This window comes from Cenococcum geophilum, assembly GCF_001692895.1.
Source record: "Cenococcum geophilum 1.58 unplaced genomic scaffold K441scaffold_10, whole genome shotgun sequence".
In the NCBI taxonomy this organism is placed as follows: Eukaryota; Fungi; Ascomycota; class Dothideomycetes; order Gloniales; family Gloniaceae; genus Cenococcum; species Cenococcum geophilum.
In genome coordinates this window covers 3,116,567-3,188,655 of record NW_027137568.1, presented here as the reverse complement: position 1 = coordinate 3,188,655, position 72,089 = coordinate 3,116,567, and the positions used below count along the sequence as shown (strand labels likewise).

Below are 72,089 nucleotides of genomic sequence, written 5' to 3'. Positions count from 1 at the left end.
TTCTCTAGATATTTCTACTATTATTATCTATCTAAGCATTCTTCCGTAAGGAATCTTCCTAGTTAAAGTATTAAACTTCCTTTCTCTTAGGCTTCTGCTAGATGCTAGCTGTGTATATACTTAGCATTTCTGTACTATTATTTATCTATTATCCAGTATATCCTTATAAGGTATTTCTAGTTCTTTTTCTTTAGATTCTTATACATTTTATATATATCGTCTATATATATAATCCATAATAGCGTATAGTATGCTAGGTACTTTAGGTTAACTCTTAACTCGTCTTTATTCTTAAGTTTAAACCTCTATTACACTAATCTAAACATTATAACTTCATTTATAGGTACTAAGACGCGCCTCTTACTTCTTTAGTCCTCTAATCGTTCCTCTAAATCCTTTAATGTTATAATTAAGGCTCCCTTAATATAATTTATCGCTTTTTCCATAATTAGGTGGTCTTGGATAACTTTTTCATCTAACTATATATAGAAATCTTCCTACTTATTATTATATCGTTGCCTATACCACTTTTAGTACAACTATTAGAGTATATATAGTCTGTCTATAAGGAAGTATCTTCTTATTACTGCGTTATAACAGCCTTTTATATATCGTTTTTTAAACCTAGTAGGAATCCCTAAATCCTCTTCATTTTCCAGTTTAGTAAGCCACTTAGCTCTTAGTATGCCTATCTTAGGTCTATTAGTAATTCTTTATATAGGTACTCTATCCCTTATATAACCTAGTATACTAGATTTTATATCTAGTTTCTTTTCTTACTATAAGGTAATTCTTACTCTAAATTCCTCTATAATTTCTTTCCTTTCACGTCTTATAAGTGGATCCTTAAAGTCTTCTTGCTTCTTAATCTTAGTATTAAACTCTTAATCTTTAGTCTAAACGTCTTATTTAACTAGTAAGTCCTTTAAGTTTATATATTTGTCTCCTAATCTAACTGCTATTTATATTGTAGATTCTCTAATCTATAATAAAGCCGCTTACTTTTTACTTATAGGTGTCCTTATTTATACTCCAAATTCTTAACCCCTTAGATTCTTTAATCCTAAGCTTACTTCTTTCTTAAGCTGCGCTCTAGCCTTAGTCTAACTAGGCTTTACTAGTGTCCTTATCTTGTCTTAAGAGTCCTAAATCTTACTTATCTTGTCTTAAAAGTCTTATGCCGTTAAAAACACTTATCCTAAGCTTATTTATATGTTTTTAAACTAAGCTACTACCCTACTCTATTGGTTTGCGTCTATTATAGGTCCTTAAGTATACCTTATCTTATCTTAAGAATCTTAGTCGTCTCTTATCTCGTCTTAAGAATCTTAAGCCTTTAGCCTTTTACCTTTATTAAGTAGTAAGCTAGTACTAGCAGTTATCTGCTTACTTAATTGTTTCTAGATATTACTCTTTCCGTCTTATAAAGCGATAGATACCGTATCTAATAGTGTTATAATACCTATTACTAAACCTTACTTTATAGCGGTCTTAGTCTCTACTTCTATTACGTTATTAAGGTTTAGATACCCCCAGTTAGCTCCTTTACTATCCTTATTGCTATTAATTAATAAATACTCCAACTCTATTATTATTGTTACCAATCGTTATCTATATGTTACTATAATATCTTAATTTAGCTTATAGAGTTAATCTTATTCTTTATCTAACTCTTTAGTTCCTTTAAGTCCTCTTAACTCTAGCTCTTATAGCCAATAGCTTACACTATACTTAGCGTCTTTATAAATTCGGTATACGTTATTATAACAAAACATAAAACTTCTAATTAAATATTCTTTTATTCCTTATAGTATACTATTATCCCTCTATATATATATGTTATATATTACTAGTCTAGTTCCCTTTACTGCGTAATAACTCTAACTACTTCTATAGTCTCTAGTAAAATAACTCTGTTTTCCATAATTTATACAAGCTCCGTCTTTAAACTATTGCTTTTATTATAGAGTTCGCTTAAACGTCTTCTATTACTAAGATCCTTAGTTTAGCCTACGCTCCTTAGTTCTATAATTACTCGATTTTTAACTTCTAGGTTTCTATAGTACTACTTAGGTCCATTAACTCCACGCTATACTATAGTTTTTAATTTAGCTTAGGTTATTGCGTACTCTGCGTCTTATATAACTATAAAACTTTATCCTAGCCTCTCTTAGTGTCGGGAATGAGGCAATTTACCGTCACGTACGGCAAACTGCCGTCACGTGATGGCAAGTTACTATCACGTGTCGCCGCGGCACTAGCGTGGCGAGGAGCCTTAGGCTCCTCGCCCTTCCTCATTCCAATTAAAAAGCTTTATTAACCAACATCACTGTAACCTACTCAAGTAGTCGTTATTGGTGAGTCACCCTATATAACTAATACTGATTAGTGGTTGAATATATAGTCAACCACAGAGCAGCTAGGTTTTTAAATAGAAGAGACAGTTTTATATAGGGGTGCTATATACGCTTATATGGAATGGATCCCAGCAATACTATACTACCTTAAACTTGCGGAAAACTAGTAATAGAAGTATTACTAAGTACTAGGAGATACTAAGTTGCGTCTATTACGCAGAACAACCGCGTTTACAAAGATTTAGTCAAGTACTTTAGGTCAAAAGTGTTACTAAACCTAAGGTCCCAAGTTAATGTCTAAAACGCGTTAAACAACATCTTAAATTGCCTACCTCTTAATAGCAAACCTACAAGATCCTATAAAACCGAAAATCCTACCTATCTTTAACGTACGATACCCTGTTGATTCTATACCTACTATAGCATTAACCTACCTAAAAAAGTATAAGGAAGACATTAACCCAAAGATATAGAATAAAGCCATAATTAACTTTGCAAACGCTAATAAACAAGACTTAAATGGATTTTTATTATACCGTATAGTATATTATAAGGATAGTAAATACAATAATACCGCGCTATAGGAATGTATAAAGAAGGACTTTATTAGATGGACAAAGGAAATATAAGCCCCCGTAAATAAGGATATTATATAGGACTTCCGTAACTTCCTTTAGGAGAATGGAGTATTTGTCCCTAAGGACGGGGGTACTATTAAAGACAACATTTAGGAGCAGGTTCTTAACGTAAAAGAAGAGCACGAATGGACTGCATAAGAGATTAAGTACTAACTACGCACTATAAGGAAGCTTAACTTACGATGGAATCCAAGTAATATACCACAAGAGACGCATTCTAATTCCATTACTCCAGGCACGAGTTCTTCCGTTCTATATCCATTGCCTCTACCTCTATCTTCAGTTCCCTAGAATCCACTAATTTAACCTATAACTTTAACTACTGCCTCTTAACACGAGCAAGCACAAGATCCCCTTACTTCGCGATCTACTAACCTTTAGACTCCACCAACTAGACCTACGTCCCTACTACAGCCTGTAATGCAACTCCTACCTCCTCTATCTTAATCTCAAATTGGAGGCAGTTTAAAATTGCTTATAGAGCTTATAAAGCTCTATTCAGATTAGGAGAAGAAGTTTAGCNGGGAATTATANNATNTTCTTAATTCAAAACTANNTATCTTCTATAACTATTNCCAGAAGGTAGNAATAGAGTCTAATTAATACTATAACGCCTATTCCGTTATACTTAAGGGCCAAGCTAGTACCTTCTATTATAATCATTTGGTAGGAAAAGGATATAATTTTAACCGCATAATATATAAGTTAAGATACCACTTTAAAATAGAAGAGAATAAGTAATAGTATATATTAGAATAGAGAGAGACTATTTTTCTAAGGATTATTGCTATAAACCCAGGTGTCCCTTAGCTTAATTATCTTTAAAAGCTCTTTAATTAACTTTAGATAATTTAGCATAGTTTATCTAAATCATATTAAGAGGACTTTAGCCTACGTAATTAAGTTATTAGCGTATATTAAGGTATTAAAGAATATAACCTTACTCTCTTTAATCCTATAAATACTTATAAAGGAGTGTATACTCAATTAAGATCTTCTATTAGCACCGCTCTACGCTCTTAAGAAGTATAGCAATTTAACGCCTAACTTTAACCTACTTTAATTAACCCGCCTAACTAATATAATTATAACTAGACTAATCAAACATATAGTGGCCGGGGTAGGTAATACGGCAGAGGGTACAATTAATAACTATAAGGTAAAGGTGGAGGTCCTTATGGAGGTTTATTTTAAAGTAATCGCTAGAAGAAGTACTACGTTTATAAGAAACTAAATTGCTAGTTAACTAGGCATTCTCTTAATAAACGAAAGGAGGTATATAATAAGTTNCGCCAGAGTATAAGAAANNTTNGAAATTNNNAGGTTACTNNGGCCTACTTCTAAAGCTTCCTGGTTTAATATAAAGGCGTAGAAGATCTTAAGGGTAAGGTTAATAAGGCCGAATAGCTCCTTATAGATATAGAAATTAAGGAGTACTTACCCAACTAATACTTTACTAAGTATAGTAAGGTAAATGGCACACAAACTATTACTATTCTTAATAACTAATCTACGCTCTATTTTACCACGAAGTTAAATATCTTTAATAAGCTAAGGGAGAGTTCCGCGTTTTCCTTTAATAATAGATACTTAGCGAACGTCTTCTATGGTATTATACCAGATACTAGAGCCGTAGGAGTATCTATAGTAGGAGAACCTTAAGTTCGAGCCCTTTAGTAGCTTAATAGCTTTGTTTAGATTAACTATTTAACGGTAAGCCAACACATAATTCGTTTTAGTAAGGGTACTACAATCTCTATTGGCACAATTAGGGTCCAAACCCCCTTAGGGTATATCACCTTTTACGTCGTTCCTACAAACACCCCGTTTCTATTTTACATTAGAGATATAGATAAATTAGGCATTAAGCTTAATAACCTTAAGAATATACTTATTTAGGGAGATAATTAGGTGCCTGTTATACGCAAGTAGGGTTACTCCTAGTTACTCCTTTATTAACTAGAAAAAAGTGTTACTTAAAGCTATTTAACTAAGTTAGAGTTACGTTAACTACACCATTATTTTAGCTACCTATCCGTTTACTAATTACTTAGGGTTCTTTAGCGGGTAGGCTATAAAGTTAAGGTTAAGGTAATTAAGCATCTTATAAAGTACTGCTATTAATGCCAAATAAACCAGAAGTCCCCTAGCCGATTTAAGTTTACCCTTAAAAATAACTATAACTTTAACTTCTATATTATTGTTAACGTTATATATCTTAGCGGCAAGCTAGTACTTTAAGTTATTAACTTCTTAACCTCCTTCTAAGCCGCATAATTCTTAAAGGATATGTTAGCTAGGAACGTATAGGATACCCTTTAATTATACTAGATTAATATCTACCTAGGATCCCCTAATTAAATTATCCATAATATAGGAAAGAACTTCTTATCCGTAAAGTTTTAATAATAGATAAAGGCAATAGCAATTAAGGTTAAGGAAGTCCCTGTTAAGGTATATAATAGTATTAAAAAAGTAGAATAATATTACGCGCCATTACGCCGCGTATATAAGATTATCTCTTTAGAACTAAAGGATGCTAGCGAAGAACTTACCTTGCAAATGGCTATTAAAGCTATTAACAATTCCGCTAGCCTAGATAGACTTATACCTATATTGCTAGTCTTTAGCGCCTACCCTTAAATAACTAACGATTTTCTACTATCTTCCTCCGTTATATAATAAGCTGAGGCTATTTATAAGGTAATAAAGGAGGTATAATATCTCTACGCTACACACTAGGTCAACGACGCACTAGGAATAAGAAATGGCCTAAATACCTTAACTACGCTTAATCTGCCACTTTAGTCTAAGGTACACGTATAGCGTAAAAAGGGAGGATAGTTAGGCCTATATTAACTTATTATAATTAATAGTTAAACTTATACTATTTAGATGCCTTATAGACCCACTTAATTTCGTTTAACTGTTATTAAGCCTTATTATAAAGATAATAGTTCCGAGCCTTTGTAGGATACCATAGAAAATGCCTTAGAGGAGAGCCACAATTAACGTGCTCTAGAAGGCGACCATAATCCTAATATAATTATAGTAGATACACCGCAACCATAACGCGGTAGAGGTCGCCTAAAAGGATTACGAAATTGCTAACATCTTATTAATTTTAAAGAGTAATTTGTTGCTGCTATTAAGAATAGAGTTAAGCTATTAATGGCCTTTATAATAGCTAAGGAGAAGGCTAACTTTAAACTTGTAAAATAGCTCTAAAAAGAAGGTTATATTATAACTCTAGGAGCTCCTTTCTGAGTATTCGACAAGTAGGAGATTAATAGTCTTATTATAAGAGGGGTCTTTAAATTTAAGAAGTATAACCCTACTAAGTTTAATAAAGTTCGTATCTTTAAGTTAAGAATAGTTAACGAGATTAAAGGCAAAGCTACTAACGCCCTATTTAAGAAATTAAGGCTTATTATCTAAGGCTATAACGACAATAGTAAGGAGGTAATTCTTATATAATCTCCTACGATTTAACAAGCCAGTTAGTGAGTTATTGTTGCACTAGCTCCCTCCCTAATAAAGAATGGAATAGCAGTCTATCTACGAGATATTACTTAGGCCTACACCTAATTAGAGACGCACCTTTAGCGCTTAATATTAGTATACCTTTTAGAGTAAATTCGCCACTAATACTCTAAAGATACGATTATGGTTATGCTTAAGCCATTATATAGAATTATAGAGGCAGGAACTTACTAGTAGGCTACCTACAGTAAGCACTATAAAGAGAAGCTTTTAATAACTACTTCTATATTTAATCTATGCTTCCTTATTATAACTATAGGAACTCTATTTAGAATTATTGGCATATAAACCGACGATATAATTATCTTAGGAGACAACTAATTCTTAGCTCTTAAAGAAAACGAGCTAGTAAAGGCAAATCTTATAGCAAAGCTAAAGGAAAAGCTTAATTTAATAACACTATTACTCTTTAATAGATATGTCCTCTCCCTAAACGAGGATTCTATTGCTTTATGCTAGAAGGGTTAAGGCAAGAAGATTAACGTTATTAACGTTAATTCTCTAAAATAAGGATATGTAGAGTAACGCGCTTATAGAGCTTATATTACTTCTATCTGTTAACCTAAGGCTTTATTTAATCTCTCTATTACCGCTTAATACTAGGAACTAACTAAGGATAACGTCCTTGCCCTAAATAAGCGTTTTTCCTAGTAAATAAACCATCTTAACTGGGGACTACTCTACGTGCCTATTAATCTTCCCACCGCTAAGCTCTTTATATTTATTAATAGATTATTTATAAATAATAAAGATTTTAGCTCCTAGTTAGGATATAAGATTATTATCGCGAACGAATCTACTGGAGAGAATAACTTTATAATTCACGGCAATCTTATCTATTAGAGCTTAACTAAGAGTAAGCGCGTTACTTAAAGCGTTCTAGCGTTAGAGATATATAGAATGGTTAGCGGAGTTAATATAGTAATTGCAATTGGAACTACCCTAAAGATAATTACAGATTAACTTAAACTTCTTATTATCCCTATAATCGTGTATACCGACTTATACTCCCTCTATAAGTGCTTAGTTAAGCTTAGTACTACAAAGGAGAAGCGCCTTATAATTAATATTATGGCACTTTATTAATCCTATAAACGGCAAGAACTCTTTAAGATTTAATGGATTAACGGTTAAGATAACCTAGTAGATGTAATAATAAAGGCAAACCTAAACAAGGCTCTAGAAACGTTTGTTAATATAAATACTTTACGCGTATAAGTTAAAGGTTGGGTTAAAAGGGAGTAAAAGTATAACGCTCTATAGACCCTAATTTCAACCAACTAATTAAGATTTTCTATACCCGGTATAGAAAATTGCTATTAGCTCGCTTATAGCTAGCGCCTTAGCGGCCCTAACGGCCCTAATATAATATCTACCCATAACTCCTTAGTAAGAAAGCACTACGTGCTAAGAGGCAAATTTTAGGATAGCGAGACTTATATTATAATAGCAATAGTAAGTAAAAAGGATCCATATTTATTATAATAGTTAAGCAGTATTTATATATAGAGGGTAACCATAAAAGAAGAGTTGCCAGTATCGGGAATGAGGCAATTTGCCGTTACGTACGGCAAACTGCCGTCACGTAATGGCAAGTTGCCATTACGTATTGCCGCGGCACTAGCGTGGCGAGGAGCCTTAGGCTCCTCGCCCTTCCTTATTCTAATTAAAATGCTTTATTAACCAACATCACTGTAACCTACTCGAGTAGTCGTTATTGGTGAGTCACCCTGTATGACTAACACTTAGCCTGTTCCCTTTAGAAGATCCTATTATTAATCTTAATTGCTTAATCTATTAATTCCCTTAAGGTGTCCGTATCTTCTATTAGAATAATTATATCCTAGACTTTAGCCTTAAGTCCCTATTTATACTATGCTATAAGCGCCTTATTGTTCTATTTAACCTATATAGCAAGTATTTAAAACTGCGTCGTGTACTTAATTACTAAAGTTCACTATATTAGGTCCTAAAGCTTTCTCTTTACTATAGTTATTACTTCCGGGTCCCTAAATATCTATATTAATTATTCCGCGAATCCTACCTAGCTAGAAAATACAAATTATACCTCTTAATTAGTAGTAGTTATTCCGTTAGTCTATATTTCCGTTAAGTAAGGTTTAAACTATTTAAGTGCCCAACCTATTAGGAATAGTCCTATATAGGCTATCTAATCCATTATTATAGCTAACTTAGCCCCTTCTTATATAACTTTAAAATGTATTTACATTAAGAATCCTTTAAGCTTCAATCTCTCCCCTAAGAATTATTTAATTAAAGGTAACTTAACCTTTACTACTCCGATCCTATTAAGTCTTTCTTTAAGTATTTAGTTATTCTCGTTTAACCTATTAACGATTTCCTATAACTGCCCAACCGTAACTGGTTATAAGTCAGTATCTTATATACTTATATCTCTACTTAACCTTAAAGTAGTTGCTGCCATTAACGGCGTTATAGTGGCTGCTTTTAGTAGTATATTATTTAACTTCGTGAAACTATAACCGTGGTAGTAATTATATAATAAAGCCTTATAGTAGGAACTACGGTGGACTTATTAATAGGCTAGGTATATAGGTATTGCCGGAAGTTAATAACAAAATAATAACTAGTAGAGTGGTTGCCTAATAGATTAACTCCCCTTATATTCTAAGAATCACTATAAGAGAGGAACTATCTAGGTAGGGACTAAGGGTCCTTAAATACACAACCGTACTCCTAAGAAAGTCGTTGCTCTATCTGCTCTGTCCGCTCTATTCACTTTGTTATAGATCTTGCAGATTATACAGATTATATAGATTATATTACGTAACTCTACTTACTATTCCTCGTTATATAGTTCCACGGGTTCTATCCTAGACCGTGCTTATATTAACTAACTAGCTTCTTCTAACTTCTCTCCAAGTAGTCGTAACATTGTACTTAAAGCGTTTGTAATAAGGTCTAATTATCTCTAAAATACTATAAGGTAAAAGCTCTTTATCTTCTCTATTATCTTTATATTATAGTAATATTATAGCTCTATTTTATAAGAAGTTAGATATAGGTAGTTAGTTAGTTTTAGTTAAAATCTATAAAATATTTAAATTTAAAGTCTAACTTATATTCTGCGACAATATATCTTACCCCCTAGTATTCTTAGTAGGGGGTTATAATTTATAAATATATAGATATAATTACCTAAAGAATCTATTACATTAATAAAATATATAATAACTCTTATAGTAAGGACGTCGCTTATAGAAATACGCAAGATTTAATTTTTAAGGTATATAAGAACTTATATTTAAATTTTTAGAAAATATTATTAAGTAGTGGTTGAGATATTTAAGATTCAAATATTGGCTTTTTGGTGCATTCTAAAGTGGCCGGCTTGGTGGGGTGGCCGGCTTGGTGGTAGAATACGTTATAAAATATCTACTCCTTATCCTCTAGTTCCACGATCTAATTCTTACCCTCTAGTGCCCCTGCTGCCGCCGCTATAGGCTAAGAAATTTTGTTATACGCCGAATATTAAACCCTATAATCCCGCTACTTGCAATTTCTATAGCACCACTCCACTACAGAACCCTGTAGTTAAATTTTGCGGATATTTAGATATTATCTGGATATTATCTAATATCCGGGCTATCCTTGGATAGGATTATTATCCGCCTAACCGGATAGAATAATTTATCCTCCGTAGGTCTGGTTAGTGTTCTTAATTGTATGTACGGGCTATAAATAGCACCTTATCGTTATAAGGGATAATCTGTCGATGATGATGATAATGAAGTTTATTCCGCCCGGAGGCACTAAGCCTAAAGGGCACTAGTACTATATTACATAATTACACTTCCTTTAGTCTTACTATATTCTTATATAAGCCTATATATATGCCTTATTTAGTATTCCCTAGTGTTACTTATGCCTTATTCTACGAGATCTCGTAGGTGGTTAGTAGTAGGTGGTCTTAGGGGGGCTGTTTCTCTAAGTGTTTAGTGTCCTATCTTTGGCGATTAAAGCGAGATCTGCTAGTGGCACGAGGGTGCGTAGTATGGGTTGGTTAAAGCGTAGAGGAAAGGGGGGAGTTTCTAACTATAGTGGACGGGTTATTAATTTAATTCTGCCTTAAGTCGTCTGGTAGCTATTACGTATTTTACTATTACTTAGACTACGTCCACGTTTAGTATCCACTATCTAGAGTTGGTTAACGCCTTCCCCCTAAGATAGAAGGATAAGCTGCCTCTTCTTATATCTGTTTGCTGTAGCATTTGCTTTTAATATAATATCTATTTTATATACCTAAAGAGAAAGTATTTAACTGTTTCTCTTGCCTATCCGTAATTATATTAATCTAATTCTGCCGCTTTAATGCGGTATAGATACCTATTAAGTTATATTATTCCTGTCCGTAACTAGGCTAATACGTTTACCTCTTCTTACTTAAGGGAGTTATATAGCCTACGGGTATGTTTACCTAGTAGTACTGTGTCCATTTTTCTTAAATACCTTCCTACTCCTTCCGGTAGTGTTTTCCTACCCTACTATTTTGTTCTTGCGGCATTTATTATTATAGCCTTAGCCTAGTGTTGTTATCCTCGCGGTAGGCGTCCTTATATAGTAGCTTGCTATACTACTACTTTTACCTTCTTACCTAGTTTAAACTCCCCTTAAGGGACCCATATAATAAGAAAACGGTTACTTCTTTGCCTTAACGTGCGGGCTATATTATAGATCTATATAATACTTATTTAGCCGGATTATTGCTTAGGTTAGCTAATTGCTAGTAGTGCTACCTAATTACTAGTAAATATAGTAATCTGTCTCTCCTGTAGATCCAGCAGTAAGTACTTTATTGCCATTAATATTGCCACCAGTTTAGCTGTATATAGGTTCTATTCTGCTTTTAGTTTTAGTATAATTAAGTATATAACAGCTTCCCTATTTAGCGTATTGCTAAGGGTGTTATAAATAACACCTCCTATCCCTACTATACCTCTCCTCCCGGACGAGCTTGTTGCGATCTATATACCTTAGGTAGAGTTAGCGGCTTTAGTTGCCCTATCTTTATCTAGGTTAATACTTATAGGCAGTTAGTCCTCCTATAGTAGTACTACATAGGGCTAAATAACCTCTATCTTATCTATTGGTGTATATCAATATATATAGGCTATCTTCTATAGTAGGGACGTAAACCTCTAAAGCACCTTTATGCGGAGCCTTAAGAGCAGGTTCGTCTTATATAGCGTATTAAGGTCAACCTATAACTTAGTAGCCCTCTTTAAATGCCGCTCGCGTACTAACCGTATGCTTACTTCGGCCTCCCTAATAACCGTAGCTACTATACAAAAAGTTCCTATAATTGCCTGCGCTTTAATTTTTTATACCCTATTTATTGCGGCTATAGCGGAACCCCCATAGGCGTGCATCTAGATATTTAAGGCGTAGTCTACCGCCGGCGCTACTGTTGCCCTAAACAGTTGTCTTATGGTTAAAGGGGATACCATCCGGAGTCTCTTTAGTGCTATAGCTGCGATAAGGCCCTTGGTGGCTGCTTTTGCGATATATTACTTATACCAAAGCTCCGCATCTATAACCACCCCTAGGATTTTAGCTATATACCCTAGTGTAACTGTTTTTCCTTTAATTATAAATAGGGTAGTATTAGTCTAATCCGCGTTTCTTATAAAGTACACCAGCATAGTCTTTTTACCTTTAAACGTTACGCCGCTTTGTTTCTCCTAGTTTATTACTCTATTAATAATAGCCTAAATACCTTTACAGTTTGCTGCTGCCGATAGTCCTATAATTTATATATTATAGTTATCCACAAACGCCATTAAGCCTCTATTTGCATTAAGCCGGTGCTAGACTAGATTAGCGTTAAAAAAGAGGAATAGTATTAGTAAGAGCGGCGATCCTTACAGTAGTTCTGCTTATAGTAACTGTTACTAGTTAGAGGTATAGCCATTAACTAAGATAGTCGCCGTATAATTAGAGCAGAATGCATTAATCCACCGCACTAGCACTGGCGGTATACCTCTTACTATAAGCCTCTATAGTAGCCTCTCTTTATATACTTTATTATATATACCCTTTATATTAAAGCTAATAAGGCTAAGCACCTTCTTAGACCTTTATGCGTTGTAGATATATTTTTATAGTAGTAGCAGCGCCTATTTAGTGGAGCGCCCCTTCCTTACCCTAAAGTAATTTATAGGTAGTAGTCCAAAGGTCTCTACCGCGTGCGATATTTTCTTAGCGACTATAGACTCTAATATCTTGCCTAACGTAGACAGCAGAGAGATAGGCCTCTATGCCCTTACCTTTATATAGTCTCCTTTATTTAGCTTCTTAAGCGGTATAATCTTAGCATTTCTCCATTAGTTAGGAAGGTCGCCCTTATCTAGTAAGGTCTAAAAGAGAAGCAGGACCCTATCTTTTATTACCGGCCATATCTGCCTCTATACTATTATTAGTAGGCCATCATCCCCTAGCGCTTTCTAAGGCTTTACCACAAACATCTTCCGTTCTACCTCTTCCATTATAAGACGCGGCATTAGTATTAGTATTTGTTAAGGCCGTAGACCCTTATCCTCTATTCCTACTAGCAGCGGGGGAAAGAACGTGGTTAATAGCTCCGCTGCTTGCTTATCTTTGCCTTCTATAATAGATCTATCTATCCTTACTAACAGTGGTATCTTATTAAACGCTAAGTTGCCGCTTAAATTAAGGTATTTTGCTACTTACTAAATATTTATATTATTGGCCAGGAAGTCGTTCTAATATATCCTTTTTTATTTCCGTATTGCATCGTAGTATTCCTTTAAGGCCTCCTTTACTTATTGCTCTAGTTCTAGTACTATCTAGCCTATTTAGTATTAGTTCTTTACCTAGTTCCTCTAGTGAGTATATACCTAGCGGAGCTTTATAAGGTCTATTATCTACCACCTTTTTATATATAGTAACGGTCTAGATTTTAAAGTTAATGCGTGGACTGCCTCTAGTACTACCTCTATAAGCCGGTCTATTTACTACTATACTCTACTACCTACTAGGATAACACAGAGGGCGGTAGCAATCCTATTCCTAATTTTATTCTATAGTACGTTCTTAAAAAGTATTCTCTGTTTTATAGCGCGTTTAGGGACCGCAATATTAAATATCATCTTAATTGCCCTATAATTAGATCCGTGTTCTATCTTATATATAGTGCACTTTACTATTATAGATGCTAGCTTATCTAATGCTAGGATTAGGTTAATCGTTATCTTACAGTTGCCATTTTACTATATTTTTATACCCCTAGGTAGTAGGCTACGCAGGGAATAATCTCCCATAAGATTAATAATCGGGTTAGCTTCTCCCTATCTCGCCAGCAAAACATTATTTCCTCCCTATAGCTAATTATGCCGATTAAAGTCTCCTATAAGTATTATATCGGTTTATATACCTATCTTATTCTATATTTCTTAAATTAGTTAGCGTAGTTTACTAGTTATATCTTATAGTGCTTCTATATTCTTTCCCTTAATATATACTAACACCACCAGTACTAATCTATCAGGAAGGCGCAGTACCGCCGTGGTAAGGTCTGCCGATTATACTGGCACCTATACGGCCTTAATATCTTTTTAAATCTATAATATGCTCCATACCGCCTACCTCTCTTTACGCTAGGCTATAGGTATTACCTTAGTCTAATTTAGGTGTCCTATAGGGACTATTACAACTATATTGTCCATTTTCTATGCGTATAGCTCTAATATTGCTAATACTCTAAAGTCTTTTAGTTGTTTATTGTTTATTAGGCTCTGCTATACCGTACTCTACTTTTAGACATTTAGTTAAAGTACCTAAAGTGTCTTATATATAGCGGGTAGGATAAAGCACTTAATAATTTTTACTAAATAATTTATGTGGTCCTTTATAAGGTATACACTTTAGAATCTATCCTTAGTAGTCATTATAATAATATCCTTCTTAAGCGCATCTAGCATATACTTACGGTCTTATACATACGAATACTTTATGTCCTAGTATCTAACACTAATAGTATTACATTAGACCGCTTTTAGGTTTATAGGTTCTAACATAGGCTAATTCCCCTATAATATAAAAGTATTAATCCTGCAGCAACTATACTGCCTTACTACTTTTAGTAATATACACAACTATTAATCCATATGCCTTTCCTGTGTCTTTTTTACTAAGCCATCCTATCTAGGCTATATATACATTGTTCTCTTTTCCTAGTACCTCTACTATTTTATCTTAAATCTTTCCTTCCTGGTTAAGAACTGCTATTTAGTTGGCGTTATTAATTTTTACTAGGTAGAGCTAGTCTCGCAGCACCCAAATATTAGGTACTAAGGTTTTTTAGGCCGCTTCTTTTATATATTAGAGCTTAACTTTATTCCTATAAGTTATCCTAATATATATAGGGTTCCTAGGGTCTTTAATCACTACTATATAGCGCTAGCTCTTATGGCCTTCTATTATACGTATACTACTTTTAATTACTTACCTAATTACCCCCAGTTATGCTTTATTCTTATTTTCTTCTTTAACTCTAGATGTGTTAACTATACAGTATAGCGTATTAGTAATAGTTAATGGCATAGTATTCCTTAACGGGAAGGACGTTAGGTTACTTAGTTAACTGTTTGGCGGCGTACGGGCAACCTCCACATACAACAGATCCGCGCTCAGTAGTGTTTAAATATTAGACAATTAGGTCTAGATTACCTCTATCTTTTCCATAACCTCTACTCTAAGCGCGTTAATCTACTCTATAAATATTTCGGTAAGGGCTTTAATTTAGTTCGCTTATACCTCTTTCTATTCCTCTATTACCCCTAGTAGTAACGTAACTAGGTTAGTTAGCACCTTAATCTGCATACTTGTTGTATTTATCTTCTTAGTTATTACTTAGTTTGCCATAGTAGCTATTATTACTAATTACTCTACTCTCTTTTCGGCCATTGCGCGGTTTCTTATTAACCCTGTCTAATCCTTAGGACGTAGTTTTTTCCCCATACGCTTCAATCGTGGTGCCCTAGGGGCCACTGCTGCCACGTGAACCGTATCTTCTATATCGCTCTCATAACTATCGTGTTCAAAGGCCTTGGCTGTCTTAACGCGTTCCCGACGCGATTGACGCGACAAGCCTCCTTCCCCCTCTGTCGTCTCCATCTTCCCTCTCTCAACTTGAATACTGCGTGTTAGGGGGGGGGTGTATAATATAGATAATCGAGCTCCGTCCTGTCAAGAATCGTGGGGTTCTTCTTCTAATCTGTCGGTAGGAGGGTTGGGGCATTCATAGGAGCTTCCAAGGATCACGTGATTCTCGCTTAGATAGTATATAGAGTCGTTCTTCGTGACGACTCCACCTTATGGAGTCCCCACACATCATACACTTGCGTTCCAGTGTGACATAATCAATATAATCAATGCAATCAATCAGAATCAGATGCGGCGATCTTATAAGAATCAAAATCTATGACCTGATTACGATTGCAATGATTATGTGCGACCCTGGAGGGCAGCGTACCCTGCATCATTGATGATGTTCGCACGTCCACTAGAGGTATTATAGCAGCTACTCAATCAACTGCAATTGGTGTCTAGAGCTTCTATTTGGAAGTCCAATTCACCGCATGCTACCTTCCTCCTCTTCTTCACTCTCATCTGTCACTTCACATCCCATACACTCCTAAAATTTCTCCTGGGAGTCGACCTGCTTTTCACTCACAGCTGCCGCATCTTTATGCATCGAGCTACCAGACTCTGTGGTCACAGAGGGATCAGTCAAGTTGTTCGAGGCGCGCATATTGCGGCGCTGCTTCCATGTCAAGCCCGGAGTCTCGAAGATTATGCTGATTTGCTCGAGAGTGTAACCGCGGGTTTCGACGAAGAAATACCACACGACAGACAACTATGGTGAAAACAGCATCATCAGCACAGTCTCGGTATAGAATTAGTTCGCAGAGCCATAGAGATTACCTCGATGAATGTATATACGATATAGACGATGTAGTACTTCCAGCCAATGTTTTCGAGACCAATTGGGTTCACAAAAGTGCCGAAGAAGCCGAAGGCGTGCAAGACGCCGGTTTGGAACGTCACGCCACGGGCACGGATCTCGTATGGGAGGAGTTCGGTTGCGTAGGAATAGAGTGGTGTCCATCCAATGTCATAAGCCCCATTGCACAGGAAGATTGAGACGAGGACGCCGGTGGCGTAGTTTGTGGTTTTGTGCTCGGTGTATACTTGGCGGCATGTTAGAGTAAGACGGTAATGACGTGGAGCTGGTGAAAAGAGAGGGGCAAAGAGGACTTACGGGCAGCAAAAGCGGTCCAGAGGATGAAAGCTGTGAGCATTCCTACAGTTGAGATGATGAACAATGGACGACGGCCGATCCGCTCTATAAAAAGGGAGGCGCCGACTGCGACGACAAAGTTGTAGACTGAGAGACAGCCGTTGATTGTTGTTTGTGTTGCGGTACTAGTTATGCCGATGCTAACAAGGACGGAGTGAAGGTAGTATTGGACGAGACCGTTACCGGATATCTTTGTAATGCCAAGTAAGCATAATCGAAGGCAATGGCTGGAGTTATCGACCATACCTCTATGAATAGACCGCAAAAGAAAGTGATGAAGATCCTCCGCCGATTTGGCGACGTGCGGACGAGGTCCAACCAGTTGCTCCTAGCCTTGTAATTTTGGTCTGTAGCAATCGCCTCTTTGATCTCGTGATATTCTAACTCGACCAAAGAGTTCCCTTCAATGCCATTTGCGTGATACTTGACCAGGATGGCCTTTGCCTCCGCTCCTCGTCCCTTGGAAATCAACCAGCGAGGACTTTCGGGGACGAAGAAGACGCCGACTACCTGAACGATTGCGGGGAGGCCTTGCAGCAAGCTCGGGATCCTCCACGACCAGGCGTTGTCGATCTTGCGGGTACCAAACGTAGTCCACGCGGCAACGATAGCTCCAAGATACCAGACAGTAGGGAAGTACGAGATAACGGATCCGCGATGTTTAGGGAGAGCCAGCTCGACCAGCGGCAGTGGTGAGCCAACAACGGTATATGCTAGTCCCCATCCAATAAGGAAGCGGGCAATGACAAATTGAGGAATCTCCTTTGACGAGGCCTGGAGGATAGCCCCAACGATTGTCCAAGAGGCACCGAAGACAATTGACCAGCGGCGGCCCCATTTATCGACGACCCACGTAATAAATGGTAATGCAACTAAAGCACCCACAGGCTGAATGGAGTTGAGCAGGCCGAGCACGGGGCCTTGAGGGTTGTCGAATTCTAGGGTCCGGGTCAGCGATACAGGCTTTGCAGGATGTGTTGGACAAAGGGCTTACCAGCTTGCCAGGACGGCAGAAGCTGCAGGCCATTCATGATCATTCCATCGAAGCCTTGGTAAGAGCTACTAAGCAGCACGATTGGCAGCAGCAGGTACAGATTCCTCAGACCTTGATCATAGATCCAGTCTGGATAGAAAGACTTCCATCCCATGCTAGCTGTTTGAGAGTCGGTGGTATAAAGTTGAACGGAATTTAAATGAGCAAGGGACGCTCTTTGCAGCTCCCAGAGATAGAGAACTATGGGCATTTTATGTGCATATCGCCTGGTCTTGTGCCTTAGGTGCCAGGCAGGGGGCTTGCCTTAGTGGCAGACAGAAAGCCATGCGCAATGGTTCAAAGTCGCTGGGAAAGCAGAAATCTAGGCTCATCGACATGGAATCACTGCAATGGGTAGCACGTCTTCCGCAGAAAGCATTGCGAAGTCCATGCCTGCGAGGTTGGATGCTTTCGTGGTGATTGTGGCGTTGTCGGCTCGACGACATCCCAACAGAAAGTTTCGAACGGCTATTGCTGCTATTACTGCATCACCTTACTCTTTCGTAAGAGCTGGTAGTGCAATAATTCGGAATATCCGTCTCTGTACAATCCAAGTCATGCACAGAGTCGGCGGGCTATCCGTGCGAGAACCACGCAGAGTTGGCTGGGCGTGTCCACGTTCCTCCGAGTGGCATCGGAGATGGATGGTGCTTGGCGGCGACGATGCTCATTAAACTCCGCCGCAGCATCTTGACAGCTTTTGATTGCTCGTTCGGAGTTGCGAAGGTCTTGGTTCAAGCGAAAGAAATGCGGCCTCACGAAATGATTCCCAAGCCGCTTGGGTGCCGTCCGCAGCCACTGCTAGGTCAACGAAGCATTTCGATCTTTGGTGGCTAGTAATCTTGAAGTACTCCACGAGACATTTCAACAGAGCTCTTTGTTGCCTAGGCTGGGCTTCAGCATTCGTTTCAATTCTTCAAATAACACCTCTGGCAATTTGTTCTGTTCTAATGACTGCAGAAATCGAGCCATCTTCGGGTGGCCCAGCTGCCTACGTCGAGCGCAAGAAAATTGATCCAGAGAGCCTCAGAGCTGTCAGCATCCTCCTCCAAAGCCAGAATAGTAGCGGTGAACTAGCTATCAAGAAAATTGGGCTTTCATTCAAAAGCCTTAGTGTCACAGCTCCGGGCGAGCTCACAACCACAGTCAAGACCTTACCACGAGCTATATTAAACACCTTTGGTCCAGACCAGTACAAATTCCTCAAGTCCAATATCTTTAGAGAATTCCGGAAAGGCACAAGTCGCAATGGCGGCTGCAAGCTGCTGGCCGATTTCACCGGCCTAGTCAAGCCGGGAGAGATGCTGCTTGTGCTTGGCCGCCCAGGCAGTGGTTGCTCTACCTTCTTAAGAACGGTAGCGAACAGGTCTACACTCGACATTCGTGGAGATCTGATATATGAATCTACGCCTGCGCCGCAGTTCAAACGTCACCACCAACGGGAGACTATCTATCTCCCGGAAGAGGATCGGCATATAGCTTCGCTATCGGTTAGACAAACAATTCGGTTCGCTCTACGCATGAGCATGCCCACGCAAGTTCGGACCAAACAGGTTGTTGAAGAGCTCACTGAAGTAATAGCAAAGCTGTTCGGACTGGGGCATGCTTTGGAAACGCCAGTAGGCAGCGCTTTCAGTCCAGGCGTTTCTGGGGGTGAGCGCAAGCGGTACGTTTCTAAAGTGTCTTCGTTCCAACCGAATACTGACTTAAGGAGGGTTTCTATTGCCGAAGTCCTCGCTGCCGGCTCTTCCATTCAATGCTTCGATAATTCGACCCGCGGGCTGGACTCTTCCACAGCTCTTGACTTCGTAAAATCCCTCCGGGTACTGACAGATGTTGGACAAAAAACTACCCTTGCAACACTTTACCAAGCAGGCGAAGAACTTTACAACCACTTCGACAAAGTTTTGCTCATCGATGAAGGCCGGGAAGTGTTTTTTGGTAGTACATCTGAGGCCAGGGCATACTTTGAAGACCTCGGATACATACCAGTGCCCGGCCAAACCACTGCAGAGTTCCTCGTCTCAATTACGGATCCCACCCAGAGAAGATCTAAACCTAAATCTCATGCTCATAATATCCGAAGTCCGGATGATCTGGCTGCCGCATTCAGAGGATCTGGCAAGTTCATGAACCTGGACCACGAGATTCAGCGTTATCAACAGTTTGCCGCCGCGGAGGAGAAACTACTCCCAGGGACTGCCTTCAACCTTACATTCCCGAAACAGATATGGGAATGCCTTGTACGAGAGTACCAATTGGTCACCGCTCAACGAAGAGTGTACTACGTCAAATGGATTACCACCATTATCCTGTGCCTATCTTGTGGAAGTGTTTATTGGGACATCACCAATACAGGCCAAGGCGCCTTTACACGAGGCGGCATCTTATTCTTCGCTCTAATCATCAATGGCTGGTTGCAATTCCCAGAACTCTTCGATGCTCACACTAACCGTTCTGTTCTCGAACGTCAAGGTACGCTAGGAAAATTTACTTTACGAAGGTTCACAGCTAACTATTTTGCAGGGCATTTACATCTTTATCGACCCTCCGCTGTTGCTGTCGCACGTTTTCTGATCGATCTACCCCTGATAGCATTCCAGCATGTCATCTTCATGCTGGCATTCTACTTTTTAACACGATTACAACTCGACCCTGGAAAGTTTTTCATCTTCTTCCTGACATTGTTCATCTCCACGGTTAATTTCAGCAATTTGCTTCGCATGTTTGCTTACTACGTAGGCACGTTGGACGACTGTTTCCGCTATGGTGGCTTCTCCTGCACTGTGCTCCTGCTGTTCGCGGGATTCCTCATTCCCGCAAAGGACATGAGGCTATACTTTGGATGGCTACATTGGATTAACCCCATGTACTACGCATTCGAGAACTTGTTTGCAAATGAGTTCACAAACCTCACGTTGGACTGCTCTGATGGGAATCTCATTCCCGGCACAGGAAACAGTATCAGCCTCGCTAACCAAGCCTGCACGATACCTGGAGCGGTTCCTGGTTCAGCTAATGTGGCGGGAGCAGATTACGTCTCCGCATACGGCTTCTCCAAATCACATATTTGGCGCAACATTAGCATCATGATTGGCATTGCCTTGACGTATCTTTTTGTTGGCGCCGTCAGCAGTGAAATCATGAACTTCGCTCCGCAAGGAGGCTCGCCTCTTGTCTTTGTAAACTCTTCTGAGTGCCATAAGGGTAAGACTGGGACTGCACTCGATGTGGAAAAGATGGTACCAATAACATCATCTTCTGATATTTCGCTTCGATCTGAAAAGTTCCTTGTCACTGGACACGCAGCTCTTACTTGGAAAAATCTCACTCTCGATATCGGCGACAAGCAAATCCTTAAAGGTATCACAGGATACGTCAAGAGAGGTCAGCTGACAGCTTTATGCGGAGCTAGCGGCGCAGGAAAGACAACACTTCTTTCTGCACTCAGTCAAACGAACTTCGCCGGAAAGATGGGAGGAGAGGTCTTGTTTCACAACAAGCCTCCTGGTGCCGAGTTCAAGAAAGTCACTGGTAAATCCCTTTGTTGTGTCTGCTTCTAGTGTACCCGGAAGCTAAGGTTCAATCAGGATTCGCACAACAGATGGATCTGCACGATGGCACGGCAACGGTCAGGGAAGCATTGGAGTTTTCAGCTCTCCTCAGACAGCCAAAACATTTCTCAAAAAGAGAGAAACTTGCCCATGTAGACACTGTCCTCGAGCTTTTGGATCTAAACAAGGTTGCGGATGCTCTTATCGGCGATGTGGATGGTGGACTTGGAGTCGAGCAGATGAAACGCGTTACGGTAAGAGATGTATTACCCGAGATAGTATTGTATATCCATTAACGTCCCACAGATTGGAGTTGAATTGGCCGCAAGACCTCATATTCTCTTCGCTGATGAGCCCACGTCTGGCCTCGATAGCCAAGGCGCGGCGCATATCATCCAGTACCTCCGCAAGCTCGCTCACCAAGGACAAGCGATCATCGTGACTGTACACCAACCGTCTGCATTGCTCTTCTCTCAATTCGACAATCTCTTGGCGCTCTCATCGGAAGGTGAACAGCTTTATTTTGGAAGAGTTGATGCTGCGCTCACGTATTTCGAACGGAACGGGGCACCTTGCCCACCAGGTGCTAATCCTGCGGAGTTCATTCTGGAAACCGTCGGCGCCGGGATCAGCGCTCGTACCAGTGATAAAGGCTCAGATTGGTCGGCGAAGTGGAAAGCCTCGATAGAATCACGTTCACTGACTGATGAGATTGAATCAAAGAAGACTACCGTATCACCAAGCTTGGATGAGATCGATTTATCTGAGTACAATGCTTCCACCCTGTTACAAACGAGGTTGCTCACTATTAGAATCATGAAAAACCAATGGCGGAACACTCCGTACGTGTATTCAAAGATTTGGGTGCACGTGATCTCCGCAATCTTTGTGGGCTTCACATTCTTCAAGGCTGGCACCAGCCCACAGGACCTCCAGAATCGGTGGGCGATCTCATAGACCAACAGATTCCTCCCGCATCGCTAACAAAACTTATGCAACAGATCTTTTAGCGTGTATTTTATTCTATTTCTCTGTAATGCCATCGTGAACGTCATACTCGCCAGGTACTTCTTTGCAAGCTTGTACTGGCAGTTCCGCGAGGGACCATCTCGGACGTATGGATGGGTTGCTTTTGTTTCTGCCAACATCATTGCAGAGTTTCCTGCGGCCATCCTTGTCACGGTCATTTATTTCCTTCTCTGGTACTTTCCCAGCGGCCTGCCGCACTCCCAAGCTGGCTACATTTTCTTGTTTCTCTTGACATATGAGATCTTCCAGGTAAGCTCAGTATCACAAATTCCAAAGTTCGCAGTATTTAAATGTCTTGCCTCAGGTTTTACTTGGTCTCTTCATGATGGCCCTTAGCCCCGACCTTGGCTTCGCCGGTAACGTCTTGGTGTTCATTGTCTGCACATGTAACTGGTTCAACGGCATTATCGTTCCGTACAACCAGATTCAAGTTTTCTGGCGCTACTGGGTACGCCTACCTCTTGTCCACTCTCGAGAAGGCGTATCGCTTACCCTCAACCTTTTAGCTATACTATTTGAATCCTTTCACCTACCCAGTGATGTCAATGGACTGGATTGGATACAAAAATCGCTTTAAATCCAATCCAAAAATCAAATTAGGCTTCTTAACCGGTTACGTAACTGGTTAAACCAGATAATCCAAATATATAATTAGTTACATCGCGAATCTTGGCATGGTGTTAAGGACCAAATCAGTCATCGTGGATCGTATATTTAACTACGCCCACCCCATCCGGCTCATCTTCCAGCTCATCTTCCAGCTTATCTTCTAGCTCATCTTCCTGCCTATCTTCCTGCTCATCTACCTACTTATCTTCCTACTCATCTTCCTGCCCACCGGCTTGTGTACCAACCTTGTCCGCAGCCTTATCTTTATCTTTGGCGGCGGCCTTGGCAGCAGCTTCCTCCTTATACTGCTCGTCGACGTTAGGATTAACGCTTTGCGCAAAAGCCTTGGCCTAAAGTTGCCCAAACCAGGACTTAAGGCACTCGTTGGCTTTAATAATGTTAGCTTTAAGACGATTGCGGGGGTCCGTAAGTAGGTGCTTAGCTGAACTAAATACGCGTTTACACTCAGCGCTTATAAGGGGTATAGCTAACATATTAAGGGCGAATTGAGCTAGGTCGGGCTGTAAGAGGTAGAGGCTGTTCTAATAAGCTAGATAGTCGTTAATCTGTTTAGGGTCGCTTTTAATATAGGTCTAGTAGGCGTTGGATCTGCTAAGAGGTATAGACTTAAGCTGTTCGTAATTCTTAAGCCCACTAAAAGTCTCGCCTAATGTAAATATAATCGGCGACGAAGGCTTATTAGATGTAGGAGTAGTATACTTACCCTTATACTCCTCTAGCTAGAGGTTTTCTACTAGGCCCTAAATACCGCGATTTTCTCGGTCCTTAGGGTTACCAGTAAGCCAGTGCTTCTTGTCCTTATTGACCCGAGGTACGAGTGGTCTATATATGGACATGTCTATGTGGCTAAGCAAGCACTGCAGCAGCACCCCTGCATCTCAGCAACACCAACATTATCAACATTCACAAAATTAAGCCTTGCTTGCTTGCTTTTTATATTAGTCTCATTTAAGAGCTAATGCCTTATTTACTTAATTTCTAATAATTAATTATTACTGTTAATGACTTAATGACCTATACGCTCGTCTAAACCTTCGCGAATTATCCATAAAAACCTTAAAAACTTAACTAATGACGATATACTCGACGAGCTAAACTCCTTAGAGGTTACCTACTAGTCTCCCTTACCTTCCCCTACACCTTTAGGCGATACGCCGGCGTTACAGTCTCCATCCTCTATAATAACGCCTCTCTCCACGGCTTAACGCGAGACTTTAGCCGCTAAAAAAGCCGAAAAACGGCTTTAGTAACTATATAAGGAGGACCTAAGGATTAGAAGAGCTTAGGTAAAGGAGGTTAAGGACTAGGTAACTAACTAGAAAATAAAACTCCTTTAGGAATAGGAGGACTGTACCAAAATACTACGCGTTTAAAAAGAATAGGAAGATTAGGCAACTAAACTCTATATATTAAGCCTTACTATAGTAACAGCAAAATTAGCTACGGCAGTATTATCCTTAACCCCAATTAATAAACTAGGTAAGTTACTCCTATCTATAGCTAATATCCTAAATACCTTCCTCCCTAGCGTCCTAAATAAAGAGATACTTAAGGTATTTTGGGGTACTTTCTTGCCTAATAACCTCTTTTACCTCTAAATATACTAGCTCTAGTCTAAGCCTTAAAATAATATCCTTATTATTAACAGCGTCCTTTCTATAAGACTAAAAGAAGGGATAATAAAGGACTACCCGTCTATTAAAGTGTGGGTAAAGGGCTTTCTTAACTATATAATAATTTTAATTATTATATATAAGAATCTTTCGGTAGATCTTATTCCCTAAATACTTACCTTCTATAATTAAGTTATCTAGCTATCTACTACCTACTAAATTGCTCCCTTAATAACTATGGCCTTAGAGCACTACTCTATAGTTATTTAAAAGAACTAGTTAAAGCTAGCTAACTAGAAGATCTCTAGTAACTTCCTAGATATCTATTATAATCCTAGTACTTATAAATCCGTATCTATCTTAAAACGCATATAAGTAAGTACCAATATCTTAAGGACCTATTATAGCTTTAATAGAGGGAAGTGTAACCTAGGCAAGGATTGTAAGTTCCCGCATACCTATAGTAAGTGCGGTAGCCTATATACTATAAGGAATTATAAGTAGCAATTACTAGAGGAAAGTATTAATAAGGAAAAAAAAGAGGAGGAAGAGGATTTTATTAAGCTATACCTATACTCCGCTAAAACCGTGCTTTACCCTTATAGTATAGGTAGGCTAAATACTATACTATTATTTCTAGTCTTCCTACCCTCCTCTCCTTTATAGGACTCTCTCTCCCCCTTAATTATTTAAGCGTAGGGGCGTTATTTATCCTTATACCCTAGCAACCTCTAACGCAATATTATTAATATCTTAAAGTTTAGATACCAGATTAGGGCAAACCTAGAAATTAAGCTCCTCTCCTAGAAGAACTAAGCCTTAATAGCCGTAAATACGGTCCTAATCTTAAAGAAGATCAGCGCCGATCTAGATATAGGTAGGATTACAATAGCAATATCTCCTATTATATCCTCGCCGCTAGGTTTAGTACCTAAAGCGGATAAAAAATAGCGCTGTATTTATAACTTATCCTTACTATCTAGCCAATCTATTAACAACTTAATCCCTATAGCATTCGCTATACTATAATATTTAACAGTTAATTAGGTTCTCTAATATGTTATATATACAGGCCGTAGTTATATAATTATTAAGAGGGATATTAAGGACGCCTTTTGGAATATTCTACTTTCTATTAAAGCTTAACACCTTATAGGGTTCTCCTAAAAGGGTATAGTATATTTTAAACGTTGCCTCTTATTCGGCCTTTAAACTGCACCCTTTTTATTTAATCTTTTTACGGAGNNATTCNACTANATACTTATCNAATATATCCTAAANNCCGCCTTANAGCACTATNTAGATAACTTTATCTTTATACTCTCTAACGCTTCTATCCTCCCTTAATTACTTAGTATATATAACTAATTAAGTGATAAATTAGGCATTTTATAAAACAAATTAAAGAATATTAAAGGCACTACGGCTAAAGTCCTAGGTTATATTATAAATACTCTAAAGTCTAAGCTACGTCTTTCTCCTTTAAAACAGGCTACTATAATTAAGGAGATTAATAAAGCGTTAAGTAGTAGATCCCTAACGCTAGTTTAGAGTTAAAAACTGGCTAGTAGACTCGCTTAGAGCGCCTAGGTAATTAGGCTTAGGCGTTTATATAACCGCTCTATTTAGGAGTTTATCTCCACTTTTATAAAGGTAGGTAGTTATCCTCGCCAATAGCTAACAGCTAAACTTTGCCAAGACTTATTATAGTAGAGGGATGCTCTTACCCTTTTAAATAATATCCTCTTCTTTAATAATACGGATTAAAAATAATTCTATCTCTTCTTAAACGTATCTAAGATTTTTAATTATGGGGCCTTCTTCTTCCTTAAGGATTCTTAAGGGACAATATAGCCGCCCTATTTAGTATCTCTACCCTAAGACAATTCTTTAAGCTACTACCCTAATACAGAACACCGCCTTACCCTAATTAATAAGCGGGAGGTTTAAGTAATTACAACCTCGTTTTAGCTCTAGGCAACGTAATAAAAGTATAGCTTAGTCTATATCTATATGGATAACATAGTAGCACTCTTAGGATTCTAGAATATAGTAGTAAAAGAACTAGGTAATTACCCGCTCTGTAAAATCCTCTAACTAGCTACAGCCTATAATATTACACTTTATATAAAGTAGGTTTCCTCTATAGAAAACGGGCTAGCTAATACTCTATCTCGTTTTAATCGCGATAGGGTATTATTACTATACCCGCATTAGAATACTTCTAATTTACCGTTACTATACGCTTCTTTATTATATTTAATCTAACGCCAAAATAGGAGACCTAGTCCCTCTTAAAAACCCCCTACCTAATTTCTGGATTAAGGTAAAAGCCCCCTTAAAATGCTTCGGCTAACTATTATAGTACGGCCTCTCTAATAGAACGAGAAATTTATACTATCCTATAATTAAGAGTTAGAAGGGCTACTACAACTTTTATAGAGCGGTAAAGTACCTAGCGCCCCTCTACCACCTAGGAGAATGGATTACTTAATAGATCTTTAGCAATACTAGTCTAGGAATAAGCCATATTAAGCCTACTATAGTTAGAGTCTACGTCTCTACAATTTAATCCTACTATATTAACGCTAATTATAACACCTCCGTCTTTAATAATCCTATTATTAAGAGGATCCTAGACGGTGTAACATCTATAAATCCCTTTACTACAGCTAAAAGATTACTAATTACCAAAGACATCCTTACCTAATTAGTTACCCCAAATGCCCAATCCGTTAAGGATTTTAACTTTAATACCGCCGTTACCACAGCCTTTATGGGATTCCTTTATTTAAGCGAGATTACCTACACCAAGGCTTAGAAAGATAGCTATGCCTTCTCTACTATAAAATATACTAGAAACGATATAACGCTAGCAGAGGACTATATAATATTACGTCTAAAGCGTAGTAAAACAGACGTTAATTACTAAGGAGTCTTAATTATAATTACCGCTTTAGGGCAACCTAAATGCGCAGTTTAAGCTATAAAATACCTATTTAAAAATAACCCCCAACCTAGAAACGCCCCTCTCTTTTACTTTAAGAGATCGGCCTTTATAAGCTACGCGGTTAGGAATAAGCTAAAGTATAAAGTTACCGCTCTCGGCCTTTACTCTAAGCTCTATAACGGACACTTGTTTTAAAAAGGTGCTACTTAATATGCTTAAGATAACGGTTTTACAGACGGCCAAATATAGCAATTGGGCCAGTGGTCCTTATAAGCGTTCTAGCTTTACTATTTATTATCCCTAAAAGACCTATTCTGGCTAAGTGTAAACTTCTAATATAAAACGCTAATACCGTTCTTATTATTACTCGCCCTAGATATAATAGGCGAAGGTATTTAGGCACAATAGCGTATAGAAGTGCCTATTTTAGTACTTTAATACATTAACTCGAATCTCTCCTTTTCCCCCCTTTTTTATTTTTTATTTTTTCTTCCCCCTACTCTACCTTATATAGTACAGGCGCTGCGCTTCTAGGTCTATAAGTATTACGTTTAGTTAAGGCAGGGTAATTCCCTATAAATAGCCTTGCGAATATACCTATTCTTAATTAATGCCTTTAAGCCTATACCCACTAATTAAATTAATTAATCCTCTTCTCCGTAAGCGTATAAATAATAAATAGATATATCTATATAGCTAAGCAAGCACTACAGCAGCACCCCTGCATCTTAGTAATATTAACATTATTAACATTTACAAAATTAAGCCTTGCTTACTTACTTTCCCTCCCACCTATACCTTTTTCTTTAGTTACATATTTTAGGCTTTATAAATAGATACTATAGCAATATGCTTGCGCACGGGTCTATAGGCATCACGTTTAGTTAAGGCAGGGCAATCCCCTATAAATGGCCTTACAAATATACCCATTCTCAATTAATACCTTTAAGCCCGTACCCACTAATCAAATTAATTAATCCTCTTCTCTACAAGCGTGTAAATAATAGATTTAGGTCTTAGATTTCAAACTTTGCCAAGCCTACTTCTAATTAGTTCAAAAAAAGTTGCGGACGGTAAGTTATAGCAGAATTTACGTGACAAACTTTAAAATATTGGAACATTAAAATATTATACACATACCTTTTTGTTAACATATTTGTTAATATCTCTATTAATACCACTATATATACCGTAAATATGGCAGACCTTACTATAATTAAGTGCAGCAAGTGCTATATCTATAAGCCCCGTCTTAACTTTATTAAAGATGGCCCTTTAAAGAAGCTTTTAAAGCTGTGCCAGTTATATCAGTTAAAGGCGCGCATTCCCTATATACTACTTCTACTTCTGCTTACTTTTCTAGGCCTCTAAATATAGTTTAAATAAGCGGAGAGCTCTTATAGAGTTAGGTTCTACTACTAAGAATCGTCCTATAAGGCGCTAGTAAACTACTCTACCTAAAAACAATACTAAGAACGCCTTCCTGCCTCACGGCCAGAATAGCCAAGATACCCCTAAAATAGCTTAACGGCGGAAGACAATTAGGGCAATATAACGGGAGCACCGTATTCTTAATTAGTGGGGTAAAGCTCACTTGCCTACTCCTCCGCTATATACTATAGATAAAGCTCTATATAGCAGAAGAGGCACTCTAGATAGCCTAAATACGTCCTTTCCGGAACTAGCTCCTATGCCTACTCTACCACTAATACCTACTCCAACTACGGCCACACCACTACCCGTTTCGGCTGTTAATTAAAAGCGAATTAAGAAGTTTAGGAGTATATTATAGGCTAAATGTATAGAGATATGTAGTTATTGTAAGGAGCGGTAGTTCTAAATAGGCCTAGCTATAGAGGGTGATAATATAGGTGTATATAAAGCCTATATTAAGGACGCCAATGGTCTTAAGGATCTAACCCTTTCTCCCTTATTTAGTAAAAGTAACGGGCTCGATCTAGGGCCTATTCCTGGCTTCCTAGCTTCCTACCTATACTTACCGCGGTAGAGGAGCTTCTAATTACGCGCGTATACGTTTATCTGCAAGTCGTGCGTATACGTGGCCAGCAACATCGCTATACTAGCTACGTCTACTACTTTGGCCAGAACATACTAAAGACTTAGACATAGCTACCACGGCTACCTACTAAACTTAATATACTGGTCGTAAAGCCTATAGCGGTAGATAGTGGCGAATACTTAAGTCAATGGTTTACCAAACGGTATACTATAAGGCGCTCTGCTATATTACTATAGCTTTACTTTCTAAAAGTTAATTATTCTAATTATCGCGACGTTAAAATATATAGTACCTAACTTACCAGCTTACCCGAAAATGGCTCTATATTAAATTAGCTACCTTATATTAATAAGCTAAAGTCAGATTCTAGTGGCCCGACGGCTTAGCTTACTCCTAGGTTATAGGCTATATTAGCTTCTATAAGTAATTCTACTCCTATATAACGTCCTCCTATTATTAATCCTCCACCTATCAAGCTTAGCAGTGATATACTAAATAGCGAATTTAATAACAACGTACTAAATACTTTAGTTCCTAATCTGGTGCCTAGCCTTAATAAATTAAAGCTTTTAAGTTGCGAGGTTTAACACTAATAAGACCTATAAGCGGGCTTAGAGGTTCCTACTATACGGTAGACGCCTCTTTCTAAGCAATTAGCTAGTTTTATTATGCGCGGCGCCTTTCCTACTTTGTTTCCTTATAGTAAAGCCGATTTTAATATGCTATAAAGCTATATAGTTACCCTAGCTGCGTACGCTAAGTATATGCTTAAGTATTAGGACGGTTGGTTTAGCAGCTACCCTTTATTTTACTACTATATGTTTAATTAGATTATAAGAGAGCAAGCCCTTAGCGCTACCCGCTTTCTTTACGGCCGATTAAATAAAAATAGTTTATCTTTAAATAAGCTTAGTAATCTTATAAATGGTAATAGGAGTAGCTAGTTAGTAAATAAGATTATATAGCATATACGGAACCTTAAGGGCACTAGGCTTTACTGGAGGTAGAAGAGAAATAAGCTTACGGCCTATACTAAGAATATTAAAAGCGGGTCTCTATTCTTTACACTAAGCGCTATTAATCTATATTGGTATAATCTACACTCTTATATGCCTCTATTTAATAAATATAAGGCCGCTAATAAGGCTTAGCGCTACTAGATTACTTCTTAAAATCTTAACAATAATCCGCATATTGCTGCTTACTAGCTATATCGCCGCTTCGATTTGTTTAGGAAGCACGTGCTTATGGGCCTATTTAATGGTACTAACTTTTAGTCCTAATATAAGTGGTAGGTATAAGGTAGCGGCTATATATATAGCTTCTTATAGAGTTTAACAGCCCTAAGGCCAGATCCGTTAGCTAGTAAGTTAAAGGCGGCTTTTGCTAAGTATTGGAATACTTTTATATCCGTAATTAATTCTAATTAATCTAGGCCTCCTAATCTCCGATATCCTTCTACTCTTAGCTATAAAGAGTAGCTTAATACTAGTAAGCTTCTTATTGCCTATCTTAATTAATTTTAACGGCACCGTAATTGCACCGAATCTTACTGCTTAAGATTAAAGAAAGGTTCTACTGGAGTAAAGAAGTACCGCTTCTATTTTCCACGCTCTCTTTATAATAAGGCCGCTATATTAAAGGATTAAAATCTATATTACTAGACGTTCTGTCTATAATGTAATGATAAGCTTCTTAATAGTTATAATACAGCTATAATATTAGCGTGGATAGCGAATATTAATACGTCACCCGCTATAAGCATATTAGTAATAGTTAATTATATAGGCAAATATTGCAGTAAGGAAGAGAAGAAGTTAACTTCCTACTAGGAGTTACTCTAATTAGTACAGCTATATACTAATAGCCTTTATACCTTTAGTTCGGTTATGGCTAGATTTATAAATAAGCTTATTGCTAAACGCGATTGGTCAGCGTAGGAGGTATACTATTTACTTCTTAATATTCCCCTTTATAAAGGCTCTAGGAATATAGTAACTTTAAACTACCACTAGGAGGACGATTAGAGCGCTATATATAAGCTTATAGATAGGTAACTAAAAGGGCATAGACTGTCTAACTATAAGAAATATAAGCGCCGCCTAGATAGGGTAGAGAACGTTACTTTCCTTAACTTTCTCCTCTATTTTAATTACTCTACTTATAAGCGTTAACTAAGAGCAAGGCCTTAAGTTATATCGTACTTTCCGCGATATAACGGCGATCCTTTTTATCCGTAGTATCCTAAGTTCTGCCGCGTAAAGCTTATTCTTTATTACCCGTAGAGGGAATATAAGGAAGTAGCTACTTATACTAATAGATTCGGGGCTCCTAATTATATAGCTTCCTATTAGGCTTACGTTAACTCTTATTAGCATTAGCCTAACTACTTCTACAATTAGAAACTAGAGGAAGGTTATAAAACTGCTAATATTAATAAGTTTAAAGGCGATTTTGTAGACGACTTAGAGCTATACTAGTTCTTTAAGGCCCTATATGCCCGCGTTTAAAATACTAATAGAGTTAAAATTAAGGATCCTAATAGGCTTAGTGATAGGGAGCTTAATTATAACTATAACTAGAGTACGCATTGGGGTACGTACCCGCAGCTTAATAAGAGGACTTATTAGTAGGAAGTACGGCTATAGCCTCTACCGTAGAGCCGCCTATCCTAAATAGTAACTCCGTTCTCCTTATAACTAGGTCAGCGTTATATCTATAATGTTATAGTTAATTACTATAGGCAGATCTAAGTGGGCCTTGGCCCCTTTTTACTGCGGATTAATATTAATAGAGAGGCAGAAACCGGTAAGTTATATCTTATTACTATTCTGTCTACTACGCTCTATAATATAGCTATATCTAATAGTAAGCCGTTACTATTAGTTTAAGCTGCCCCTACTAGAGTAGCTGCCTTTAATATTAACGGTAGAACTATATATAAACTATTAAGGTTGCTAGTAAATCGCCCCTTTAAGGAATTGCCTGCTGCCAGTCTTACGCCTCTATAATAAGCTTTTAAGGATATTTACTATCTTATCCTTAATAAGAAATCTATAATTAGGCAAGTATATCTGGCCTAGATTAATCGCCGCCTCCGTTAGATCTACCCTATATATAACAATGACTACTTTAGAGGCTTAAATATCTTACTAGTAGGCGATTTCTATTAGCTTCCCTCTATAGGTTAGGCGGCCTTATATAGTAATCTACCCGCTAGGCCGTTAGAGCTCGCCAGCTATAGAAAGGGAGCCTATAAGGCGATTAACTAAACTACTATCCTAGATTAAGTTATGCGGCAGGGCGGTAATAACGCTAAGAGCTCTATATTTAGGACCGCCCTTATGGAGCTACGTAGTAATTCTATAAGTAATTTAACCTAGAAGCTTCTTTTAACTAGGTATAAGTAGGGCCTATCTACTAATAAGGTTGCGGGCTTTAATAACGCAATTTAGCTATATGGCACACGCGCTGCTATAGGTAAGTATAATACTATTCGGCTTCGCGACCTTTTACAGCCGGTGGTGGCTATTAAGTTAGTTAACACTAATGTAGGTGCGCGGAAAGCTACTTCCAATTAGTGCAGTACTATAGAGAATTTAGCCCTATGTATTGGCGCGAAAGTAATACTAATATAGAATATCTAGGTTAAACTAGGCTTGGTAAACAGTACTACTAATATAGTTAAAGATATCGTATAGAAGAAATACGCGGATATTAAAAAGGATCAGCCCTAGTTACTACTTATTATAGTAAATGGGTATAACGGACCTACCCTATTTACTTAGCAGGATAGTAAGAAAGTTATCCCTATCTTTTCCGTGCTTTATAAATGGGAGGGTATAAAAGGCTCTTGCTTATAGCGTTAATTTCTAATTACTTTAGCTTTTGCTCTTACCGTATATAAAAGCTAAAGCCTAACGCTTAACTAAGTAGTTTTAGATATTAAGGAAAAGGATAAGATAGCTGGATTAACCTATATAGCAATTTTATAAGTTAAGAAGCTTTTGGGGCTTATATTTAAACGTAGATTTAATAAAAAACGATTTTAGTTATCTATAAGTAAGACTAAAGAGGTATAATAGGAAGATTTTGTACGGAGGCAGTAGTAACTACTCGTAAACGACTTTTCCTAATTAGGAAATTATGTACTGGCTTAGAGGTAAGCGGAGAATATGGTATTCGTCTTGGTTTCCTAACTTTTAAATAGCTTAACCGCGAAATTTAATTTTCTAAATTTTAACCCCCCTATTCGTTCTACCTTCTTACCGCTTTTAAAGCTGTTAGATATACATACAATAGTATATAGGGAGAATTGGCAGTATTACCGGATTAATATTACTGCTGTCTATAGCGTTAATTAATTTTTGGAATTTTTTAATTTTTTTAAAGGGCGGAAATGTCGCTTATATAAGAAGTTACGTGACCTCTGAGAATATATATATAATTATAATAATTCCTAACTAAGAACCCTCTTTTTAACCTTATAGCCTTACTTAAACTACTTCTACCGCCTTTATAGTGTCTTAAGCTTCTTCACCTATTAAATAAACGGATGATTAACCCTAGTTAATAAATGTACCCGACTAATAAACGAATTAATAAATTAAATTAAAAGTTCTAAAAGTCCAAATAAGGTTCTGCTAAGACGCTAGCTGGACTTTAACCTAGACCCTTTCTAACCTATTAAATTCTAAAAATAATAACCTCTACTGAATTAAAAATTAACCTTAAATATTTAAGGCGTCTTTACCACTATAGTAGCCACTATAGTAATAGAGATACCCCGTATTTTGGTAAGCAATCAAGCCTATCCTATACGAGAATCTTATGCTATTAGTACTTACCAAATTACATACTCGCAGGGCCTCCTGTTTATAAATACTCCCTCCTTTATACCTTCCTCTCTTCTTTTCTTCTTCCTTACAGTAGCTAGAGGTGCTCTAATACCCCTCCCTAGTCCCCACTAAGGGATCTATTAGTTAATATGGTAATATAGATAGTATCGGATAAGGAGACGGGTAAAAAAGAAGACAGGAAGGACGGAGGAGCCTCCGGTAAGTGTTAGTTAAGTAACAACAATAGCTATATTATGGCTGCCTAATCTCCTATACTTATAGGTCTCCTCCCATTTATAAATACTCCCTCCTTTTATAAGGGTACTTTTGGTCCCTTACTCGGCTACATCCCGGGAGCTCTCAGGGGCTGCCAAGGCTAGCCTTCGGCTAGGCCTTGGCCACCCCTTATAAGCTCCTCGGGCTTGCAGCCTCCTTCCTCCCCCATCGGTTCGTCTCTGTACTCAGGCTATTGCCTACCCTCATTACCATATCGTCCTCTTCCATCAACTCCCTATATGACTTATGCTCGGCTTGCCTACTCCCTACTATACACCCTAGCAATACTGCCTTACACCTTTATACCTTCCTCTCTTCTTTTCTTCTTCCCTATAAGAACTAGAGGTGCTCTAATACTCCTCCCTAGTCCCCACTAAGGGATCTATTAGTTAATGTAGCGATATAGATAGTATCAGATAAGGAGATAACGGGCAAGAGAGAAGATAGGAAGGACGGAGGAACCTTTAGTAGGTGTTAGTTGAGCAATATAAATGGCTGGTTTTTATTACCTAAAAATTACGTTACGTAATAACATTTGGAAATATAAATATATACCCTATCCCGTACTCCACCACTACTAAATATTCTAGATTTTATACTTAGAGCTGCTTATAATAGGCATTCCTAAAATATCTGCCGGTTTAAAGCTCTATAATTAAACATTATTAACGGTTTATATAGGGGTCGTCAATTAAGCTCCCGGGACATAATTTTTAAAGTTTAACACTACACTACTATTATGACCTTCTTGCAGTGGCCGAGCCACCCCCAATCTCCTCCCCTCCCTTTCTCCCCCCCTCTTATTGCTTGGCGCCAAGCTATTACATTATTACCGAGCCATTATATTATCATATATCCGAACTAGTGGGCAACGATATAGTTAATCAATTATATTAGGCGTTGCTACTATAGCCGCACCGCCTCTACCCGTTGGGGGGAGGGGTCTCGGTATACTATTATGTCTCTTCTTATATACGTATTTAATTAAGTTAGGGTAGTAGACTTTAATTCCAGCTATGCGGCGATTTATTTATTAGGCATTAAAAATATTTAGTATATAAAGCTTTAAATTAAAATCACAATCTACTATATCAGATCCTACATAGAGGGCTCTATATTAAAGCTCTGCAGTCTAAATATATACTAGATTCGTGACCAATATAACCTTTAAGCTTAGTTTAAGTAGGGCGCCTTAGTCACTACAGTAGATCCTTACCTAGCGGTGACTAAGGCGCCTTAGTCTTACTACTACTTCTAAATTAAGTAAAAGCTCTATATAGGGGGGTCCCAGGGGGTCTCCCCCTGGAAAACCTCATCTCTATATATATTAGTTAAAGTCTATATAATAAAGCTCTAAATTACAAACTCGGGTCAAAATTTTAGTTGGGGGGCCAACTATCCGTATGTTTATTATTAAATATTTAATAAAACTACCACTACTTCTTATCTAGTAGAAGGACTTAAGTAGCGTAGTAAGCAGCGCTATCATCGGCTAGCTTATAGTACTCCTCGCACTTCTCCTATAACGCGTAGGTAGCAGCCTTAAGGTAGGCGTATTTATTGTGGTCCCTATACTATATATAATATTCTTTAAAATCTATCTAGGCGTCCTAGGTACAGTTAAGAAGCCAATCTATAGTAGTAAACCAGCGGTAGAGAGTATGTTTATAACCCTGGCCACATATAGTCGCCTCGTAGAATGGCTGTAGGACAGATAAAAGCTTTTTAAGAAGAAACCAGTGGTGGGATATAAGACGGTCGTTCTTAATGCCATCGCCGCGCTTAGGCCTATAGGTCTCGCAGAATTGCTATATATATTACTTATAATTAATAGCGTATATAATAGAGCTAAAGTATAAGTTCTATCGCGTTACATTACTTTAAATAAGCTGGCAAAGATATTAGCTAAGGAATTTAAGAAGTTTAATATTATAACCACAGCCCGGATATTTATAAAATCCGGACCCGAAAATAAGCCCACCAATTAAACCCCTGGCTTTTGACGTTATTAAATAGCGAATGTTACTAAATCTTAATACCAAGATCTTATTACTTACCTTAAGCTTATTAAATAATAACCAATCGCCACTAACTACGACCTTTTAGAACTCCTTACGGCGCTAAGGCGACATCCTAATATATTTAATAATGTTATACAGACAACCAAGAGCTCCCTACTACCTCTAGATCTTCGCAATTAACTTAAAGTCGTGCCTACTATAAGCTAGCTTAAGCTCCTCCAGCGTAGTGTCTGCCTTCTTGCCTAGAAGGAACGCCTATATATAGAGGTTAACTATATGGCCTAGGCACCGTAATTAACGTTGCTTTCGCTGCTTTTCTAACATCCTTAGATACAGAGTTTTAAGAATTAAGTTAATAGCTGTATTATTGCTTAACGCGTTATTAAGCATAAAGTACCCAATTTTACCGCTAATCTTATACTCGCTAATTACATTAAGGACAATCTAGGCTTAGTTTATACCGGTATATTCGCCTTTAAGCCGCCATAAAGTAAAAAGCTTTATCTGTTAAGCTCCGCTCTTATTAATATAGTAGGCGATAATTATAATAATAGTGTAGCAATTTAGTAACGTCCAGAGGTTAAAGGACAGGTGGATATTTAATTAAGCTTTTTATAAGTCCTCTCGTAGTTAACGCTTCTGCTTTTAAAACTTATCTATAACCTAGCGGCAGATTATATTACGAGTAGGAATATACTTAATAAGACTTCTATATAGATGCTAAATTAATTCTAGAAAGTAAACGTTTTTAATCTAGTAAAACGCGATATAATAGTACACTAGCTAGCGGATTAGTAAGATCTTAAAGTAATTAAACCAGGCGTTCTAGATATAATCCTATTGCGCAATATACTGCTTAATCAGCCCTTTAGATTTAATCTCACTGCTATTTTAGTTAATTTAGTAAGTCCTTTTCCAGTAACTTAAAATAGAAGAGTTACCATTAAGTTCTAATTACTAATTAGTAAATAGGTAGTAGAGTTAGTAAAGTCTCTTACTAAGCGGCTTATATATAGGATCCTTTTTCTCATCCAGGCACTGGCAGCAGTAGTAGTATTTAACTGCCGACGTCTTATGTATAATCGCGAATCCTTTCTTGTTACCCTATATATACGAGAACCTCTTCTTACCGCGCCTTTAGCCAGCGATATCGCTAGCTTTACGGTATCACTCTTTATAAAGCTTAATTTAACTTGGCTCTGCCGCCGGCGTCTATATAAGCTCTAGCTTAGAGTTAGAGTTAGGGTCAGATTCGTGATAGGTAAGAGGCTCTAGCTTAATCGGATCTGCAGTTATTTTTAGGCGCTTCCTTTTTCTACTGCCAAAGGCCTTACTAACTCGCTTTTAAGGAACAGCAGGAGCTTTGCCTGCAGCACGGCTACTTAATATATAATTGCTACCCCCTCCGCGCGTCGCTTGACCTATAGTAGTAACAAAGCCCTCTATATAGAAGAAGTAGACGGATTAAAAAACTTATACAGGAAGGAGACGTGACGTAATGAGAGCTGTAATAAGGGCGACGACGCGATGGGGGCGATGCGATGGGGGCGACGCGATAAGGGCGACGCGATAAGGATCAACTTCCTCTACTTAATCTACATCGAATCAACGACCTTAGCTCAATTATTTCTATTAAATTAAATTAGTCGCTATAATAAATCGAGCCTCAATTATATGGCGATAGGCCTAGAATGCTTAAGCGGCGCTCGCTTATATTAGACGTCTCACCACCTATATATAGATCTGGATCTATTGGATATCCAGTTATAAGAAGGCTTCAAATCCAATCCAAATATAAGCTAATCAAAGTCCTTAACCGGATCTACTTTGAGTCCAAGAAATCCAATCCAATCCAAAATCAATCCAGTCCATTGACATCACTGCACCTACCTCCTCGGAGGCATGGTCAAAGCCGTCATCTCCGACGTGGTCGTAACTTGCTCCACTAGCGATTTGACGCACTTCTCCCCTCCCGGCGGCCAAACCTGCGGCGAGTACGCAGGCCCGTGGGCCGCGTCTGCCTTTGCACAATTGCTGAACCCGAACGCAACGGATGAGTGCAGTGTTTGCAAGTGGACGAGTGGAGATCAGTATTTGGACGGCTTTAACCTTGGTGATGGTGGACTATTAGCGAGTAAATGGTCGTACTGGGGGATTTTTCTTGTTTTCACGTTCACAAATTTGGGATTGGTGTATTTCTTTACTTGGGCTACGAAGGTGAAGCGATGGAAGCTGTTCTACTTCTTTTAGGTGGAACATTTGGAGACTACTTCTGCTTTGTATATGGTCACCCCCCTCTTGAAAGGGGCGGAGTTGTGGGGTTACGTCCGTATGTTGGCGAGGCAGCACTGAACCTACCTCAACGGTTCTATGCTTCGTTGGCAATGCTGATTGATTCTGGGCTTTCGACTGTTTGGAGGACGTGTGTTCGCTCTCACATACTCTGGGATGTCACAGCACTATTTATCTTCACCATTGCCATTAATTGCGGTTAGCCTCTAGATCAGACGATGGCAGCAAAACTGTTCTCCCAGGCAACCGAGCGCTTTCACTCGTCAAAGTGTTAGGTTGATCAGACCTCGTATTGATACCTCAAGAGTGCTCAGAGAGTGCAGATTGAAGGGATAAATGAAAGTTTCTTGAGATTCTTATAGTCGTTTTATTATATTATAAGTTCCTTTTTCGCGTCCGCGTTAAGCTCCGTAATTTTTAACTTCCCTGGATTAACGGTCGTTACTAACGGTTGAGTTAGTTCTTTAAGTACTAGAAGCTCCTTCCGCCTAGTATATAGGTCGATATACTTCTATACTCTACTACTAATTGCTTTAGACTTAATTACTTTAATCTATTCGTCCTAATTAGCTAGGCTTATAAGGGTTACTATATGTCGACCTGAATCGGATTTACTTACTACCATCTTACCCTTGACTCGATCACCGACTCGGTCACCGACCTAGTCTACTCCTTCATGTATAAATAGTCTCTTTTCTTCATAGATCAATCTACACACGAGTTTTACCGTTCGACACTATAGCAACGGTATAAAGTATATCTTGTTCTTATTAAGAGGTTATTACAGGCGTCTAGAATTAAGATAACGATAGAAATATTTAAGACCTTAAGTTAAAAGATAATGTAATAGATAGCCCGGGCTTATAACTATTAACCGGACAATTTAGAATAAGAACTCTATTTATTAAAGCTGGCTCTAGAAGCTCTCTATATGCATAAGGTAGGTGCAGGCAATAGAAATAGGTGGTAGGCAATACGATGGTAAGAAACAGGGTGGTGAGTCATAAGGTAATAAGCATCAAAGACAGTAATAAGACGGTGGTAAGAAAATCCGATTCAGGTCAATAGAATTCTTCATCAGGCCCATCGCGGCGGAATCATGTATGAATGGATAATGAATAAAAAAGCATTAAACTGCAGTTGACGAATTGCGTTGCGAGGACCAAAGCACTGTTCAAGGACGGACCAGACTATTCCAAAACCAATGACTCCCGAAACCCCTATGATCTGACGAACAGAGAGATATTACTAATCTAACACCTAACCTTGCCATGCAAAATCTGAGCGCCCTCTAAGCCACAAGCTCCGGAACATCAATCTCCGGGATCTTGACCAAGGGTTCCACCTTAGCCACAGCATTTGCCTTAACCATAACCTCTTCCCACTCCTTCCCTGCATCGCTCAACCACGTAATCGCACCACCAGCTCCTAAGACTAGCTCATTGCCTTTCTTAACGATCGTTCGAATGATTACAGACTGATCTACTGTGCCGCTTGCGCAGAGATAGCCTAGACTACCAGCATAGGCGCCACGTTCTTGGTAGCCCTCGAGTGCATCGAGAAGCTGTACAGTGCTCTTATCAATATCGAATATTGATTACTGAATTTTCAATATTGAATATTGAATGTCAATGTCAATATCAATACGATATGTTCAATACTGAAAGATATTAAATATTGAAGATTTTTAGAGTTGAGGTGGTAAAAATGAGGCAAGATGTATTAGTAAATGACTCTCGGGCCTCCTTACAATACGTGCGCATTTAAAATTCATTAGGTAAACCTATAGAAAGTAAAAATTACCAAACATTAAATTAGATCTTGTAAGTCATCGCAATAATTTTTACACCCACCCCCTCCCCGTACATTCTACCTTTGATTAATGCCATACCTCCCTCATCTACTAACGCAATTAAGGACGATAATACATCCTCCTCCGCTATTTCTAAGCTTAATTCCAATCAATTTATCCACTCTAGCGGCGACGACGACGCGTCAAGCGACCCTACCCCAAACATAAACTCCCCAAAAGTCGCCTCGTAAAAGCACCAGTTATCTACCTCTATATGGCAGCTTACCCGCGATCCTCCCTTATAAAGCTATTCGCGATAGCAAGAATCGAATATAGTATTGCTTAATGTGGGGAGGGAGGCTATGGCGACGAATGTGGCACAAGAGACTTCGGAGGCCTTGGCAGAATCTAGAGAGCAGCCAACATCTACTACACCACGCCAAGGATTGCGGAGGTGACGATAGTGGTAAGAGAGTAGTCGCGAGAGAGTAACTATTTTGAAGCTCTACTAGAGCCCAGGGGCGTACGGAGCCTACTTTTAAATAAAACACCATACCAAGACTGTACTATATTCAATATTCAATATCTTTTCAATATTTTTCAATATTGAATTAATTTTCAATATCAATATCAATACGGCCTTTTACGAATATTGAATATTGATAAGAGCACTGAAGCTGTACAGAGCGCAGTTTGGGTGCGCCAGTCATAGAGCCGGGTGGGAAACAGCGCTCGATTGCCTTAACGCTACCGATTTTGGGGGCGATCTGGGATTGGATGGTCGTCACTAGCTGCATTTGGGGTTAGTCGATCTGTGCTTGGAGATGGGCAAGTATAACGTACTTGGTGGACTGTCTCGTAACTCTCGACTTGGAGAAGTTTTGGTACGGTGATAGATTCAGAGGGGGACATGTTGTGGAGATCCGATCGAATGAGATCCACAATCTAGCTTCAATATTAGGGAGCAGTTTTTTAATGAATATGTACGAGAGTCACGTACCATAAGGTTCTCAGCGAGTTCCTTCTTGTCTGTCGCTAGCGCGTTGATTCTTCGTTTATCTTCAACCGCGTCTGTACTGACGCCAATGGTGCCTTTAATCGGCTTCATCTCAGCCACACCATCTCGGTCTATGGAGATGAAGCGCTCCGGAGATGATGACAAAATCGCAACGTCGTGGTAAGGGAAGTTGAGATATGCTGAGTAAGGTGCGGGGTTCCGGGAACGCAGGTACAGATAGAATGAGTACGGGTCTTCATTGGCGCAGTCGGCCTTGAATTTCGTAGTCAAGGTGAGCTCATACGACTCACCCTCACGGATGGCGGCGCGCGATGCTTCAATAGCAGTACTGTAGGTCTTTTCATTGTCAGTACCGCGGAACATGGGCAAAGGCGTCGGGCTACGGTGGGGTGGAGATGGTGGGCGTGCAAATCCCTCGCGGACCCTCTCTACGTAAGCATCGAAATTAGATTCCGTTCGACCAACGCTCTTGGTAGAGCCAACGGCAGCCCCAATTGGATCGCGCTCGTCTCGACGAACAAGTCCTACAATTGTCCAATTGCGAGTGTAGTTATCCAACCAGAAAACAGTATCGGCAAAAAGCAGGCGGGTGTCGTTGTGTTGCGCATCAGCAAGATGCTCTGAAGATGGCGTGTAGGTATATCCAGGGAGTGATTCCCGCTTCAGCTCGTAACCAAGATATCCAATCAACCCAACTTGGAATAACGGCTGACCGATTTCTGCTTCCTGGTCAAGCGTGTGCGCTGAGAGGGCTTGAGTGTTTGTCTGAATGACTTCCTTTTGAAACCGGTCTAGCCAGGCCCAGTACGACTCTGAGAGTTTCTCAGTCTTGACCCGTTTGTTTTCTTGGTAGAATGATAGAGACTGCGTTCTTGTCGAGTAGCTGAGACTGAAGGAGCCTGCGGCAAGCTAAGAATTCCTTGAATGTACGTCTCGAACCTGGATACGGTCTTAGTATCCGGAAATAATGTCCAAGCATGGTGAGTTGTATACCTTTGCACTGTCCAGCCATGCCTCCCCATCCAGGGTGCTATGTCGCACGAAGAGTTCAAAGGCGTCTTGGGCAGATGGGCCTCTACCAAGAGGCACAGATTTCACAAAGTAAGGCCGAGATTTAGAGTCCTTGAGTCCAGTAGAGGCAATATAGCCACTCTCTGTGGAATTTGCCACCTCCCTCTCAATGACACTTTCGGCAACCAACTGTGAAGGAAGAGATACATTTCTGCCGATGGGTCGTCTTGTCCACCAATTCCAAGGTGTGCTGACATTCCAGAAGTCCAATGCTATTTCGCGGAAATTGCTGAGTATTTGTTTGCCATAGGAGGAGCAGACACTCTCAGGATGCCATTGAACTCCAAAGATGGGCCTGTGTTGATGCTGAAGACCCATCAAGACCTTTTTGGAAGGATCTTCTGGGTCGTATGCCCATGTATTCACTTCAAGCTCTGGATGTAGCCCTTAGAGAACGTTAGGTGACTCTATTTATGCTTATGAAATTTAACTCACCTTCGAAATCTAGGACGAGACTGTTGTACCGAATCGCATCAAAATACTGTGGCAGGTTCTTGAGAACGCCCGAATTTGTGTGGATAATTTGTGAGGCTTGCCCATGTTTGATGTTAGGTGCATGTATGATATTAGCACCAAAGGAGGTACCGATGCCTTGATGGCCCAGACAAACACCTAAAATCGGGACGTTCACCTCTTTAATCAGACGGGAGTTGAAACCAAAATCGCTAATCCGATCTGGTCGACCAGGGCCTGGCGAAAGGATGATTGCGTCGACCGACGGTAATATATAGTCCCTGAAATGTTCCCTTCCTGAATGTTAGCTAAAAGCAAGCTTCGGAAGTAAGTGCCAACATACCAAGTATATTGGTCAAAGTGAACGACTGCAGAGCTCCATTCGGAATGGCAGGTCCCATCATCGGCTTCTCTGGTTCCTTGTAAGAGCTGAAGGAGATTATTCGTGTATGAATCATAGTGGTCGATGATGAGCACACGAAGGGTGCCATCGAGACCCATTTTAAATCAGTTCATGCAAGGTAAAGCTTGCAAAGAATGTATTATTCTATGGTGAATAAAAAATAACAATTTTTGTGATAGGAAGAAGTTGATAAAAAGCTTTAATGGAAAGATTGACTCTATATCCAGCAAGCCCAATGTCCGATACCATGCACATTAGTGCAGCTCGCTTAGGAGAGGAAGCGAGCCCTGCAGCGGTAGAAGTCTCCAAGGCAACGTGAGAGTTCTTACGCACTAGCCATCCTGATACGCAAATTCGCGGTTTAGCTCGCAAGACTCATGCATGCTCTGTCCCCCGATTTCCGAGCTCGCCTGGCGCTTACCGTAACGGCATCGAAGTAGTGTCAGCGACCATCCAGGATTAGACAAGGATTTTCGACGAACCAGATACAACTGTATACGGAAATTCGATTGAAGCCTTGTCGTGATAGCTCATGTTGGTTCGGGAAAGACGCCCTGTGAATGCGTCGGAGATATCGTTAGAAGCGTGCATCGGAGAGCAACGTTGCCAGTCCGAAATGAACAAATCGAATCGGCCGAACGAGGACATAGGAAGACTCACGACAAAGAGGCCATACCAGGCAAAGAGGACGTACGATAGGCGCTCACATATTGTCTATGCCGGCGGAGGCTGGTAGGACTGTCTGGGTGTAGTGAATTTTTAGCTACAACAGCGCCGAGGCAGCTGTGTCTATGGCGAACATTAGGTCACTAGTGGTGTTGTTGTGAGAGCGTTGGTGGATGTCTCGTGTGGTTTCATGTTGCGAAGCACGTCGAGAAAGGGAGGAATTACGTGCCCGCATGGAGTTTTCCTAAACCGCATGGAATTTTCCTAAGCCACGCGCTGCCTCAGTTAAGCTTAGACTGCTGGTTCCTGGACTGCAACAACAACCATATCCAACAAGACCGACTGCGCAAACTAAGAAGCACGGCTTTTCTGCAGCTTCAAAACTCCTAGTCTGTATCCCACGCTCCTTGGTTGCATAGACTAGGCTACGGAAAGCAGCACAGGTGTCGATCTCGCGCGTCCTCGCTCGGCGTCGAGATTGCAACATTCCTGCCTAGGAATCGCAAAGTTGGGGCGCAGATACGCTACATGGAGCGCCATATTCCATAACATCTCCCCACCGCATGCCGACAAGCGAAGATGCGGACCTCACCGTCGGACAGCAATGCCACTGAGTGCTGACCCTCTCCAGACCGGACGCTGGAACTCCGACCTTGCGCGGTCCGACTCTATGCTTGTGAGGATGCAACGTCCCGCCGATGGCACCCGCAATCCTGCGAGCTCCCCCAACGCCGCGGCTTGTCAAGACTTCCACCGTTGTGGGCTTTGTAACAAAGGCTTCGAGAGAAGTAAGTTCGATTAACTCGTCTATACCATTGCTATATCGACTACGTCGTGCTTCGCTTAATTAGCTATTGTTACTAAGTGGAAGTAGGAGATCTAAGAGATAGACATAGACGGCGATGTCTCCAAGCCCTCTCCCGCCCACGTAAGTCTAAAAGGAAATCCTGTCTCTCTTGTGCGGCTTCTAAGCTCGGTTGTGACTTGGCATTCCCCTCATGCTCCCGGTGTATATCCCGGAATCAAAGGTGCGAGTATGCTGCGGCTACCCAGGGACCAGCCCAGGACAGACTGGTGGATGACGGCCGTATCGTTCAGCAGCCACGCGCTGACAACGAGGAAACAAATCAGCCCATGTTTGGACAACAGTCTAGTGGAGTTAGTGACAACGAGACTCCATCTTTAGCGGATTCACAATTCAACTTGAGTATGGCAGATATGCAGATACTGCTCGCAAATGGTTACGATGCTTCATTTCCAAAAGGGTCCAACACAGCAGTCAATAGCATCTCCACTGATCTTGACGCTGTTGGTGAGAGCAACGAGAGATCCTCAGTGCTGCCTTTCCAATCAGGCAGTACCCATTTGCGAGCTCAAGAGCATATGCGGGCGAGAGCTCCGCATGAATCGCAACAGATGGATTGGTCCTTCGATCAAGGCATGAATCTTGAAATCAGTCTCGGAAATAGCTCTCGAAACCATCAATCAGATATTGACTACATGTCCGACTGGCGGCACAATTCGGGTCCGGCGTCTACTTCCATCACTAGTGATGTCGAATCACTCAGTAATTGGCGCCCTGTCCAGTGGCTTAGAAAGACTGCAGCAAATGTCTCCGAGAAGGATCAGCAAGTGAGTTGGGGCGACGACACACTTCAAGATCCTATGCTGGGACCAACAAACGGTGGCACGTTTGATCTCTTGGGTTCTTTTGGAATGCCTGGAAGCCGCCAACTAACATCTGCGGCACGTGAAAATGAGAGAATGTCCTCTTCATCAACAGTTCCTACTTTTGAACCTATTTCGTGGAAGCCACCACTTCCCTGGGGTACCAGTACCGCAGCGCCTCCTCTCGCCAGAAAAAACCAGTTATCTGCGAGGAGCAATGCTAACATAACATCACGATCGGATGATGACTGGCCTCAGAAGCGTACCGCGCCTCGATCTGAACAGACTCGCCGCCCATCAAAAGCAGCCCAGCCGGAATCAATCGACAGAAGTCTACGATCTGTGGAATGCCCATTCCACAAGATGAGTACGGATGACGACTTGATTAAAGCACTGTCAGAATATCCACAGATGATGCTAAAACGTGGCACGTATCCACCTTTTGTGCACCACCGGCTGTATCGATGTGTGGAGGGAGATGTATTGGAACCTCTGGCAAATGCCTTTTGCTGCGTCAGCGCTCACAACGCTGCGTTGCCTAGTAGTGAGACCTTCGTTCACATAATGATGAACAAAGAGCGGGATCGGCTTGTCAAATCGTTTGTAAGTAGAACATATGAAATGACAGTAGCTTTAGATAACTGGTATTCTAGCGCCTATGGGGAAACTCCGACATAGAAGCATTGGCAGCCGTGCATGCAATGAGTGTCTATCAAATAGTAGGCTTCTTTGGATCGACTGCGGAACAGGCAAGATGTGCCGAGTTGCAGCACCACTTTTTCCTCAAGGTAGGCTGTGTCCCTAGTCTGAACCAAAATCTGTCACAGCTTATAAGAATGCTTTTCCCTCCTACAGATGGCTCGTCGCCTGGCACAACAACACCTCCGCCCTAGCGACGAAGCCGACCTTGATGAATCTTGGCGCAAATGGATCATCCACGAATCCATCCGTCGCACCGTCTTCCTTGTCAATATGATCAACAACCTATCTTGTCGAACCCAAAAACAGAATCCGTACTTCTACGAAACGTTAGATACTGACCTGATCCTCAATATGCCTCTTCCTGCACCGGATGTCATGTGGAGAGCGACTTCCCCGGAAGAGTGGATCGCTGCGAAGAATTCGCTTGGTCCTGTAGGTCTCACGCAGCTTAAGCTTAAAGCAAAGGTGCTGAGGGAGCAATATGACGGGAATGGCGTTGGCGTTAGTGATGGTGATGGCGATGGTGAAGTTAGAAGTAGTGGTGGGACAGGGAGAAATATCAGGGGAAGTGCTGCGTCAGGTCCAAAAGCGGAATTTGATGATTTGCAGGAGTTTACGAGGTTGATAATGGCAAGCCTTTCTGTGAATGAGCCTGAAGCTTAGAGTTCGGCAATCATTCTTGAAAGCGTTGGAGTTTGGGTGATGTGATTAGCAGTCATTGAATAATTTGGAGCGGAGTTTGTGTGATTCCGTGATACCTTAGACCAACATTGCCTATAGATGCTTAATTATTGTCGCTTAGGCTGAGCTTCTGAATTCACGCCTGTCAGAATTTTGCGGAGGTTGGAAGTTGGAATCAGCTGGCATTATAGCTACAAAGAGAAAAAAAAAGTATAAGGCAGAGCAAATGCCAACAAAATTGTTGGTAAGATATTTTGCTGCCCAACCCGGCCCTCAATGGCAATGCTAATTTTGATCCAATTTACACCCGCCCAAGCTCCCATCCGCTTCATGTTTCGTGTGTTCCATTGATGCGTTGACTGCTTGCAGCCTGCAAAACCACAAACCTCGCACCAAACCCCTTGCCGGTCTTCTCCGCACTTTCCGGCGCCTCGTCTTCATCAAGCAAGATGACGTTTCCGGGATAGAGCTTTCCAAGTAGTGCAAGACCAACAAGCGGATCCTTTGCGGGGAAGACATGCACCTGGTTCTCTTCCTTTTTCTTTGTGGATGTGATTAGGCCTGGCTGGGCGAGCGTTCTTGCCGTAGCATGGAGTAGGGCGCTTGCGAAACCTTTCTTAGGATTATCGCAAGCTTCTAGAGGCGGACTTGGCAATGGAGTTTCTTTAGATTCAAGAGATGCGCCATTGGTCTCCGGTGGTGGTGTAGCATCGGCCTCTGATTCTCGGGATTTATTCGAAGACGCGCGGTAAGCATACCGCCGGCCTCGAGCAATTTGGCCAAGGTCGACAGAGACACTGATACCAGTGTCAATATCCAGTTGGAGTTGCAAGATGCGGCGAGACGAATCAATGCCGATGTTAACACCTATTGAGGACCTCGTAACTTGGGGGTTGAGCGTCACCAGCGATGGCGGCGGCCACGCTCCTGGAGGAATGCGGTGTTCGGGCTGAGAGATCTCGTTTTTCGGCGCACGGTAGTAGACCGGATGTTCGTAGTCAAACAGGAGGTCTGTCTGCGAGTCGTCAAGACGTACCGGATGATATCGGAGGAGGTGCAGAGATGGTGACCCAGATAAGAAGGCAGGTAGGACGAGACCTTGGGAGTATTGGAGACCGTATCCTCCTTGAGGTAGGCTCGCACCAGTAAAAGCTTTCGCAACATTCACGATAGCGGATTGAGAGATGATGCCAGTGAGACATTCTAACAGGAAGACTTTTCGCGGCTCTTCGAAGTCGCGCAAGCCTCGAGAATTCGAAGAAGCAATTAACAAGGGAACCTCCTCATAGTTCTCAAACGGCAGTAAGGCATCTCGAAGGAGTACCATCCGGTGGAGCTAACCGAGAATTAGCAATACTTCAAGCTGTACGAATCGATGTATTTACCCATTCATTGTACAGTTGCATTAAATCGCTAGCACTTCGCGGGCCTAGCAGAAGTGAAGTCGTCCCTGATGTCCAAAGATGCCCATCGCATTGGCTGTAGATTTTCAAATGCGGATCCGCTTCATCTGCATTGATGGCTTCTCGGACATACCTAACCAGACTCTTTCCGATCCGATGTGCTTGCCATGCAATTTCCTTTCTTGATGTGTCCGAAGCGGTATACGATAGAGGCAGAGTTGACTCCCTCCCTGTAATTGCTAGAGATGACGCAAGTCCATCAATCAGAATATCCTTCGCCTTGACCCGATTTGGAGCATCCCCCCCGAGTCTTAGAACGATCGATTCTAATAGAGGCAGCGCTCCAGAGACTAATTCGCGTGCTGTGTATACTCCTGGAGGGGGATGATGTTCGTTCTGCAAATGATGAGTTGTGTGATGTGGTTCCATTGACTTGTGTGGACCGAGCGATGGAATGAGCCTGTGGCCTAGAATCAAGCCTGCCAAACCCGTAAGACGATAAGGAATAGTCGTAGTCGTTGGAGGAAACATAATGAAGGGACCCGTCTGACTAAACCTGAGCATGAAAAGCGCAATAACGACTAAGCTAACAGCCCTAGAATGCAGCTTGGAAGAAAAGAGCGAGGGCGGAATACCTTTTCAACGTGGCGTTCTCCGCTGTAGCATTTAAGTTATGAACACGACTTTTTGCCAATGGAAACTGAAAAGGATCACCGCAGTCTGAGGCCACATATGCTTTGGTATGAAGACAAAGGCAGATTGCCGTGTACGCCCCGAGTTCGCAAAACCTTTGAATGCGCCCTCCGTTTATCGAGAGCCGCCGCTTCGTCTGTGCCACTCTCTGACATTGATGTAGACTTCGTGAGGTTGTCCGAGACGAATATGCACGACGACCACGGAACTCCGATGGCGGCCCCAGCACTAGCCACCTCCTTCCATTACAAATGCCTGGAAAATGCAAAGCAGTGATTCTACCAAGAGTATACCCGCAACGTCGCACATAAGATTGTCTTCGAATTGAGCAAGCTAAAGACAAGCATCGTTAAGGCAGTAATTGTAATAGTGTCGATCTGAATTAGGTTGTACTACCACCCTGTTTCAGATGTATTGTATACCCCCTGTTCCTCCCTATTGCCTGCACCTACACTATGTATATATAGCCTCTTTTTCTTCATAGATCAATCTTTACACAAGTCCTTTTTTTCTTACAATCGGTGCACGGACTACCGATCAACAAATAGGCGTATATTTATATATATATAAAGAGCGTCACAAGTCGAGGACGAGGATTGCAAGCACGCAGAATCGCACAAGCAAATGACACTAACTTGAGGTCTATTTATCATCATGTCTGCTGCTTTACCACAGTCAGTATCTGTCGGGGTCGCTGCGGCGGAGGCGTACCCCACAACTCACTTTTCGGGAACTGAGGGCGCATACATGCTTCCGCACCACGCCAAAGAGATTGAGCGCCTTCAGAGGCAGCACCACTTCATGAACAGCACTACTGAGGGCAAGCTGCTGGTGACGCCCAACACCAAGGGTTTCAGCCCACTCCGAATCCTTGATGCTGGTTGTGCAGACGGTGCGTGTAATTTCGCAATCTGGGTCTCAATCTAAGGCAAATACTGGAATTCGAAGATCGAGTGGAGAGGCTGATAGTTCTCGAATGAATTGTAGGCACTTGGCTAAGAGATGTTCCCCGTCAGTTTCCAGATAGAAATCTCGAGCTCTTCGGCGTCGACATTGGATCAACTCTTTTCCCGGGCGCCGGCTCAGGATCAGCTGGAAATCCGGCGACAACGACCCCTGACCTCCGAGCTCACAATATCCTCCATCCCTTTCCGTCATCCTGGAAATGGAAAAACACATTTGACATCGTCCATCAACGCCTTTTAATTTGGGGAATCGCGTCTAAAGAATGGTCAGCCGTCGTACGCAACCTAGTTGAACTCCTTAAGCCGGGCGGATATATCCAGCTTGTTGAGGTGGAGTGGATTGATCCATTGCGGCCGGCGAGCCTGCCGCAGCTTAAAAAGCAAGCTGCATTGCAAGAATGGTCGACCAAAGGCTTCGGCATGGATATTCATGTTGCATACCAGCTCGAGGGATACCTCCGAGATGCCGGTCTAGAGAACGTGATCAAGATCCAGTTCGATCACGGTTATGGCGCCAAATCAAAGGATCCGGAACAGGCTGATGTTTCCGCTGAGCTCTTGGTTGAATGTTTCCGGAGTTTGGACCAAAAAATAGGCCGTAGGTGTCCCGTGTTCTCAGAACATAAAGCTATTCCAGCTAACATAAACTTCACAGCCGATGGTATCCCCAGTGTCGCCAGAAACGCCAAGGAGTTTCATGCCTTCCTAGACGCCCTAGAAGTTGAGATCAAGACCTATGGCTATCAACCGAAACTTAACTTTGTGTATGGGAGGAAGCCGCTTTGAATGCAAGTGTAAATTATAGAAACTTGAGCAATTGAATCGTGTCGCTGTATCTAATTCATAATGTCTGGGAACTATTTTGAGTCAACGCGGCGTCTGAAAGTTCAAAATTTAGATTGACTGCAGCAATGCCATAAGTTAAAGACATGTCCAATGCAAAACAAAATATCCAGCCAATCCTAGGACATGGGTTGTTTGAGGTAAGCACACGGCTTCAACGGACCACTACTAAACTCTTAATGGAATAGTAATCAAATGAAGTCAACGTCTGTTGAAGCTTTTAATGAGTCAATCCAAGCAGATGGCTTTCGAATTTTTCACATGTTTCTTTACAGTCGCTTCTAGACCTTCTATTGCAAAACAGTGAAATTTCCCTGCTTAGAAACCACTCTCTGGACACCACTCCTTCACAAATGCCGTGAAACCCTTAACCAAATCAATTGCCTGATCAGCTGACAACCTTGGGTCACAAAGTGAGCGGTAAGATCTTCCCAAATCCGCCGGCTCAACAACGTGCACCTCATCGAAGCACTCCGTAACATTCTCACCCGTCTGCTCAAGATGGATTCCACCGAGATGACTTCCCAGTCTTCGGTGCGCAACATAGGTCTCCTTCAATTCACCCAGCATCGCATTAACGATCCCGGTCTTCCGGCCACATGTGGTGGAGACTGTGTTAGCGTGGCAGGGATCGCAGATCCAGATCGGAACGTGCCCAGAAAGTTGAACAGCGCGGATGATTTGCGGGAGCGTAGAATGCACTTTGCCCCAACCAAGGCGAGTAATGAGCGAAATCTTGCCATAATGGTCTCGGTTTTGCGAAAGGGTATCGAGAAGGGCAACCACAGCTGCCGGAGTAGCTGTTGGGCCTATCTTGACGCCGATGGGATTACGAAGGCCGCGAGCATATTCCACATGTGCCCCATCCAGCTGCCGTGTGCGCTCACCAAGCCAAAGGAAGGTGGCTGAGGTGTTGTAGACTCCAGTGGTAAGAGCTGATTCGTAAGGCAGATGCAGGATCTCGTGCGATGTGTACAGTGTAGGCGGCGCTTTCGTGTTTCTTGCGCCTTGGCTGGGTTCTTTTTCGACTTGAGTGATGGTATTCAACGTTGCCGCGGCATAGAAGTAGCCAAGCTGCAGTCGTTGTGGGTCAGGCTCTCGGCTTTCTGGGTTTTCCGAATTCACGTTGTGGCCACGAAAGGCAGGGACAGTTTCGCCGGTTGGCAACCTCTCGAACATTTGCGAACGTGGCTTCGCATACTGTCCAGCAATACGCCCGATCTGAATAATGGACTTGCCCAGTGCTGCTCCCAGAATCTGACTCTGGTATGCAAGTAATGTAACCTTGCTACGAATGATATCATGCTGGACATCATAGAAACTTTCCGCGCAGTCACCGCCTTGGATGATAAAGGCGTTGCCTTTGGCAACTTGGTAGAGTTGCTGCCGGGCACCTTCGATCTGATAGGGAAGCACCAAAGGAGGCAGCTTCCGTAGTTGGGAGCAAGTCTGCTCAAGAGCCAGCTGGTCGTCGTAATCGATCGCTTGAGCCACTGGCCTGCTGCGCCAGGAATCAGGCGTCCATTGAGCTGTGTTGGTCGGCTCAATTACTTCGACAGCGGTTTCCTTGATAATATGGTAATACCCCGGTTTGAAGCCGAGGTCAATGACCTGTAATCCAATCAGCAACACAAAGCTCTAACATTGTCGGGTAAGGCTTCAAGCGGTTGGCATACCGTTGGTGCAGAAATTGTCTTAATCATACTTAGAGTTAGATGGGTTTCAATAAAATTGATAGATAATGTGAAGGAAAACTTTTCACATTTGTTTGGAGCTCAGAAGCGCAGAGCTAAAATTGCCGATCAAGTAGTTTACATGAAATTATGAGAACACAGCAGAGGTATTCCCTTGTCCCTAAGATGTTCCATATTCAAGTCAGCTCAAACGAGCAACTCAGTCTCACCCACGGTTTGCGTGATGATGCTCGGCCGTGACGTTCGCACACAAAATTGCCACCTCGTACATGATTTAGCAATCCAACCAATCACGGCCATTTACACAGTCTCATAGTGTTGCATTGCAATGTAGATGCAAAGGGGAGATCCTGCATATGCGGTAGTTGGAAAATGTCGGAGGTCGGAGGAAGGAGATGGGTAGGAACCGCCTCGCCTGCGTCCGAGACACCCCTGAAATCCAAGATGCACTTCACGTCCTTCAACTCCGAACAGCATCTTGCATATGCACAACAACCATTTTAATCCGATGGAGTAAGAACCACATGTGCGTGAGCTTGTCAATCGTTGTGTCGACTGAGCTAATCTCCAACAGATTAAAATCTACTCGTCAGCGGACTTATCTAACCCGAGATGGTGGTTTAGATGAAAAATCGCATCATCGCGTTTTAGCACGTGTAGCAATATGCTGGACAACAAACAAGAACTTTGATGGCAATACTTCATACTAGGCCTATCGAAACGATCGTAGACATGATCATTGAACTGAATCAACATCTAACAGTACAGGATCAGTAGCAGACTCTACCCCGCTGTTGCATCAACTAATTGGGGCAAACTTTCCGCCGCATGGGTATTTTCCTCCTTTCGTTGCATACTTTCGTCCCAAGTTGCCGTATTTTTCCCCTTTTTGTGCAAGAAAGCCAGTCGTTCCACTACATGCTTTCCAGCATAGACCGGACCGTACTTCTTCGGATTATCTAGAGTGCAGCACTGCTCAAGTGGCTCAACCAGTGCATCGCGGTTTGGATGGCCAAACCACGCAATTGCGTACCGAGCTGGGAGTATCTCAGGAATATTCCCGTTCTCGTCTGGCTTTGGTGCTGGCTTTGGTGCTGGCTCAACGACGCGGTGTTCCGTGGAGCGGAGGATGTCATTGAACCAGCGAGCCAGGAGATCACCGACTGAGTTATGTCTGTTAGTATATTACACAGCCCCAGGAGAGTGAGAAATACTCACCGTTTATAATGGCACATCCTGGAATTGGCGGAGCATCAATATATTGCCCATTGGCATGTCGAACCTGCAAGCCGCCACTGTTATCACTAAACAGCAACGTCAAAGTCCCGTAATCTGTATGCGCTCCGGCTCTCAGACGGTTTTTGAACGAGTATCGGCTTGTCTCCGGATAATATAGTACGCGGAAGAAATGATCTTTCGCATTAACGTGGGGCTCAAAAAAGTTCTCATCGATCCCAATCTGCTGTGCAAGGACCCGCAACAGCACCAAATGGACTTGGTGGCACTTCTGAAAGAAGTAGTTCATATCATCTTGGAATTCTGGCCAGTTCTCCGGCCACTGATTTGGCCTTGTCGGATCGTTGTCATCGCCAATGTCAAATGCTTCTTTTTGGTCTGAGTGGGTTTTATCACCAGAGGTACGGTGCGGCGCAAACCATCCGTGAAAGGCCTTCTTCTCTCCGGTTTCGATTTTGGCCTTCTCTTCCTCGGGGAGGGCGAAAAAGCGTTTTGCATGAGCGAAGAGGTTTTCGTAGGCAAAGTCCGGGATAGAATGGTTGGCCAAGTAGACGAATCCTACTTCTATGAAGGCCCGGAAGAGCCTGTGTTTCTCTTTCTCACTCTCTTCGCGGGCTTCAGGTGAGTCAATGATGGAAGGGGCAATGATCTTGTAATAGTCGATCACCGGAAGGCTTGCGTCTTGTGTAGACATGACTGTGGTGAAGTCGTTGACAGGATTGTATACAATTACAATTTGATGTGGGGATAAGAGAGTTTAATAGCAAAAGTATGTGACAATGAAAAAGTCTTGAGGAGCGCTTGACACAGAAAGATCTTGTCTTCGATAAGTAATTCGCTCGATAACTGGAATGTCCAATTGTCGCCTTAGTTTCGATGTAGCGAACAATTCTACACAGCCATAAGGTCGACCATCATCAAAGCACTGGACTATTAATGCTCTTGTTAGGATAACTACATAGTGACGTAGTAAAATGTAATCTGATTGGTCATCACGAAATGTACCTGGCCAATGGCTTTCCGAAGAGGTCTTTCAGAATAGGCTAAACATCCATGTAGTAGTCCGTTAACCAACGTAGAGCATTTTTGACAAAATCTGAGACGATTTGTAGAACATGAGGCTAAGAAGCGGAATAATGCATTGATTTTGGCATGGGTGGGCTGACGCCATCTTAAGTGGATTGACGCGATGCCAACGATATCAACGTCCCTCTGCGAGCAGACGCTCCGAGTCCGCATATGCATGTTGACTGTCTAGCATTGTAGATCAGACTATTTACGCGTTGAGCTCGTGATGAGGGCCAGGCCGTCGGAGGTTGATGGAAACTCGTCATCTGCAGCTAACAAGCGGAACTCCTCAAGTCAGATAGCTCGTAACGAAGGAATTTGGCGAATGGAGAATAACGCAAATTGCGAAACAAGATGTACACGAGTGAGAGGCCGGAGGGCGAGTGGGTGGTGCTTGAAGAGGAACTAGGTCAATGGGAGACTACTCGAGCCTTACTTATATGAGGATGTCCCCAAACGGCTGAAGAGCAATTGCCTGTCATAAAATTCAAAAGTTGAAAGCCTTCTTCCCCGATCTCTATCCCCGCTATGGTATTCTATTCCAAGCTCCCCAAGCCCGCTCCTCCTTCCTCTGATGTCTTCAACTTTATCTTCCACGAAGGCCGCGAGAATTACCCACGGAACCGCATTTTATACAGGGTAGATGGGACCGACGAAACTTTGACTTTGGAAGAACTTGAAGGAAAAAGCAGGAAGTTCGCGAGCGTGCTAATAAAGCGATATGCCATCAAACCCAACGATGTTGTTGCGTTCCTGGCGAACAACAAAGTGAGATCCCTCGAAGAATGGCCGTGTACGACCAAGCTTGAGTAATAAAAATGTCAGATTGAATATCCGATTGCATTTTTTGGTGTCATCGCAGCCGGTGCCACAATTTCTCCAATCCCGGTTCAACAAGGTCTTGATGCGCGAGCGATCGCTCCACGCCTTCAGCAATCCAAGACGAAGTTGATCATCACGGATCGGCTATTAGCATCCATCTCGAAAGAGGCCGCTGACTTGTCCGGAAACATCCCACTCATTAGCCTTGACGGTGCCATCGGAAACGGCATCGCGGACACCCAACAAATCTTGGCTGAAGGGGATGCGAGCTTCGACGGCTTCAAGCTGACTACGTCCGAACAGCTCGAGGAGCAGGGTGGTTTTGGATAATGCGAATAAGCGAGCATAAAATATCCTTTATCCAATAGAAAATGCATAAAATATCGCAATCGATAAGGATAAAAGTGCCCATGCGGAGCTTTTCTACCCCAACTGGTAGGACTCCTGGCAGAATTCGGCAGAATTTAGTAGACTTAGCAGAATTTAACAGATATTGTAAATATTACAGATATTACGGATATTGCAGATATTATAGTACCTTTCCCCCCCAACTATATAGCTAAATACTTAGAGAAAAATTACCTATTTCTCTTATAGTTCTTCTCTAATGCCAATTCTTTAAATACTTTATTTTCTTAAGGGTTTCAGGATCTATCTATATTCTCTCCCATAATACTATACAACGTCCTTCTAAAAAGACTCTTTCTAGCTTATTACTTATTACTGGAATTAAGAGAATTTTAATTGCTATAAGCGAGAGCCGTGGCTAGCGCTTTCGCTGCTGTTCCTAAGACCACCACTAAAGTACAGTTATTAAAATCTTATATAGCGTCTTAGAGATAAAGTCCTTATACTCATTTTAACTTTTTAGTCGAAACATTATACTATTAAGATCCTCAGCAATCTTATTAAACTCGTTAAGGTTTTAAGCTAGAGCTAGCCTTTTATATAACGATATACTTCTAGGCGTAAAACTTCTATTCCAATATCTTTCCTAAAGCTCTTTAACGCTATTAAGTGCAGGCTTATGCCATTCCTTCTTCTAAACCTACTTAATATATCTTATATAACGGGCTAGATAAAGAATAAGTATAGCAGCGTAAAGGGGCAAGTTATCTATTTTATAGTAATATCTATTAAAGGTATTCTAAGCATTTTTAATACGTTTAGAGAACTCCTTATTAGATATATACTCCTTCTATTATATAATATTAGCTAAATTAAGAAATAAAAAGGGAGATAAACTAACCTAGGATTTATTAAGGTGCTTAATTATAACATTTATTATAAAGAGTACATTCTTAAGCGTTGCTTTATATCCTTAGTATTTTAGGGTTACCTAGTAGAATATCTAAAGAAAACTTTTTATTATACAAAGCGCCTCCTAGTCCTTTAGACTAAAATAGTCCTTTTTAAGCGTATTAAGGTTATGCTTAGTATACGTATTAAGGGCAGACTCTTTCTAAATTACTACGCTAAGCATAAAATACTAGCTATTCTATCTTATACAATTATTAAGCGGAATTCTTCTCCCTATAAGACCTTTAAACTCCCTTATATAACTAGCTAAGCGGACAAAGGCCTATATTAGAGACTCGAAAGGTGCAACCCCGAAGAAGAATGGGCACTTACCCTAGACCATATCCCTATCTAGATACAGCTAGACCTAGATACTAAAGCGTAACTAAATAGAAAAAGATACGCAATAAGGAAGCTTAAGATAGACAGTTTTTTTAATGCAGTTAAATAATAACTCTAAGACCTAGAAGAAATCCACCCAATACCAAACAAGCGAGGCTTATTGGCCACCCCCGAGGAAATCGACCGAAGACTAGAAAGGATCTAGGCAGCGATTAAAAATAGGCTGGAAGAGCACTGCCCGATCTTAAAACTGGGCCCCTATACGCAATACGCATGGTCCATATAATGCGCAGTTTTGGTTACTAGCTAATGACGAGTAAGAAGGAAATATATAAGTAGCTACGACCCTAAAGATAAGAGATAATATAAAGACATAAGAAACTAGCTAAAGAATACCCTAAAAAAAGAAGTAAGGAATAACTGGAGACGGTTTATAAACGAGTATACTTTTAACCCGAGCCTCCCCTATAACAAGGGCCTTTAGGCTATAGTGAAATAGGTAAAGAAAAAGGTAGGGCGCCTAGTAGAAGACCTACACTTACCACCCCTATAAAGAGTAGGAGAATCACAGGCTATAAACGATAATGATAAGAAGGCAAAGATCCTTATAGAAAGGTTCTTCCCCTAACTAGCTCTAGTAGACCTTAGTAATATTATAGGCGAAACACCGGTGACTTGCCTGCGGGTTAACAGCGACATAATAATAAAGGAAATGGCTAGAACTATTAGCCGCCTTTTAAATAATATAGTATTAGGACTAGATGGGATTCTAAATAAGGCCCTAAAAACCTATAGGCCACTTATAGCACCTTGGCTTGCAGATATAGCTAGAGCATGCTTTACTATAGGCTACTACCTACAACTTAGAAGATCTATAACGACGGTTGTCCTACAAAAAGAAGGTAAAGTAGATTACTTAATCCTAGAAAGCTACTGCCCTATTGCCTTAAAAAACACCCTTAGCAAGATTTTAGAAAGGGTAATAGCGGAACGCATGGTAGATATGGTAGAGGAACACGCCCTACTACCATAAAACTAAATAGGGGCAAGAAAGAACCGCTTAACACTATTAGCACTTATATTACTCGCTGCCACTATTAAATCTGCATGGGCGATATGAAAGGACTTTATAGTATTAATGCTTAGCCTAGATATTAGTAGTGCCTATGTCACGGGACACCCCCATAACACCTTGCACACGTCCACCTGTTTCTACCGACTTAGCAATTAGAGACTAACCGCGAAATAGCAATCTGACGGCAATCTAATGGCAATCTAACGGCAATCTATGGCATTCTGCTATATTCTGCCAAGTTCCACTAAATTCTACCAAGTTCTGCTAGGACTATGACCTAAACCCTATTCTACCTATGTACGTGTTAACCAAGCAACCAAGTTAACGATATATGTCCTTTCTTCCCGTTTTTCTACCTTCTTTCCTTATATAATGTCTTGACTTCCTTACACAGTTTATATATATAGCTTAATAATATCTACCTTGCTATATATTATCGTCGCTTATACTTACTCTGTGACACTATGTTGCGTTAACTACCTATACTACTATTAACATGCAGAACAAACCCGAAGCCCCTATAATAGCCGCCGGTATTATAACCGCACTCTAAGAATAATTGGTAGGGATATAGAAGTCTTTTATAGACGCCCTTAAATAGAACTAAGCTACTTTAAATTAATAACAAGCCGAATAAGAAGCACGATACTAGCAATTAATTAAGGACCTTTAAGAAGAAGTCCGTGCCCTTAAGATGCCCACGCTAGGACCTTAAGACTAAACGCTATCTCTAAAGATAAACACGCGAAACGCGAGCCCCGAACCCGCAGTAGCCACTTACCCTAAGCTAACTACTATACTGAAACGATCTAAACGACTATTAGATCCCCTGGTATTTACTAGTAAATAATAAGAGCTCTAATTATTCCTAAGCTAGCTTAAAAATAAGCTAACCGGTAACGCTGACCGTTACCTAACTAAAGCTAACTAACTCTATTACGCCCTAAGTTAACTAGGAGGAGATACAGCCGACTTTATTAAACCTCTTTAGCCAAACTTAGTGCAAAGCCTAGTTATACTTCTTAAAGCTATATATAGTGACCTAAACCGCTAAACTATTGCTTAAAGAAAGATAAACCACATAACTTAAGGAACGAAAAGTTTCCTAGTATACTTCTCCGAATTTAACCGTTATGTAAAGGAAATAGGATGAAACAACTCCGCACTGATTAACAGCCTTATTAAATCCCTAAGCCCCAAACTAAAAACCTCCCTAATAAGCGTAGACCTACCGGGAGCCCTTAATGCCTACGTAAACGTCATTAATAAACGGTATAATGATATACTACGCCTAATACCGAAGCCCACCCCCCGATATAATACGGCAACCCCACGAACGTCCACCAAGCCATCTCAGCTTAAGCACCCCGACGCCATGGATATTGACACTAGGACCCTAGGATATGCCCTACTAGGGTCCTCCAAACAAGAACGACGCATTAAGCTAGGCCTCTGCTTTAAATGTGGAAGTAACTCCCACCTCTTTAACTATTGCTCCGCCCCTTTTTGAAAAGACCTATAAATAGCCAACGCTAGTAGCCTACTGCCCCAATCCTCTAGCTACCGTCCCCGATCTTTATCTAGCTCTAGCTTAATAATTAGTAAGCACTATTTATAAGGACGAAGCTTTAACCAACGTCCTATAAAAACCCTACCCCGATCGCCTCTAAAAGGAAGGTCCTAGAGCTAAGTCGCTCTCCGGGACGGCTTTGCCACAGGATCTCATTAAACGCATTTAACGTCACAAACTCCAACTCTTAGGACTATAGCATAACCATTAACTGCCATCTTTGGTAGAATGGTTAATAGGCTAACGCTTAAATCCTAATTAATATAGGAGCTAGCGGCATAGGATTTATTAATAAGATCTTTATATAAGATAATAGTTTTACCCTAACCCCCCTTAACCAGCATATTAACGTATTTGGATTTAATAGTAAACGCACCGTCTTAGGCCGTATTACCTATATAGTAACCCTAAGACTTTAATACCTAAACCATGAAGAACTGATTAAGCTTTTCGTTACCACCCTAGGTTACTTAGTAATCCTTAGACAACCCTGGATAAAGCTATATAAGGTAACTATTAATTAGGACAACCTTAAGCTTCTATTTACTGCCTCCTGTTGCAAGTAGAAGTGCTTTATAACTTGCTGCTTAGACCTAGAACCGAAATCTGAAGAATCTACTAGATTCTACCAACGTAAGATTTCTACCAAATTCTACCGATATAAGAATTCCACTGACACCTACTAAGGATCTGAAAATTCTACTAAGCTCCATAAGTTATTACTAAGCACTATACCGCCCTAAACTAAATAGAAACTTAAGCTTAGTACATAAAACTACTAGAAGGACTAGTATCCTATAATAAAAAGAATACTTAAAGAACCCGAACCTAAATCTGATACTAACTCCGTACCTAATACTAAACCTAAATCTAAATAAGAAACTATGGACGAGCCGAATAAGCTTAGTACCCTAGATATCCGCATAATTGGAGCTACTCCGTTAGCGCAATTTGCTAAGAAACCTAAATATACAATCTTTGCTGTTACTATAGCTGATATTAAGAAGGCCTTAGCACTAAAGAAGCACACTAACCCTGCTACGAAGGTACTAGTAGAGTATTATAACCGCTTAGAGGTATTCTTATAGAAGGAAGCCGATAAGCTACCGGAACACCGATTATACGACTATAAGATTATACTTAAAGAAGGAAAGCAGCCTAGATTTGGATCCTTATACGGGATATTCTAAAATAAACTCTAAGTACTATAAAAGTATTTAGATGAGAACCTAAGTAAAGGATTTATTAGAGTAAGCTTATCGCCTATAACCGCATTAGTAATCTTTGTTAAGAAACCTGGCGGCAGTCTACGCTTCTATATAGACTACTAAGCTCTTAATACCGTCACTATTAAGAACTAATATCCGATCCCGTTAATATAGGAGATACTAAACTGACTAAGTAAGGCTTGTTACTACACGAAGCTTAATATCATCTCTATATTTAACCGTCTCCGTATTATAAAAGGGGACGAATAGCTTACTGCATTTTGTACCCGATATAGACTATTTAAGTACTTAGTAATACCCTTTGGCCTTACAAACGCCCCAAGCTCGTTTTAATATTATATAAACAATACCCTACGCCCCTACCTAGATATCTTCTATACTGCTTATATTGATAATATCCTAATATATAGTAATAACCTAACCGAATATTGGAAATACGTTAACCTTATTCTATAAGCCCTATACGGAGCTAGTCTATAATTAAATATAGATAAATGCGAGTTCTATAAAACGGAAGTTCTATACCTTAGACTCCTTATTTTTATAAACGGTATATAAATGGACCCAAAGAAAGTTAAAGTAATTATAAACTGGTAAGAACCTAAGAACGTTAAGGACGTAAGAGCCTTTATAGGATTTACTAATTTCTACTAATAGTTTATTAATAACTTCTCCGCCCTAGTTTTACCCCTTATAGCTCTAACCTAAAAGGATCAAGTCTTTATCTTTGATAAGGAATGTAAGAAGGCCTTTACCTATCTAAAGGTTATATTTACTACTGCGCCTATACTCTAATACTTTAACCTAAACTAAATAAGTGTTATAGAAGCTAACTTATCTAACTACGTTACCGGAGGCATCCTGTCTTAGTATAACGAGGATAGAGTATTATACCCTATAGTATACTTCTTAAAACAACTAAGCCTAGCCGAATATAACTACGAGATCTACGATAAGGAATTGTTAGCTATTATTAGGTGTTTTAAATAATAGCGACCCGAACTAGAAGGCGCTGGATTTCTAATTAAGGTCCTTAGCGACTATAAGAACCTACAGTACTTTATAACCATAAAATAGCTAAGTCATTATTAGGCCCGCTAGTTAGAATATCTATCTTATTTCCGATTCTTAATTACGTACCACCTAGGCGTTTAAGGTTAGAAGCCTAATGCCCTAACCCAACGCTTATAAGACGCGCCAGCCCTAAAAGAAGCGCGCTCTTACTAAAATTAGACCCTGCTTTACCCTAAACTATTTAACCCTCCTACTAAAGATCTTACAGTATACGTCCTTAAAATAACTAATTAATCGATTAAACAGATTATAGTTAATAAATACCCAAATAACGAGTTTATTTAAGAGACGCTTAAGCTAATATAAGATGGCATTAGACGCTCTAAAAAGATTTCTCTAAGTAAATGCAAAGCCCGTGGAAATTGCTTATATTACTAAAACTGTCTAGTTATCCCTAATTATAATAAGCTTAAACTTAAACTCCTTAAATATATATATAATCTACCTATCGCCGGCCACCTGGGCTAAGGAAAGACCCTAGAACTACTCTAACGGGAGTATTATTGGCCGAATATATATAATATAACACGAAGGTATATCTCTAGCTGCTACACCTACCGACAAGCTAAAGCCTCGCATGAGACGTATAACGGTCTTTTAAAGCCACTGCCCGTTTTAGACCGAAGATAGAAGGATATCTTAATTAACTTTATTGTTGACCTTTCTAAGAGTAGAGGCTGTATAAATATTATGGTAGTTATAGACCAACTATCTAAAATAAGACACTTAATCGCCTACCCTAATATGTTAACGCCTGCCATTACCTAACTATTTTTAGATTATATATGGAAACTCTACAGACTCCTTAAAATGATTATCTCTAATAGAGGCAGCTAGTTTATCTTGGTATTCTAGAAGGAACTAACTACTTAACTCCGTATTAAAGCACTATTATCTACTATATATTACCTAGAAACGGATGGCCAAACGGAACGTGTAAATGCTATAATAGAATAGTATATTCGGATATATATATTATATTTGCAAGATAACTAGATTAACTAGCTCGTATTCGCCGAGTTTACTGTAAATAATTCCGTCTCGGAAACTATAAAAGTTTCCCCATTCCTAGCCAATTACGGCTAGCACCCACAAATGGGTTTTAAACCTTTTAGTAATGTTCCTTACCCTACTTATTACGCCTTATAAGTCGTAAAAGTAAATAAATTTGTAAAGAAGATAGAGGAACTATAATAGTTCCTTACTAATAAGATAATATGGGCTTAATCTATCTATAAAGCCGCAGCGAATAAGAAATAAACCCTAGCACCGGCCTACTAAATTGGTAATTTCGTCTGGCTAGATATAAGAAATCTAAACATGAAACAACCTACTAAGAAACTTAATTAGAAGAACGCTGGCCCTTATAAGGTTGAAAAGGTTATCTCTCCTTATGCCTACTAACTAAAGCTCCCTAATACGGTTAAAATCTACCCCGTATTTTATATGTTAGTCCTTCGCCCTACTGCCCCCGTATTAGACGCCCTGCCTAAATAAATATAAGACCCTCCCCTACTAGTTAAAGTGGATAGTAAGAATAAGTACTTTATTAAAAGAATTAATAATATTAAGTACGATAAACGGAAACGCTAATATATATATCTTATAAAATGGAAAGGCTTTACTAAGTCCTTATAGGAACCTATTAACTCTATAGGACTTATATAAGCCGCAGAAGACTTTTATAAACTCTACCTAGAACTACTATAGCCCCATTTTGCAGAAGCTCGAGTTTAAAGGGGGGGTACTGTTACGGGATACCCCTATAACACCTTGCACACGTCTACCTGTTTCTACCGACTTAGTAATTAGAGACTAATCGCGAAATGGCAATCTAATGGCAATTTAATGGCAATCTAACGGTAATCTACGGCATTCTACCATATTCTGCCAAGTTCTACTAAATTCTGCTAAGTTCTGCCAGGACCACGACCTAAACCCTATTCTGCCCATATATGTGTTAACTAAGCAACTAAGTTAACAATATATATCCTTTCTTCCCGTTTTCCTACCTTCTTTTCTTACGCAACGTCTTAACCTCCTTATACAGTTTATATACATAGCTTAATAATATCTACCTTGCTATATATTATCGTCGCTTATACTCACTCCGTGACAGCCTACGACAATATACCCTATAAGTATCTCCTGCATATCCTTAGGGCAAAGGGCTTTCTAGAATAGATTATATAATTTGTCTAAGGGTTTATAGGCCAGAAAGAAATATTATTAGTCTTTAGCGGATACCAGAGCCCCCCTATTGCAGTTATAATAGGAATACTATAAGAATTACCCCTTTCGCTTATACTCTTCCTTTTCTTTATAAGCAACCTGCTTAACTCCTTTAAGGAAGGGGCAACCTAGGGGATAGGCTTTATTAATAATACAAACCTAATTATATACGGGCTAATAGCCGCAAAGAATTGTAGAACACTAAAGAAAGCCTATAACACTTATATAGAATAGGCAAGACGTTATAGAGTTTAATTCTCACCAGAGAAATACCAGCTAATCTATTTTATAAGAAAACGCAACCAATCTATAGATCTCTAGCATATAATTCGCATTTAAGGCTTTAGGGGTTAACCAGTTTAGGGCCTAAGGGTACTAGGAGTATAGGTAAATAGCAAGCTTTGGTAGAGCGCATATACGGCGTAAGCGGCCTATAAAGGCTAAGCATAGTTCATCGCTTTATCCAGAATTGTTAATTCTATATAGGGTCTATACTTCTAGAGGTCACGCCTACTATATATAGCAGTTATCCGGCTAACTATAATATATAGATCTAGTATTTGGGCCATTGAAGAAACTAAAAAGGGCCCCCTAAAATTACTTCTTAAACCACTTTAAAAGGTCTAAACAGCCTACCTTTGGAGTATTACAGGCGGGTATAAGCGAACGGCCACAGTACTGCTTAAAAAGGAATCTAATATTCCCCCCCTATAGTTATATATTAAAGCCGCTGTAATATAAAGAACGCAAAATAAACGTAACTCTAATGTTATAAAGTATATTAAGACACGCCTAAGTAAACTATAGAGGGACCTTAGGGTGCCCTATAGGAGAACAAACTAACAACCCTAAAGTAGGGAAGAGATATTAGAGAAACAGGTAAAGAAAGTAGAAGAAAAATGGTGTTGCTTTAGGGCCTAGGTGTAACGTGGCCCGCCTCTACGTCGCCATACGGCTAAAAAGACTGAGAGTGCTTGCGAACTTGTCGCAAGCGCGGCGGGACCTAATATATATACTCTTACACTAGGCCCATATAGAGGAAGAAGGGAAACGCGTAAGAGGTTAGCAAAGATAACAGTAAGATAGAGAAAGAAGCTAAAGTAGAACACGTAAGAACGCCGGGAAACTATCTACCGCAATGCAATACTGGTTAGACTAACGCTAGAGAGGTAAATAGGAGTTAAAGGTATAGAGGCTAACTTAGGTAAGACAAACCTAAGCTATAGCATAGTTAACGCTATAGGGGGTAAATATCTAAGGGCTCCGAAAAGGCCTAATAAAGGCAGAAAATATAATAGCAATACTCTTAAGAACAGGAATAATAGGACTAAAAGATTGGCTTTACTAGGTGGGTGTCCTAGTAGGTAGCCTAAGATATAAATGTAGCTAGCTAAGATAGACACTAAAACACGTAATACTGCTATGCCCCCTACGTACCAATTAAGAAATAATGCTCTTAGTAGCTAGTATAGAGAACTATAATACACTACTCTTAATATAAAAAGGCCTTAAGGCGGTTACCTAGTGGCTTATTAGTTAAAATGTGCTAAATTAGTTCCGGGTTATAAGGGAAATAGTAATAGAAGGCAAGGGGGCAAGTAGTAGGTGCCCCCTAGTAACTCTACAGTAGTAGAGTAAAAGTTTATAATACTAGCGCGTCTGTAGGCTTGTTACGGCAGCAGTGGTTCCCAAGGAGGTTAAATAGTAAGGTAGTAGAGCACTATAGGCGACTTATAGGCGTTAAGTAGGCAAGTCCTAAAAGGCGGGGAGATGGATTATGGGGTTTTCTTATTTTTCTTAAATAGAGTTTTCTCCCTATATGTAAATAAGGAGTAGTCCGCGTGGGCCCAATAGGGATCTAAATCGGACGTTAAGCAATGAATTATTATTATTATTATAACTAGCTAAGCTATAGGTATATATAATAATATTATAAAGCTTTCTAAGTACACCAAGTTTCTAAAACGTATTACTTTTCTTTTTCTTCTCTTTTAGATCTAACTCTTTTCCTTTTACCTTATCTTCTTTATATAACTTAATATTATTAAAACTAATTAAGTTTTTAAAGAGGAAAGCCTATATGGTAAGGTTAAGAATATAACCCTAACAGCGGATCTGTTAGTGGACGGGATTCTATTTAATTCCTTTTTCTTAAAAAAGCTAGTTGCTTATTATATAACAGAGCTTATTATTTATAGTATAGTTATTAGATATAACGGCACCTAGCTTTCGCGTAATCCTATAGTCCTTAAGCACTAGAAGAAGAATATTCTATTACTTATCCCCGCTATAAAAGGCTACCGTATAAAGGTTAAGAAGAGCGTTTATAAGCTTTTCCTAGTTATCTATAAAATGGCCGCAAATTATAAGGAGAAGGTAATTATTTAGAGAGCCCGCGAAGCCCTACTGCACGCGTCCACGTCGCCGCGGGTGGAAACATCATCAGGAAATCGTTTCTTTTGATGGCCAAGTGCAGAGGCGATGGTAGGGAGCCGTCGCAGCGCGTGCAGCGCGCTGTCGTCGCGGTTCTGTGGTGTTGAGCTTGCGACGCGTACGAAGCATCGTACAAAGCATCGCCCTCAACAACACCAGGAGTCCTACTGCCCCCGCCTGGGGCTCCTGCTCTACCATCTAGGGGGGCCATCAAGGGAAACTGGGATACGAAAACCACCCGATATACGACTACCTGGCTCGCAGCTAGGCCCGAAACTGGCCTTATTATCTAGCTAGTTGACGTGAACGCGTCCTAGTTGTATAACAGGACACCCTTGGGCTTGCACTAGCTCTGAGACCGTAGGGACACGGCGAGGGTGTAGGGAACCTCTTTTTATAAGAATTTGTTAAGGTTAACGCGTCGCAGAATTATACGAAACTTATTAAGGCCCCAAGGCCACCGCGAAGAACTTGTTAAGGCCCTGCCTAGAGAACTCGTTAAGGCCCCTCTACGAGGGCCTATCTGGTATACGATACCCAGGTGACTTAGAAGAGGGTCTTAATAGGCGTGGTGCGCGCGACCTGGACGACAGACGCGACAGTGATGCGACGGCGACTAGACGGCTCGACGAGGTGGAAACACGGGCAAAGCTCTAGGCAGCGGAAACACAGGCCAGCTTCGACGGCCCCATGGCGTTCGACCTACGGTCGACCTACAGGTGACTCACAGGAGGGTCTTAATAGGCGTGGTGCACGCAACCTGCGCGCATATATATGGGGGAGGCTTTAAGGAAACACAGGCTAGTTGTATAAGGACTCGACGGTTAAAGACATAGGCCAGCTTATATAAAAGGGGGGATATAAGCTTGGTTAGTAGAATAGGGTAGGGTAGGTCGCCTGGCACGGGACCTAGTCTATAACCTATTCTGTAAGACACGGTTAGCCTGTTATAAGGAGACTCTTACAGGCAACGCGAAACGGGAATTAAAACCTCCCACGGGGCGTAGTGCGTAGTAGCTACTGCTAGCTCTAGGGACCTTACCCCTTAGCTAGGCTCTGACCCCTAGTGCACCTAGTAGGCAGGTAGGATCACGTCCTGGCCGGAGAGACTACTATGTGGCTTAAGAGAACGGATGCGCGTGTCAGTATATTAATAGACGGAACCGTTCGTCTCTAGGGCGGTACGCCGGTAAGATATACTTAAGGAGCAAACAGGAGTTACTTAGGCGGGAGAGGTTTTTAGCTGGGCCTTAACCGTAGAAGGTGTACCTAACTATATTGCAGGATGCAGCCATGACGCCCTCGTAGGATTACGCTAAAAAGTAGGCGCGTAAGACGGGAGTTGCGACCCCTGGAAATGGCAGCTTATGCCCGTGCCGGCGGAAACAATAAAGAAAGGCGTGAAACTAGAGGCTATGGAAGGCTCCCAAGCCGTGCGGAAGCGTACTAACTCTAGGAGGAAACTCTTATACAGACTGCTGGGGGGCGGACTGGTACTTGGGCCAACCCTATTATAAGATATCTATAAGAACTGGTGAGAATCCCCGTGTGATTGGTAGTGGCAGCCAACTGCTTATAAATTGGGACTATAGCACTAGAAAACTGGGGTAGAGGCCTGGATAAGTAGGTATATCAAACTTTACTATATTACTAGCTAATATATAACTACCTGCCCTAGAGATAAGCTAGATAGTCTTAACAAAGGACATAAAAGAAGCTATTCGGAAGCTCCCTATAGGCAAAGCGGCAGGACCAGACAGGATCCCAAACGAGGCAATCAAGGCTGCGTCAGAAGCCTTAGCAATACCACTAGCGAACGCTGCAACCACCTGCCTATACGAAGGCAAACTACTAGACTGCTATAAAGTAACAACTACAGTCGTCTTAAGAAAGCCAAATAAAAAGGACTACTCTCTCCCAGGAAGCTACCGACCAATCGCCCTTAAAAATACGCTAGGAAAGCTTCTAGAAAAGATAGTTACAGAGCGCATACAAGACGCCGCAGAGGAGCAAGGACTACTACCGTGGACACAAATGGGCGCAAGAAAGAAGCGATTAACCCTCTCAGCCCTCTCCCTAATTACCTCCAGCGTTTAGGCGGCGTGGCAAGCCCACCCAGGATACATAGTATCTATGCTCAGCTTAGACCTAAGTGGAGCCTTCAACAACATATCGCATAAGAGACTCCTATAGATCCTAAGAAAGAAGGGTCTACCAGACTAGATAGTTAAGTTTACATAAGCCTTTCTAACAGGGCGCACTACTAAGATAGTGTTTAAGGGCTACGAAAGCGAATTAATACCAACACCTATAGGCATCCTATAGGGGTCGCCCCTGTCGCCAATCCTATTCTTATTCTTTATATCTAAGCTACTAGAGACATTTAAGAGCAACCAGGAAACAGTAGCCTTAGGATTTATAGACAATACAAACCTAATCACATGGGGAAATATAGTAGTAGAAAACTGCACTAGACTAAACCAGGCGCACGACAGGTGTGTCACATGGGCAAAACAGTATGGCGCTAAATTTGCACCAAATAAATATCAGCTTATCCATTTTATAAGGAAAAGGAGGGCGAATAACGACCTAGTGTTAACAGTAAGCATCTAGGGCTGCAAAGCAAAACTAGAAGCCACCCTTAAGGTCCTAGGGGTATAGGTGGACGCTAGACTAAACTAGAATGCGTATATTACATAGGCAACTCATAGGGGAGTAGCAGCATTCGCAGCGATATCGCGTATCGCAGCCTCGACCTGGGGACCCTTATTTAGACGCACACGACTACTATACACAGCTGTAGTAAGGCCAATAATACTATACGGCGCCTAGATCTGGGGCGTGGACCTAAAAGGTAAGCCACTAGCAAAAAGCTCCCTAGAGCTACTAGTTAAACTATAAAACTAATACCTATGTAGAATCACAGGGGCCTATAAGAGGACACCATATGCCGCACTAGAACGCGAAGTAGTAGTACCTCTACTAGACATATATACAGATATAATTGCTATATAGAGAGCAGCTATAGTACAAGACCACCTAGTGGAGAAGGATATATGCTAAATACTTAATCGTATATAAGGAGTAAGGGCCCCCCGAAGGGGTAACGCGCCCAAGCTTATAAGCCAGAAAGCTCTCCGCCTACGTACGGTAGAGAAAGAATAGGAAATACGGGAGCTACTATAACACTAAGTGGAGACCTGGCGCTACGCCAGCGGAGCGCCACCACAGTAGTAGAGGATAGGAGGCCACTAGTATAAGTGGAGATCTACTATATACATCGCAAGATGGGCAGATATTAAGTGGAACCAACAATAGAAGAAGGCGGCAAAAACATAGAGGGTAGCTATATAGACCACCCTATAAATAATACCAACTCTCCCCCTATACGAAGGACAGACGAAGGCAGAATCCACGGCCGCCTTCCTACTAAGGATAGAGGTCCTAGGGCTAAATACATGGCTAGCAAGCATCCATGTCCTAAATATTACGCCACACTGTACGTGCGGATGGCCTACATAGTTAGTACGCCACGTACTACTTTTCTGCAACTAACGCACTGTAAGAGACCAGTTATTTACTAGAGCAGGCACAAATAATATTACCCAAATGCTCTCTATAAGTAGGGGTCTATACGTAGTAGCATAATAGCTTATAAGCTAAGGAGTCCTTTAGCAGTTCCAGACAGCAAATAAGATCTAGTAGGAGGACACTAAAGGATACGCCCCCTTCTAGTCCCTTAGAGACTGGACACCCCCTACCTAGTTAAAGGCGGTACGCCGGCGAATCACTAAACCCTCCTACTACCCCCTAGATTTTCTAAGATACCTTGGAAGCATAGTACGTAAGGTAGACATTATATAAAGGTACACAGGCGAGGCAAAGGCGGAGCGCGTAAGACTAGCTGAAAGGATATACCTAGGTTTTCCCCCCTAGGGGGTTTTTCCTATATATAGAAGGTAGAAGCCTGCATGGACCTAAAAAGGGACCGAATCGGGCGATAAATAGAATTAATAATAATAATTATTTAGAGAAGTTTAGATATTAATAGAGAGATAAATACTTGTTAGTATAGACTACAGCCTTTTTTATATAATATCCTTTTATAATAGCTATAAGTTATAGATCTTTTTACTAACTACTAAATAGGCTATAGTTATATGGCCGTCTACTTTAGGATTAACCGACTATAGAAGAATATGGAACTCTGGCTACTTAATCATCCGAAATAGTAAGTTTTGTATAATAATTAATGTAATAAGGGCCTTATTAATAACTTCCTTATTTAGGACTGTTTGGAGTACTTCTAAATCTAGCTCTTCTGTCTTATTTTAAGATAACGCTTTAAGGTAAAGGTCTTTTAATTAATCCCGTATTGCTTCTTTTATATAACTAGTTTTAGGCTTAACTATAATGCTATACTTTAACGCCAAGTAGTTTTGGAAGTTAAAAGTTAACTATACAGCATATAACTCTATATAGTATTTATAATAGAATAAA

General features: G+C 40.6%; 8 protein-coding genes across 8 annotated transcripts; 3 read left to right on the top strand and 5 right to left on the bottom strand.

The window, feature by feature from the left end:
- Positions 1–16,235: 16,235 nt before the first annotated feature.
- Positions 16,236–18,049, bottom strand: K441DRAFT_547927 (general substrate transporter; the record flags this gene model as incomplete). Its single annotated transcript, XM_067642935.1, has 5 exons — positions 16,236–16,457; positions 16,526–16,780; positions 16,825–17,091; positions 17,148–17,839; positions 17,896–18,049. 5 exons carry the CDS (start codon positions 18,047–18,049, stop codon positions 16,236–16,238), a joined length of 1,590 nt encoding a protein of 529 aa, XP_067506881.1.
- An 835-nt stretch (positions 18,050–18,884) lies between these two features.
- K441DRAFT_606404 (uncharacterized protein) lies at positions 18,885–39,115 on the top strand (the record flags this gene model as incomplete). Its single annotated transcript, XM_067645402.1, has 10 exons — positions 18,885–19,600; positions 19,646–20,409; positions 20,461–21,468; positions 21,525–21,742; positions 21,795–22,429; positions 22,490–22,766; positions 22,822–22,965; positions 23,024–23,053; positions 26,414–26,420; positions 38,766–39,115. The coding sequence occupies 10 exons, from the start codon at positions 18,885–18,887 to the stop codon at positions 39,113–39,115; spliced, it is 4,149 nt and encodes a 1,382-aa protein (XP_067506880.1).
- Positions 39,116–40,448: 1,333 nt separating this feature from the next.
- Positions 40,449–43,992, bottom strand: K441DRAFT_704098 (ADC synthase; the record flags this gene model as incomplete). The annotated part of the gene is made up of 8 exons (XM_067653519.1): positions 40,449–40,721; positions 41,633–41,740; positions 41,793–41,894; positions 41,950–42,831; positions 42,898–42,906; positions 42,961–43,424; positions 43,474–43,784; positions 43,835–43,992. 8 exons carry the CDS (start codon positions 43,990–43,992, stop codon positions 40,449–40,451), a joined length of 2,307 nt encoding a protein of 768 aa, XP_067506879.1.
- Positions 43,993–45,227: 1,235 nt separating this feature from the next.
- K441DRAFT_656154 (uncharacterized protein) lies at positions 45,228–47,772 on the top strand (the record flags this gene model as incomplete). The annotated part of the gene is made up of 4 exons (XM_067647967.1): positions 45,228–45,348; positions 45,435–46,831; positions 46,882–47,016; positions 47,084–47,772. 4 exons carry the CDS (start codon positions 45,231–45,233, stop codon positions 47,591–47,593), a joined length of 2,160 nt encoding a protein of 719 aa, XP_067506878.1. The 3' UTR covers positions 47,594–47,772.
- A 167-nt stretch (positions 47,773–47,939) lies between these two features.
- On the bottom strand, positions 47,940–49,545 carry K441DRAFT_685599 (uncharacterized protein; the record flags this gene model as incomplete). The annotated part of the gene is made up of 2 exons (XM_067651900.1): positions 47,940–48,947; positions 48,997–49,545. The coding sequence occupies 2 exons, from the start codon at positions 49,543–49,545 to the stop codon at positions 47,940–47,942; spliced, it is 1,557 nt and encodes a 518-aa protein (XP_067506877.1).
- An 816-nt stretch (positions 49,546–50,361) lies between these two features.
- K441DRAFT_606397 (uncharacterized protein) lies at positions 50,362–51,598 on the top strand (the record flags this gene model as incomplete). The annotated part of the gene is made up of 3 exons (XM_067645401.1): positions 50,362–50,599; positions 50,695–51,270; positions 51,328–51,598. The coding sequence occupies 3 exons, from the start codon at positions 50,362–50,364 to the stop codon at positions 51,456–51,458; spliced, it is 945 nt and encodes a 314-aa protein (XP_067506876.1). The 3' UTR covers positions 51,459–51,598.
- Positions 51,599–51,741: 143 nt separating this feature from the next.
- K441DRAFT_704095 (DAHP synthetase) lies at positions 51,742–53,218 on the bottom strand (the record flags this gene model as incomplete). The annotated part of the gene is made up of 2 exons (XM_067653518.1): positions 51,742–53,081; positions 53,192–53,218. 2 exons carry the CDS (start codon positions 53,216–53,218, stop codon positions 51,834–51,836), a joined length of 1,275 nt encoding a protein of 424 aa, XP_067506875.1. The 3' UTR covers positions 51,742–51,833.
- Positions 53,219–53,716: 498 nt separating this feature from the next.
- K441DRAFT_704094 (Clavaminate synthase-like protein) lies at positions 53,717–55,139 on the bottom strand (the record flags this gene model as incomplete). Its single annotated transcript, XM_067653517.1, has 3 exons — positions 53,717–53,733; positions 53,782–54,372; positions 54,428–55,139. The coding sequence occupies 2 exons, from the start codon at positions 55,137–55,139 to the stop codon at positions 53,993–53,995; spliced, it is 1,092 nt and encodes a 363-aa protein (XP_067506874.1). The 3' UTR covers positions 53,717–53,733; positions 53,782–53,992.
- Between the last annotated feature and the right edge of the window lie 16,950 nt (positions 55,140–72,089).